Source organism: Corvus cornix, chromosome 7, assembly GCF_000738735.6.
Source record: "Corvus cornix cornix isolate S_Up_H32 chromosome 7, ASM73873v5, whole genome shotgun sequence".
Lineage (NCBI taxonomy): Eukaryota > Metazoa > Chordata > Aves > Passeriformes > Corvidae > Corvus > Corvus cornix.
Genome location: NC_046337.1, coordinates 24,474,716 through 24,536,611, shown reverse-complemented (window position 1 = coordinate 24,536,611; position 61,896 = coordinate 24,474,716). Strand labels below are relative to the sequence as shown.

The 61,896-nt window shown below is 41.9% G+C and overlaps 1 protein-coding gene across 1 annotated transcript; it reads right to left on the bottom strand.

Moving 5' to 3' along the window:
• Positions 1-1,507: 1,507 nt before the first annotated feature.
• ITPRID2 (ITPR interacting domain containing 2) lies at positions 1,508-41,191 on the bottom strand. Its single transcript, XM_039554894.1, is given in 19 exon segments — positions 1,508-2,755; positions 3,150-3,274; positions 8,149-8,523; positions 9,188-9,253; positions 10,502-10,652; positions 11,674-11,801; positions 12,171-12,251; positions 14,911-16,137; positions 19,192-19,280; positions 25,311-25,383; positions 28,982-29,676; positions 30,474-30,682; positions 31,136-31,169; positions 31,172-31,233; positions 32,486-32,522; positions 35,113-35,169; positions 36,011-36,060; positions 40,689-40,740; positions 40,849-41,191. Coding segments are annotated over 18 exon segments (3,711 nt in total). The 5' UTR covers positions 41,063-41,191; the 3' UTR covers positions 1,508-2,755; positions 3,150-3,163.
• Between the last annotated feature and the right edge of the window lie 20,705 nt (positions 41,192-61,896).

Sequence of the window (61,896 nt, the reverse complement as noted above, 5' to 3'; positions counted from 1 at the left end):
AACGGTACAAGTCTTTAAGCCATGTTGATCAGGTGGGTTCTCCTGTTACTTCTACAGCCAACTGGCAATGACAAAGGTCACTATCATAGCAAACCTTAGAAAAACATCCAAAATCTCTCTGGCAACACTGTCTGGCTTTATTCACTGCAAATTTGATTTACCAATATTTATCAGCCACTAATAAAGCTGTCTTAATCTGCATATAATTCTTATCAAATTCCAGGCTGGCAGAAAAAAAGACAGCACTAATTTGCAAGGAAAGTAGCAGTTTGAGTCATTAAACAAAAGAAAAACTGTCCATGCTCAGAAAACCATTAGGATAAGTCACCCAGGTTAGGTGTGTGTCCGATAATAATGATGGCTGTTCCTAAGGCACAAACAGAATAGGCAATAGAAGTTGATACCAGCTCAGCTTAACCTGTATGACAGATCCACTAAAATTTTTTTAAGCAGTTCATAGATATTCCTATATCTACACATATGTCACTCAGAAAATATTAGCAGGAAGTGTCTTTAAGAATGGCAAAGATCTGTTATCCAGATTATGGAAAAACAGGTGCTTTTATATCCATTAATTTTAGCACAGTTTTTAGAAATGTCATTTTGAAATGTCTTTATTTTAAATTATTGCCAAACCTCAGAAATCTGCCTTCCATCAGTTGGATGAAAATTTGGCAGTATTTTTCATTTCTTGGGATATATTAAACACTAGGATTTGCACTGCTGAGATCAAATGTTCTTACAAGCTACACGATAAAATACCCCAGATACTCTGGTATGTTACCAACAAGTGACTTTTCTTGGTGGAGCAGCAGGAAGTCAGGCTGCTGTCTCCATGGAAGATGCTGCTGGCAGCTCCTGCTTGACTGCCACCAGCTCCTCAAGTGCTTTCCTCCATCACTCCCTGAGAGCTGCAGCTGTCACCTTTCTTGAAAAGCCGCTTTGAGCAGCTCAAAGGCACAGGAGCTACATTAGCAGTCAACCGTGTTAATGGATCTGTCTGGGGGACAAGGGGAACAGGTTGAGTAGGTTTTGGGTTTGTGCATTTGCAAAGGAAGGTTGCAGGCATGTGAGTCTGGCTGGCTGATCTCCTGTGGTGTTCTGGAATGGAGCTGCGTGCTGATGCAAACTGCAAAGCAAGGCAGAAATCTACTGCAACTTACCACTCGTACGGATTGCCACGTCAGTGCTGCCAGAGCTTGTATTTCAGCTTTTCAACATGCAGAATAAGGTTTTCAAGAGCCTCTACTTACAGGGACAAACACTGAGGAGAGGTCAAGACCAACCAACCTCTTGGACCAGCAACAGAAGCCAACAACTTTAAGAGAGTGGTTTGAAGTGATAACATTGTTCTCACATTTCAGGGTGCCCTGAACATCTGAAAGCTTTTTGGAAACCCAAGTCCTGAGGTTTCCCGCTGTTCCCCCTTCTGTGTACTGTTTGATCAAATCTATCTTACTTATTTTGCTTAAGAGTAAACCATGCACAATACAAAACACTGACACAGTTTATAGGCAAAATAAATATTTTATTGGTTTAATATACACTTTTTAAAAGAAATCAGCCCTTGTGTGTCTTCCTAACACAATTTAAAATTTTATAAACTTTTTCATATGATATTGTGATATTTGAAATTATTTTTGATTTAAGACCTTGACACAGTGTAAAGAGTTTTAGTAGATGGAAATGGCAAAGGAGTAAAGAGAGTTCAAGCACAGCCAAAAGGGATATTATATATCCACTAAATGTCTATTTGACCACATAAAAACTCCAATGACTTCCAATTTGCTCCATTGGAACAATCGGATATTCACCAGGCTGACTGAAAATACACTCAGTGAGGGATGGAGAAGGAAAAGAGATTTTCTCCCTTTTCCCCATAATATAAGCAAGGTCATTCATGCATTCCAAGTTGCAAATCCTAATTGCTTTCAGAAGATAGTATTTTTATTGCATTTTGGTTAATATGAAGCAGAAGAGAACTTCCCTTGGTATGACTACAAGTAGCCAACACCAAAAAAAAACCACCCCAGTGCTTAAATAAGGCACTTTCCTATAGAGGGATGAGCAAACAGTAAGGAAGCAAATAAAATTAGTTAAAAGTTGTCTTCTACACAAAGATAAGGCTTTCAGTGTCAGAACTTTAAGTAGTTTTAAGAGTAACCTCATGTCATTCTACCACTCTGCTAATAGTAACCGCCCCAAGAATTAACAGCAATTTTTACAACAGGATTGTTTCCTTCTTTTGAAGTGGCACTAAGTAACAGCAGTGGAAACCATTATTGGTTATTTCAAGCTCTTAAAGTGGATCAGTTATTGCACAACAAATACCTCATAGAGGTCAGTGTTTTGGGAGGGGTTGTTGAGGGTTTTTTTTTTCTATTTTTTAAAAAAAGAGCTAGGTTGAATGTATACGTGTTACTTATAAATTGGTTACGTCTGGAAATCTTCAAGTTTCATGATGCATCTTTAGACAAAGAAATTAGCTACATAAAAATTTACAACAGGGACATACAAATAAATACAAAACCTTTCAGAGTGACACAATTTTGATGATGCTTTAAGGAAAGTAATGTTAAAGTGTCTGAGTCCTTACAGGCGAACTCAAGGAAAGGTCCACATCGGAGAACCAACCGCCGAACACAGTAGCCCATCTCAGCAGCTTTAACACCTCCTGGAGCAAAACCAACTTGACACTTTCACCAGTGGGTGCTGCCCAAAGCAGAATCCCACAGCACTTCTGACTACATCCAACCTTACAGAAAAAAAAGGAAGATGAAGACCTAATTTAGATTTTGGAAGTCTGTTTGTTAAGTATGTATTTTGATATTATTCATATCTAAGGCAAGCAAACTACAGAAATCCTCTTGCATGATGCATTCACATAAAAAGTCATCACAGAGCACACTGAAACTAAAAATCAAGGGCCACTCTATGAAACCTGACAGTAGAATGGGCCAAACTACAAACCAGCTGATTTTCCAAATCTATCCAGGATTATCAGTATTCTCTGTATTTAATGAACTTCAATTTTGATCGCTTATATTTCATGATGAAAGTGAAAACAAAGCAAGGTTTAAGTTAGCAATGATGTTCTATACAATTAAAATAGAAATAAAATCTGGTTCTTGCAGATCCCCAAAGATTACCTGTAGTACCAGTTTCATGGCTGTGTATCTTGTTTTGCAGTTGCAGCTCTGCTTTGGGGTGATACAGCTGCTAATAATCCACTTACTATTTCTCGTCTTATTTCACCAACAATAGATTCCTTGATCTGAAAGGGATCAGCCAAAGTTTTAAGGTCAGTAAGTTACATAACCAATGGATAAAACTAAATGATATTGCAGATAAGTCTGACACTACCAACATATGAAAACATGCACCACCAAAAAGTCAACTTTCAAAACTGTGAATGGAAAAAGATTAGAAGAATGGAAAAATAACTGTAAGTAATTTTGAAGTTCTTGCAAATTGTACAAATGGAAACCAAACTAGTTCTATTTTTCCAGATGGTAAATATATTCATGGTTTACACTTAGGATATCTGGTTTTATGCTAAGAAAAAAATATGTTTCAACTATGCAAAGTTCTGAAAAAACCATTTCAGGATATATACATCAAAAGCATCCCAAATGCACTACTTTTGGACAAGTTTTTATAAAAAAGGAAGGCAGGACTGATCTCCTTCACAAATGGGTTACACAGTAGAACGGGTCGAAGTCCATGAACATGAGCTGTTGTTTTCATAGAATTCAAAAGGAGACGAATCCTAGTTGCATACTTTCAGCAGGAAAGACAGAGAGCTTCAGCAGTTGCTCACATCATCAATGGGTCACTGGCATGTGATCTACACCAGCAAAGGCCATTTTTCACAGGATTGTGACAAAGCATTTACCCATTAAGTTTTATATAAAACACACCTAGGAGTTTCTAGTAGCAGGCATGTGAGTGTGGCTGAGGCTACAACGAAAGAAGAGCAGAGCACTGATGGCTACAGTAAGGGAAACAAAGGAGAAAAAGAGGCAAAACAGTTCTACAAGAGCGTATTATGCTGGAAAGGAGCAGGGCCTGACAACGAAAAACAATATGGGCTTCTTGCAAGTACAAGAAATCTTTGGCACCAACTTATTTTTTTGGATGGTCTTCAGGAGGGACAAGTCACATGTGGTTCCAAGGACAGAGGAGGACAACAACTGTGAGAGGGTGCAGGGGGGTAAGAGCCAGAGGCTGGTCCAGGGTCACACACAGAAGCACTCGGCAGCCCAGTTAAGCAACACATTTTTCTTTTTCATATAAGTCTCCCCTTTTCCTGGTGCGTCAAAAGGATTAAGCAACAACGTCAGAAGGGTGGCAGCAGCATTAGCAACAGGTTATTTATCGCTTGTTCTCTTTGGCAGGCAATTCAATCCCTAAGCTATTAGTGGCAAAGTTCCTCGTTTCATTACTACTTTGCATCAAGCAGAAATTCAGAGACTATAATATTATTGGGAAACAAGTTTCCAGTTGGGTTGTTTGCTGATTAACAGACAAAAGAAAAGCCATTGTGTAATAGGCCACAGCTGAAAGTCCAGAGGATGTCTATGCTAATGCACACACTGATGTACAGAACTTTAGAACCACTGCCAGATTAGTAAGGGCTTTGGGATTTAGAAATGTAGGCATAGAACCTGCACACAGCACCCCAACTGTCCAGCAGGCCTAGGAGAGCCCCCAGTGCTCTCGCCACCTTTCTTCAGTATCCCATGGGGTGGGTGTGCAAGCATGCTAAAAAAGAGTAATTCTGTACCCTTCTTTCAACAGATGGACAAAAATAAATGCCACTTTCCAAAAAAAGCTGATAAAAGCTTCCCAAATTAGCAAGTAAATGGTCTAGTATGACAGACAGTCTTGTAACAAAGCAGAGACTGGAAGCAAAGCAGCTCCTGTTCTATTCTCAGCTCTTCCAACAACTTCTGTCTTGACCTTGATTATTTGAGCCCTCTGCTTCTCACCTTCCTGTCTGGATGACAACAAGGCCACCTTCCACTGCCTCTTTTCACAGCCTCTGCTTCCTCCCCCCTCCAGACTCAGCAAGGTCACTCCTGTGTGGCAAGCACAGCACTGACTCCTGCAGTGATTCAGTACCACGCGTGTGAGGGGACCAGTGGCCAATATTTGCCTTTTTCATTATAAATTATTTAGGGCAAAGTGCACCTTCTATTTGCTCTGCAGAGGGCACAGCCTGCTGCCAAGGCTTCCTCTGTTCAAAAGACAGAAAAGCAGTCAATGAATGCTCCATCAATTATTTTTAGCAAGTGAATGAAAAATTGATCATTTGAAAAACGGGAGAAAGCACTCATTTATGGTACATTTACTACATTGATACAACACCAAGACTCAATATTGCACTGAAAACACAGTATCATATTAATAGATTTACAACAGTAAACCAATAATCCTTTTCCCTATAAAAGAATTACTATTGCTGCAATATTATGTCGCTGCTAAATAAAGAACTGATTGAGTGAAGTGTACCACTGCGGTAAATCTGGAGCTTAGTGTTCTTCACCTACTAATGAAAAAGGGGAATGAGGCTTTTCACAGTGCTTATATTTCTGATCTTGAAGTATACCTTTTCTATAATTAAAAGAATTGTTTCTTACTCTATTTTCTTCCTGTGCCACTTCTTCACGGCAGCAGCTGGTGAGTTTTTATGCTCAAGACAGTAAAACGAGGAACCCAACACCTGCACACATGAACAACCTACAGACATTGTGAGGGATGTTGAGCTAACATGGATTTGAATGGAAAATGGAAAGGGGAAGATTCTCTGCCAGACCATCTCTGTCCCATAAAGACTCATTACAGCCTCTTAAAGCAGATGTTGACAGGAAAATCATACATTTCCTTAAAGTTTAATTTCATTAAATGTCATTTATAATGAAGAACTGCTAGCAAAATCAAAACTTCCATTGCCCTTAGGCAGAAAGATCTTTAAACTATCACATCTTTTAAACTGGAGAAGGGCAGAGTGAGAGGGCCTGGTGGCATTCCGTGACTTACACAAGTCAAGCAGTAAGTACTTCATGTGATAATCCTGTGGAGGTCAGGCTGTATTTCATCAAGAGAGCTACTGTTTGGTATTTTAACACTTCATGCTGTTGAATGTTTTCCCGTGGGAGTTAGTCCATTAATGCTAGAAGTTAACACCATGGGTTTTTTTCATGGAGCAAATAGTTACAGATCGAAGTTCACACGCATTACAGCCCACCCAGGCATATCACACCCACTGCCTGGCTTTTCTCTCCCCAACACAAGGTCACGCAGCTACAGAGAATGGGAGGAATAAGCAAGGGTTTAATATTTCTGAGTGCACACACCAAGAATGCATCCTACCAGATTTCTTTCTTTTGACAATGGAACTGGAATTCCTCTGCTAACAACAGGGCCATTTAAGCAAGGCATATTTCAATTTATGTTCTGTTCTAGCTCTTATGAAATAATAAAGATTTTCCTGATAAGTGTTTAAAAGCATGTTCTGGCTCTGCAAAATCTACCAGGTGCTTTGAGCCAATGCATCTCCACTCTGACCTGCAGAACTCCTCATGCTGAGAACCTTGAGTTGATCTGGAACCCACTGCCAGTGAAGTTAAACTGAGGGACAATCTCTCTGTGTGCTCAAATATTCAGAGTGAGTCAAGCTCAGTTGTTTGCTGACTACTCATCTTTGAATAGTAGCCTCTCAGTTCAGTGTGGATTCTTTCAGCATTACAATGTCCTCAGTGCCACACAACCCAAATAACAATCTCTGTGCAAAGAGTACATATCTTTATTTGCTATCAATTAATGAAACTAAAGATGAACTTTCACAGAGGCTAACCTCAGAAAAAATATTGACAGAAGTAATTCTGTCCTTTGACTCCAGATTTTTTTTGTCTCTGCTGCTTTTGCAGTACATTTGAATTACAGTTCTCCTTTCTATCTCGGTTTCTCCTTCAGCAACTGTCCACCATGACACCGCTGCCTTAACACATGGATTTTTACAGACAGCCTGGATACAAATGCCACATCCTGGCTTCACTGCAGAATCAGCACCACAGTGATAATATCTCATGTGCAAGTCTTCTGATGAGTGGCATGCATCTCATCCATTTCAAAGACAAAGCTAAGGTAAAGCTGGTTCCAATTATCCACAGCCTCAACACAGGCAGACCTGGAAGGTACCACAGAATTACAGCCTGACCTGTTGTACGTTTCTAAGCATGACATCTTACCTCGTCTTTAGTGGTCTATGGCAGAGCATACGAAAACTTCAAGGGACAGGCTAAAGACTAAGGTTCCAATGACCCTCAGCTAAAGGCTAAGTGGTCCCTCTCTGTGGAAGAGGAGGGAATAAAATCCACAAGTTCTCAACTCCCATTTCTGTATTCAGAGCAGAGTTTGCTCCACTTTTTCACAGGCACTTCTTTTCAGAACAAGTAGTTTCTTTGGCTTCCTTTCCCCATTTACATAACTTGCCAGTGAGCTTTGCTGTCATGCCACTAACAAAACACGTAGCTTTAGTCCTGTTTCTTAACCTGGCCCACAGGAAAAAAAACCAAGCACTCCTCACTTTCATTGACTGCCAATAAAACTAGCCCAATAGGATTGGTCCAAGACCACTCTTAAACTCTGAAATAACTTCCCACCTGCCTTCAGCTTGTTTCACTTACATTCCTATAGTCCTTAGTGGTTGGCCTAGAGGGACTGGGAAAGTGTGCTTAACATTTACTACAGTGTTGTTTCAGAAACATTATTTCACCCCTCAAATTAACTCCAGTTTGGCATTTTAGCAAGCAAACATGACAGAAATTCTCACTTGGGATCTGGAATACTGCTGCTTAACCAAGCAGTAGAGATGGCAAGTTCTTTCCCAGCCATACTTAGCTATTAATTTACATGCTAACCACTATCACTGGGAAAACATCTCCTGCTTTGCACATAAATACAGCTGTGGCTTCAACACCTATGGACATGTTCTCAGCCTTCAGACACAGCACAGCAACAGAATGGTGCCTTGGCTGGAGAGGGAAGAGAAAACCTTGGAGGACAGGAGTTACAGCCAGCCTTGTCTTTAGGTTTCAGTAAACTCAGCTCAAACATCCCGAATGTCAGCCCCTCCGTCCTCACCTCCCGTATAACTTGTTGCAGCTCCTCCTGCTCCACTGCTTTGTGGATTTCATCAGCTGAAGGCATGAGAGGGACTTTTTCAAGTTTGTGCTCCACCTCTGGCTTGGAGTCTGCAAGCTCCTCAGAGCTTTCCACCTGCTGTCCAGCTCTTACTGGTGGAGTTGGTGTTAAGGCAACAGAGGCTCTGTACAACTTCTTGCTTTGACTCTTAGCTTTTCTACCTGTGTGACCAGAGCACACTGAAGAGGAATCCGAGTTTCCATGGGAGAATACGGACTCTGTACCCTCTGCTGGGAGAGTTTCCAGTCCAAGCTCTCCCAGTCCTAAACCCAGTTCAGACTTCAGAAATGACTGCTCTCGAATAAGCTCAGAGACCTAAGGATTCAGAAAAGAAACAGTCCCAAATAAGCATACAAAAAAGTCACATACAGACACAACTATGTTTTCTTGCTATTTATTTAATCACTTTAATTCCCTCCATGTAACAAATACAGCTATAAAACAAATATATACTTTGCCTTTATGACCGCAACAAAGAGGATCATAAAAAGGAATGTGCCTTTTTGAAAGCCAACATAAATAAAAATTGTGGCACTTCCCCAAGCCACCAACTTTTGCAATATGGATACATCTTGCCAGAGCCATTGACAGAGACACACGTAAGGGCTTGATGTTTGTTTGTTTGTTCTTTCCTTTCTGCAGTTTTTGAACTACTTGTTTTCAGTAGCAGAAAATGCACAGAAATATAAGAAATAATTTTCCCTAGAAAATTCATGAGGTAGTATCACCATTTGTATCAAATAAATGAAAAAAACCTCACTTTTATATATTCCTCTTAAAAGCTAACAAGACTCTACAGTTATTTACACCTATAGTTAAATTTGCTTAAGGAAAATTGCAGCTGTTTTCAACAAAGCCCTTTAAAGGAGTAAAGTATTCCTAAAATTATGTGTCAAATTAATCTCCTGGAATCTTTTTTTAAAGTAAAGCCTTCCTGGTTTTTTTCATCAGTAAAACAGAGTACACAACAATTACTTACTGGTTCAATGACGTTTAATGGAGAAGGACATGACAGATTATCAGCACTCCTGCTTCCATACATACCCTGAAAAATTAAGTCAAGTTAATACACTTAGGACTTTTTTAGAGCTCTCAGAAGCTAGTATATAAATATGCTGTATCTCAGACAACTTTCTGTTAAACCAGAAAGTTGGAAACAGGAAGTGGAGCTGGTTGGAGAAAGTTTATTTCAGTCATTTTTAAAGCTGGCCCTCTTCTATAAAAGGATTTACAAATAAAAAGATATTTATGTGGTTCAAAGAACTCAAGTTTGGCTTGAGATCACAGTAACACCATATTTTCCTGTTCTCGGGTTTCAATTTTTTTCCCATGACAAAATACTGAAGAGGAAGATGTGGCCTGTGCTGCTTCTACAGAAGAGGACTGGCTAAGAAAGAGAAATGAAACCCAGGAAGAACATATGATACTTTTCATCTGTTCTTCTTTTGTTTGGCTGATGACAGAACTGCAGCAGAAAAAAGAGGAACAGTCTTCCACTGAGTGAAAAATAAGAGAAAGTATATTGCCATGCCACCAATAAACACAGACAAATGCCTTTTATCCCCCTTCTCATGCTTTTGGGGAGTATTTGTGGGAGCAGAGCTTCTCCCACTGTTTGTCAGGGAGCCATGTGTTCATCTGAAGGAGCTACAAAAGGCAATGGAGATAAAAACTGATGACAATGGGATTTTCTGATTTTGGGTTTTGGTTTTTTGTTTGTTTTGGTTGGTTTTTTTTTTTTTTTTGCCATGGATTGGCAGAGCTAGAGAGAAAGTACACTCCATTTCTTGGGAGAGAAACACTGTGAATTTCTCATCTCTCTGTCCCCATTCCCCAAGAAAATTAGTGTGGAAAAACTCCAAAAAGCCCATCATCACCCTCCAAGGATTTTAGACATGAGCACTAGCTACCAAGACTGTGAGATCTCAGGGTAATGAAGAGGAAAAAGAAGAAAGCACTGACAGAAGAGGTCTATCTTTTTCAGCCCAAGAACCCCAGAAGGTATGTATTAGTATGTATTAACACCAAAAAAGTCACACACCTTTTCCCCAAGATGAAATACTGACAGAAAATGAGAAAATATGACCCCTGATAATACACATGGCATCATTAGATTCCCAAGATTCCATCCCACTCTAAGAGTTTTAACAGTTATAAGTTATTATTTGTCCCTGCTCATTGCAGGAGTGTTGGACTAGATGATCTTTAAAGGTCCCTTCCAACCCAAACTATTCTATGATTCTGCGACGAACATTGAGAAAACACACAGTGCTGTTGCAAAACTAATACTTACTATGTGTGTCTGAGGTCTGTAAGGTGAAGACATGTGCAGACTTCTGAGCTGGTCCTCCAAGGCAAGCAGACGTTCTTCCAACTGCATCTCCAACTCCTGTAGCTCCATGCGGACAGACTTCCTCAGGCTCTGCAGCTGATCAGCTTCGTATCTACAGCAAGGCCACCACATGAAGAACAAAAGCATTCACTGCACTCAGCTGCAAAGAGGTGACTGAGCAGGACAGTGCCACAGGGAAAGGACTTCATACAAGGGAATTCAAAGTGGAACACAGATAATTCACAGAAAAATTAGCTGAATGCCTATATGGAACCGAAGTCTTTTTCCATTTATAGAAGATATATGTTACTCCATAGAAAAAACAAAACAACATAGTGTATCACAGAATATTCTCCAAAAATTTTAGCTTTAAATGCAGAAGAAATCAGTATTTCTACATATATCTAATCAAATGCAATTTCAAACTGATAAAAACAAGCACCATGGAGTAACGCAGTAATCACATGTTACCTCTCCTGTGTGGTTATAGAATCCCCAGCACTCACAGCTACATTTTGGCCAGGAACACAGTCTAAGGCAGCCAATTGATTTCAAACATTTTTACTTTTAAAGTGATAGGCCAAGAGCTGATTCAACTGAACTAAATATATATTCAGTTTTAAAAAATGTTCCAGATCTGCTGCTACTGCAACTCCTGGTGAGCACAAACACACAGAGTCAGAATACGAATGCCATCTGAAGCCTGCTGAGTAGCCACTGAAAGTTGGAAAAGCATCTGAATGCTACTGTGTTCATTCTTTATTTGCATCTACAAAGATGGGAGTGATCTAAAATGAAAATCTTTACAACTTTTTCCCCTGCAATATCCTCTGTTCAGGTATCCTATGATAAAAGCCCTTAAAAACTGCAGCTGCAGAATCACTTCAGAGAAAGGATGCAGAAAAAAAAAATAATTAGTGAGAAATAGGGATTGGAAGCAACAAAGAATAAAAAACTCTAGAATGAAGATGTATAAAGAAAAGAGTAAATAAGATTTTGGCAAAAACTCAGCTCCAACCCTGTTCAAATTCAAACTAATAGACTTCTTGCTGATTTCAAGGGCAGCAATGCATTTTCTCATATGCCAGAGTATTTTATCTTTTTTTTTTTTAAAAAAAAACCCATCATTTTACCTTTCCTCCTCTGTCATGTGCTGATAAACTGTGGTCTGTTGACGCAACATAGTCAATTCCAAATCCATCATTTGGGTTCTGAATAAATTTAGATTTCTCCTCACCACTTGTAGCTCCTGGAAAGTATTCTGGGGAAATAAAAACATAATAATGAATTACATGGGAAACAAAGGAAGTTTGGATCCTGTAACCACATTTGCCCAGATGTGCCCTTTGAGTTAATAGCACCTCAGCAACTTCAGCATATGATGGAAGCTGCATTTTGTGCATTCACAGTGACTCAAGAAAACAGCATTTTCAGCTGTATCATACAAGCAAACACATGAAAGGGTTTCTATGTATTTAGATTAATTCCTTTTTAACGTTATTTGCAGGCAGCTCTCTCTTGAGAGCAAAGACAAGGAACTGCCCAAAGTTAGCACAATCTGTGACACATTTAGGAGGTTCTTTTGTGTTTTATTTTGACTCAGTACCACTGCATAAACAGGGTCACTTACTTCATAGAGAGGTAGAATGGATGATCTCTGAGTAGTGTAACCAGTGGCAGCAGAAAGATCCTGACCCCTCATCACTGGGTACTAAGGGGAAGAAACAAACAATTTGAAATGGGAAAGTCATCCTCTCGAATGCAGACACTCCAAAAGCAGCCACTGTTAAAACACAACCTTTCTGGCATTGAGATTTCTGCAATCCATGGAAATACTGTGTTACAAAAAGACAACCTCACAAAATGGCAGCACCATTTCTTTACTGACACACGCGCGCCAAAGCTCAGCAACGCAAGTGTGCTGCCCGTGAAAAGCCACATTAATCCTGTCTGACAGAGTGAGTAGAAATAAAAACTAAGTGGTCTAAATTGTCAACTTAGTAGTCTCAATTGTCTCCACTAAGGATAAAAAGAACAACTCCAAAACCAGAACTGAGCAAATTAAACTGTGTTCCATTTTGAAATCATGATTATAGTCAAATTTGTCATGGAATTTTCTTTAGTTCTTAGTTTGGGGAATTTTTGTTCATTTTGGTTTTTAATCTCACTACATTGCCTACATCCAAAGACCCCAGCTTGCTAATGAACTCTCATGAAAACAAGATTGTTGAAGAATATCTATTTGCATGTTGCAACAACATACGGAGCAAACAGATAAAATCCAGGGGTTTGTTACATGTACAGACACAGCACAGCAGAGAACAGTGGAAACAGCAAGAGTGTTTACCTTCTCAAACGCAAAAACCACAGCTTGTCCAATATAATTTTGAAAGAATTCAAAGGACTATTGATACGCCGTGGAAAATTTGAAGCATATTCATTCATATAGAAAAGTTTTGCTCAAACATGATCATAGCAAGAGGATGTGTTTATTTTTCCTCTGCCAGCTTTCTCTGTTCCCTGTTTTATCAGCAATTTACCTACTCCTTCTTAAATCCTTCTTAAAATCAGAATCATATATTTAATAGCTCGACTTTTTCTTTAGTCATTGAGTATGCTATGTGCCAAACTTTATCTCTACTGTAGGAAAAAGCAGGGAATACATTTTCATACCAACCTCTGCCATGACAATGACCAGGCCCCAAAATGAAACTAGTTCAGACAAAATATGCTGGAAGAAGAACAAGTGGGCTAAATGTTATTATCCCCTCCAATGCCCCCTTTTTTTTTTTTGACTGGACCAGCCTGAGTTCTGGATGTAATACAGAAGTTTCTTTTTCAGCAGGTTTAGTTAGCATGGTATGTGCAGTAGAAGTACTGAACACACTGTAAACTTAGACAGATCAAGGCTGCAATTGGTACACATGAGAGAATTCTCCAAAGAAGGTTAAGTTCTGCAAACACTTTCTCCCAGGCACACCATGAGTACCACCTTGAGCAATGGTTGACTTACAACACAGGTGACCACAGCCCTCTGCTGCAGAGCTGGTCACAGTACCAAATCTTGCTCTGAGGAGCCAGGCGAGCTGATATAACCAAAGGAAGCCTGGACTCACCTCTAACTTTGGACAAGGGGCAAAGTTAACAAAATAACAGGGGCCCGAAAAAGCCCACTACAGCCTACCACCTGCACTGTGGTGCAGCCAGGTGCATGTTTGTTCTTGGGTTAAACACACAGAAATTTTATGTCTATAACTGAATAGTACTCATGTATTCATACATGAATGAGCAGAGTCTGTAACTGCTTTGCCCACGCAGCCTCCTGCAGGAGCTTGCAGGATCCTAAGTTGGATCACTACCTAAGAAAACAGCAGAACCAGGATGGCAGAGGAGAGACAGCTGGCAATCAGGAGAGGAGGAGCAGAAGGTGCAGCAGAAATTGGTAAAATTTATGTGCTTGTGTTCTCAAGCATTTCTTCTCTAAGTAATGAGATGGACAAAATTTCACATGCTCTGACAAAATCAATTCGTAATAAAAGACTGATGGTATCAAGAACATGTTGACTAGCTCCAGAGTTGTAAGTGAAAAAGATTGGCATGAAACAGCACAGAAACACACAGAGATCAATCACTGACATCATTATTGAAGTTTTGTGACTTGTAAGGAAAAAAATACATTTTTATCAGCTGGATGAGAAGTATGTCAAAGAGAAGAAAAATCAAAGGACTGACTAGACCATTCTGTGATTCTGTAAATATGAATTTTTGAATCTAAAGTGAATGATTCTTATCTTAAAATAACAGCTGACGAAGAGTACAGTGTTCCTCCCTCCCATCCAAGAATATCCATTAAAGCTAAAAAATAAAAAATATTGAAAAAAAAATCAGTCTGGGTCAACTGCAACAAGAAAATATGAAATGCAAAAATAGTGGAGCACTGAAAAGATGATCACAGAATCACAGAATATCTTGACTAGGAAGGGACCCACAAGGGTCATCAAAGTCCATCTCCCGGGCCTGCACAGGACCACCCCAAGAGTCATACCATGTGCCTGAGAGCATTTTCCAAATGCTTCTTGAACTCTGTCAGGCTTGGGGCTGTCACCACTTCCCTGAGGAGCCTGTTCCAGTGGCCAACCACACTCTGGGTGAAAAATGTTTTCCTAACCTAAAAATCCCACCTTTAAACACTTTAAATTTGCCTCTTTAAATGGAAGCTCCTAAAACTGTAGCAAATCAGACTTGCACAAAAAGTCTTTTTTTCCTGATCTGTTAAACTACACAAAGGAATATTCAGGTTATCACCTTGGTTTGTTAAGGATAAAATATGGAGCCTCTTTGCTCAGGGGCAAAATTTGGCTTCTTCTTACCTGTGAGAGGTTCTGCAGAGAGTTTCTGATGTCATGTAGGACCCTGCGTAGCTGCATCTCCACAGTGGAGGGTGGGTTCGTGGCAAGAGGACGATGAGGAACGCCATGCCTTGGAAAGAAGGGACAGCTGAAGGGGGGAAGCATGGTACTGAAGGAAGTGCCGGAGATGCTTGGGACACTGTGGGTGCTGAGCGTCCTCATGTGCTCACACAGCGGCCTGTCCTGCCACTCACTGGGGAGGGAATGGAGGGAGCACGTGGACTGGGACATGGCTGCTGGTGTGTGCAGGGGGCAGCTCTGTAGCCTGGTGGGACTGAGCTCCTCAGACAGCCTGCTGGGCCCAGCCTGGGGCACCTCTTTCTTGGAGGACGAAGGCACAATAAACAGTGTGGATTTGCACACAGGATGGCTGGAGGCTGCCTCATCCTCACTTCTGTCATTCTCAGATGCTGCTTTCTCATCCTCCTCCACTTGTGTGTACTTGTAGGTGAAGGAAGGAGGACTGCAGAGAGTCTCTTTTCCTGGAGTTAACTGAACATTCACAGAGGACACCACTTTCACTGGACTCAGCAATGCAGTTGGGAGAGACTGAGACCGCCTTAGAGGATAGCCCGATTCAGCAAACCAGAGTCTCTGCTTCCTCAGAAGATCTTTCGACTTAAGCAGAGTGCACCTGGCTTTGGAGTCAGGTGAGCTGATGATCCTCATCTCAGCTCTCTGCAAGGCAACGTGAACTCTGTCCACAGATGATGGGGAGGAGCCACCATCTTCCAGAGACTGCATCGACTTGAGGATATGATGCGTGTGGTACTGAGGAAACTCAAAGACACTGCCTTCCTCCAGCAGGTCTGATTCTTTTTGCTCACTGGAAACATCTTCCTCTTTAGAGCTGACCTCTCCTTGGACTGTCTCTGATATATGAGATGACTTGCTTTCTTGTCCTTGATTCTGTTCAGTTTTATAGTCACTAATTTTTCTATCTTCACTCCTTCTTCTATCAGAAGATGCCCCTACCTTTCGTCTCTCTACCTGAGAGATAATATCCTCTTCATCATCATCATAATCCTCCTCCTCATCATCATCTTCCTCCTCCTCCTCCTCAAACTTATCAAAACAGGGCAGTTCCTTGGCTATCGGTGTCTTCTGTTCCTCACTGTGTGATGTCACAGTTGTTTCACTGTCACAGCTGTCAGCACTGCTTCCCATGCCCTGCAAAGACTCCTGAACCTAGGAAAGATGAGACAGCAAAGGAGTGAATGTACTGAAGACTCAACTACTGCCTTCTCTGGAGTCAGGCTAAGAGTACAAGAACACATTTATTGGGTATTGGGGTGGCGAGCAGAAGGAATAATGCACTTAGTGTGCAAGAAAAACAGTGAAGGAGAGCAAAGAAACCATGGTATCAGATACATTAGAAGTACAATTAAATATGGCACCAAAAGGAGATCTTTATTTTTCTAGAGAGAAAGCTCTTCACATATTCCTCTTATTTGACAAAAAATTCTATATTGTAAGAAGAACAGAAGTGGCAGAAGAGCAAGAGCAAATAGAGTAAAATGCTAGTATTTTAGGTAGTGATGACAAATGGATAGCTGGGTCGTGGTACAAAGCATCTCCCATTTATAAAGGTTCACAGCACTGAAATGAAGGGTAGCATTAGGGAGTGTATACAGAGAAGTGAGGAGAACTGAAGACTGTAGTGAAACTGTGTTCCAGGACAACACTAAGAATGGGAAAGCCAGTCTGCCCATAAACTCAGTCTGTTTTTAGTTAAAAAATTGTTGAAGGCTGAGAATCTCACATTAGGATGTTAATTTCAGCCGAAGACCACATCCAGTACTATTAGCCCATCCTTCCTTTCTCCTGATACTTTTTCCCCCTTTTCATTCTAAATCAGAGTTTAAACCAGAGCACAGATATGAGGGAGTTAATTTAATAGGTAACAAATGACAGGAAAAGCACCTAAGAGAAAGGAAAAAAGAAGAGATCTATGCATTGCAAAGCATATTCTTGAAGCTGGCCTAACTGCTGCATTTACAAGTGGACAAGACATTTTCCTAAGAGTATGTTGTATAAACTACACTCTTGGAAGTTTACCGTAGTTGATGCATGAACTAAAAGTTTTCCCATCTCTAAGTTCTGCAGCTCTCGCTGCCATTAGGATATTAATTATTAGTTCCTTCTAAAGAGATTACTTATGACGTTTGTCAGGCAATAGCTCCTTCTCCAACCATCTAGAAGATTTCAGCCATGAAGGTCATCTTCACAAGTACTTAACACTGCACTCACTGGCACAGCCACAAACTATTATGGAAGACTCTGCAGGTTCAGATATTTTTCAAGTTAAAGGTATTAAAAGAACAAAAGATTATAATGCCTAGGTGAAAATCATGTGGGCTACATGTGTGTCTATCTGTGTCCTAATGCTCCATCACATTGTTCAATTATGAGTAAGGCATAAGAACTTGGATGGAGAACTCTGGCTTCTTTAGAAACATGAAGCTCCCCTGCAGAATATCCCATCTCAATGTCAAAATCTCCCTCAGAAATCTTAATTTTGGAAGTCAGAGACGAAAGGCAATATGGTTAAAATTTTGAGTTCTCTCCTGAGTTTCAGAGGAAGGCTATGGGTGCTGGAGTCAATAATTTAACAGTAGATGGCACTAAATTCCCATACTTTTAAGAAACAATATATACTCCTCTGTATCCCCTTCATCTTTTCACAGGTTCTCTTCACTAGCTGCCAAGTTCTCATTTCCCCTAGCTGCATCATTCACCCGTGTTTTCTGAATTGAGCTCAGCACTTGGTCTGAATAAAGCAGTGAAGGTGGCAGAGAAGAGCCTAGCAACTCCGTGGCACAAACCTCGTGCAGTCTTAATCTACCTTTTCAAAACAGCCTAACAGAAAAAACTCCTGCCTTTACAGCCAACACAGATAAACTCCATCAATATTCCAGTGAAGGGGCACTTAGCTGCAACATGCTTTTAATGGGCTCTTAATCAGGTTGCAACCAACACAAAGACCAGGAGTGACCAACTCTCCTTCTAACATGCCTGTCAACTTCAGTGCATTTGCAGTTTAGTAGAGAGCTGAACAAGTATGTCAGATGCTTATGCTCTTTGCAGGGACTCAGGATCATTTTTCCCTTTATTCACTTTCTTGCTCTTGGAAAGCATTAAGCTGATGTTTAAGGGAGACAAAGACTAACCCTGTCTTGGCTTTTATTTTATTTCAACTCAGTTGAAAAACTACTAAATAGGAAAGTCCAGAATACCAGTACCAAAATGAAAAAGCAACATTGATGGATGGAGAGGGTGAAAAATCTCTTCTTAGTAATTGCCCAACAGCTTTTAAAATGCTTGGTGTGCCACAAGGGAGAAACATATGGTAGCATAAGAAACAGTTCAGCAGATACAAACTATAGAAATGAAATTGCTGGAGGTGCCCAGAATCCCATCTATTCCTTTGGGCTGTGGTCTAGGTCCCAGAAATAGCTGGCCTTGAGGACAGGATCCCACTCAAGGCTTTTCTCTGTACGACTGACAGGGCAATCAAATCATGACTATTACTGTGTGAATGTTTTAGGAGAACCAGGAAAACAGCTCTCCAAAATATCAGATACAATGCTGTGCAAGCATGTGTATTGAGCAGACACCTAAACACCATGCTGGAGCAGAAGCTTTCCTTAAGACATGAGGTCTCTGGTCAGCATCACAGCAATTTCTGGAACCAAGATCAAAGAAACTGGAACAAGAAAGAGCATGGAAACTCAGGATCAACTAAAATTAGTCTATCTTCACAGCAAAGGTAGTGTGAAATTGTTTTTATTTTCTGTCTGTTGTGAATTTAAAAAAAATAAAAGAAAAATATGTAGGGCGTGGGGGAGAGAAGAAAAAAGAGAGTGGGAAAGGAAAAATGACAAAAAAAAAAAAAGAAATTATCAGCAGAATAGCTATAATCTTTCAAGACCTTAATCTCTACCCACTACTGAGAGGAATCAACTACCAGACCGCGAGAAAAGATACACCAGAAAGAACAAACAGGACGTATTGAACTTAGAGCTTATTCCAGTCCCAAGTATACCCAGATTAACCTACCAGAAAGGCTTTCAAATATGAACAAAGTCTGTAAAGGACTCGGCAGGTCCAGCTCTGAAAATTATAATTTTATAGGATCTAGACTGACAGTCACAGTAGCAGACAAACATCAACATCCCTCCTATTGTCCCCTACTGTTTCACACTAATCAGGAGTATTTGAACCACAGGATGAGAGCCTTACCTGAAGCTGATTGAATGGAGAAGAATCTGTAGAGTCCTCAGCAAAGCCACTGCTGTCAGAGTGCTGACTTGCTGTCCGTAAAAGCTGATCTGTTTAAAACAACCAAAACCCAATCATAATTACTTTACAAATCACAGCCTTTCAAGACCAATCACATTCAACACATGCTTTCCTTTTACATCAAAATAACATTAAGCGGGTAATACAATTGCTTTTCAAGCTCCACTTTGAACAAAACAGAGAAACAACTTGTTTGTTTTCAAGCAAAGTCTCTCTCACACAAAGACCTATTTGTGAAACTTCAAGCAACAGTGGAAGAGAAACCATCTTTTACATTTTTCCTTCCTGTGTTGTGGAAAAAAACCTCTGCAGATATTGCCACCATTGGAGTTTTCCTTTCACAAAACTACCTCACTGGTTAATTCACATGCAGGCTAGGGGAAGAGTTGTTTTGTGTTGAAAAGTACAGATTTGACACCTCTCCTGATCACGGAGATACTGAAGATTACTGGTCTCCTACCAGCCTACACCACCCCATACACCCAAAGGAACAGCATCACGTGGGCAGAGGGCCATGTGGAGGACTCTGCCAGTGGCTGAGAGGGTCCACTGCTGGTTTAGTGGACAAATGCAGAACATCCTTTAAGCATCAATGGGCAATCTGCCAAAGCACATTCCCAGTGCCCATTTATACACGAAAGATAAGATCCTCCTGCTTGTTCCTTTCTACTCGCATTAGGTAAGCATGAAAATAGCCTAAAGAGGCTCTAAAACCCTAAGTGCTTCCCAGGAGTGATTTCCTCTGGTGCAAGCACTGCATTTGCTAAGCAGCTTTGCAGGGAGATCTCAGCAAGCTCTGCAATACACTATTGCATGTACACTGTTCCTGACTGGACACAGGAAGCACCCACCAAGTGCAAGGTTTACCTTACGGCACCAGAAACATTTTACTCAGCCTGAGGTAGGCAACAACCTTATCTCACCTTTAGGCCTCAGTAGAAGTATAAAAGCTTGGAGATGGGAAGCAACTACAGTGGCCTGTAGCCCCCAGACCCCTGTCACCTCCTCCTCTCGAGCCTTAGGCAAGAGCTTGCTGCTGTCTTCTCGAAGGCTCAATGCAGAATTTTGCCCCACTTAAATGTCATCATATAATTAATCGCAGTTCACATCTCAATGCATTGGCATGCATTATGAAAACTGTTTTGAAACAGTTGGATATTCAGAACTAATTTCTTTAGTACTTATTTTGAGAAACATTTTACTAACACAGAAATAAGTAAGACCCTGCAGAGTCTGTGAACACCAGCAGAGGCAAACTGCCCACTAAGCTTCTCTATCAGTGACGTCACACAGCTTTTAGGGAGTGCCTTTCAAATTGTGCTGCTGTGCTGTTATCATGGTAGCCACAATATCCTGCGATGACAAACAACTTTTCTACCTCAAGACAGACATCCCCACCCAACTCCCAGTAAAGACAATGGAAATTACTTCCCTGAGAACTGGATCTTATTAACTACCCAATTCAATTAATACAGCTGAACAGCTTGTCACCACAGCTGAGGCTGGGGGGGAAGCTGTTACTCTTCAAGGTGAACAGTTACCTAGTTTTGTTGCCAGACATTTTAGACTCCCCTCTTTTCCTATCTGGTGAATTTTAATTTAAGAGAAAAAACCACTACTGGGGAAAGCCTTAACCTCTGTTAGGCAAGAGATCCCCACTAGCTCAGATAAAGCAATTCACCAGAGCACATGCTGGCATCTGTTTTCATGCACATGAAGATCACTGCTGCTCAATAGAATATTGACCTGCCCTTCTATTGCCTTCTCAGTCAGTACTTCCTTTTCAGCTATAGAAAGGAAAATGACACCTATATGTTTTCTCAAATCAATTCTTGGTCTTCTCAGAGACACAGTACTGAAATTAAAATCAGTCTTTTAGGTAATTTTCTATAGCATTGGTTATTTAGGCACATGCTTTGACAGCCTTACAGGACAGATACTGCCAGTCAAGGGATCAGCCCAGAGCAGTCATTCACACTGGCCTCATTTATCCATGGCAAGTGACTGGCACAATATGAACAGATTCAAACTGCCTTGGTTCCACCTCAGGATACATCCCCTTAATACAGTCATCCCTTGCTTTCTGTGCAACAGAGCTGCCAGGATTTTTTTAACATTTTAAAGCAAACCAGAAAAGACATGTTTTCTGAGTAGTCATCTGCTCCCACACCTTAACCTTGTCTTTTGCAAGTTCTTAGGGTTCTCCACAACACCACTATGATGTAAATGCAGTAAAAACTTATAAAGAACTGGAATATCTACTGAATCAGCAGTGAAATGACAAGGTTTGGTTCTGTAAAGACTGGAAACACCAACTAGTACGCTGGGATATACTGCTACATAATGGTATCCTCCCTCCTTGACAACTACTGACCCAGCTATACAGCCTGCTCTATAGCACCTGGATATCTCTCAGATTCCAGCAAACAAGGGGAAAATATGAAAACATTTTTTAAAAAGCTACAGAGCTATATTTGGCTCTTGATTAAAGATCATCCTTTGCCCTGTGTAACCCCAGCAAGGCAATTGTACCTTCTGCAAAAAAGTACCACTGCACAACACCAACTCTGCCACCCAAAAGTACTGTCAACACCACACAGAGGAAATCTGAACTACTGGGAGGAGGCCAGGGGCAGGATAATAAGGAAAGTGTGGGAGAAGGAACCAGCCACAACAAACAAAACCAGCTGGAACAATCAAACTCCCATCCCAGTTTAACAGAGTACAGATTAAAATGCCTCTTGGATGGTTTTTTAAGCTATATAAAAAAAAAAAAAAAAAAAAAATCAAAGTATATTTAGGCACTGGATACATGTCAAAAAATGTGTGTATTCATAAATAAACTAAATAAACTGAAAAAGTTCTAAACAAAGAACACATGATGAAGAAACAAGTCTGTGGTTTGCAAAATGTGAGAGCAGATTCATCAGAGCATCCCTATCAGGGAAATGATTAGTTCATCTACTGTAACATAATAATCAGCTACCAGTGGACTGTCAGTCTCACCTCTTCTGCATCACTCAACTGCTCACACAGAAGAGGACAAGGAATATGTGGAAACCATCCATGAAGCTTTAACATTTGTTTCTTGTACCTGCACTATTGGAAAAGCTCTACTGCACTTTGTATTTTATGAGGTAACTAATAAAATAACATTCCCAACTTAACTATCAAGTATTTCATTATGGGGTTAAGTATCAGGTGTCCCTTTTTTGCATACTGATCACAGCCTGCACCCCAGCACTAACAAAACCAGCCCAGTAGGGAGCCCTGCTGCAAAAACTCTCTGAGTCCCTGGGGATTTCCTAGCATCTGGACAGATAAGCACAGACTCCCTAAATACTAAATCTGTTCCAGATGTTTTCTTCTCACTCCCCCATATCCAATCTCCTGTGGAGCTGCACCCGCAGAGAGCTATAAATACAATAATATATTAAGGACAGGAAGTGCTGATGATGTGCTTTCTTCCCTTTCAAGAACTAAATTTTCAAACCCAATAACTGCTTTTGACTATCAACGTAGGATGCCTCAAAAGAAACAGGTCTGTGGCTACTCAAAATTTCACAGAGCCATTGATGTCAACAACCAGACATTCATGAGTTAAAATGTATTGAGAATACTTTGTCCTCTAGGCCTTGTACCTGTATTTGTCTTGCTTTTGGGGCATTTTTTGGAACGGAAGGTGCTGCTGTATGATAGGTCAGTAAGAATTTTGGTTTGGAACTAACAAACCTTTCTACCAGATAACTTTGCAATAAGCTTTTTTTTACAGTGGAAATTTAGCAGCGCTGTATGTTTACAAACTAGCTGAAGCTTTTCATTCTTGTGTTCCTAAAAAAACTGAAATAAGAAACATGCTTTAATTGTGAGTCTAAGCAACAGCAGACTCTATGCTTGTTATGTTCAACCATAACAGTCAACCATAATATTTCAGTAGGAAAGAGAATCTTTTTTATTTGAATACTTCACTTCTTATTAAAGGCCCTCTTAACATACCTTACAAACTGTTGTAAATGTCAGAGAAAGCATCCACAACTCCCTGTGTAGATGTAAAATGACACTGCAAGGTTTATAACAGTCTGTACCAACCCTGCTAATTGACAAAGAAATACCACCACATGAAAAGAAAAAGTACAGAAATATTCCTTCAGGGGAAGCATTCATCTGGAACAAATATTTTGTTTATGGGTGCTTATGCACAGTAGAGACAAAGCCACTGAAAAAGATGGGTTTGTGTAAGGATCATTGACTGAAATCACATTGCAACAGAAGACCTGTGGTTGAATTTCATGCTGATTCCACCCCATGAGATTGCAGTGAGAGCGGTATTTCACATTCAGACACAATGGCCAGAATTTTTAATAAGGGACCATTAACTCTGGATGCCTTTACACTTGGTGAACATCCACTCTCTGAGAAAACAGGCCTCTATGTTGTCTCATGTTGGACAACTTGCAAAAAAAAAATTGGCTACAGTTTTGTTATGTTTTGGATAAGTTCTCCATCAAATATTCTCCCTCTTGACAACTTTACTGAGATCCACACAGAACAAAGTCCTAAGTTTTTTACATCTTCCAGGTGAAATAAAATGCTGGGTTAAGACTAACTTTTAGCAAATGTGCAAGCATTTATACCCTTGTTAGATAAGTCATAGAAAACTCTAGGCAATGCCTGCCTGATAATAAAGTGTCACCACTAATCTGTGCCAAATGCATTCAGAAACAGGTGGGACATAGTGCCTGGGAAACATGACCCATTGCTAGCACTGTTGGTACCTTTCAGCAGGTACACACAGGACCATCTGACTTCTCTTCATTGCATGGTGGAAGAAGAGGGTAAAATAACTACTGGGAGCAGTAGTTTTTATTTTTATTTTTATTTTTCTCCTCCCTGACTGCAGCTGCTGGTTCCTTAAGTTGTTTTCCTCTGAAAAGCTCTTCCTGCAGCTGTCGAGGCCAGGCAAACAGGAGACCTGTCCTGTAAAGGCTGCACCTCTTTTCATGTTATCATGTAAAGCAGGTGGTAATGAACTTCAAAATCAGGTAAAGAAGAAGTACTAGGAACAGTTAGAGGTTCAGTTTCTGGCAATCCTTAGTGGCCTATGTTTGTAGCAGAGGAAGCTTAGTGAGCACTAGGCTGTGTTATGCAAAAACACTGATGAACAAGTAACACAGGCTATCACCAATAACCAGGCATTACTCTCCAACACTTAGTCCAGGGCACTCTCAACCATGTTAATGCAATTCAGCTGACAGTTCACAAGATTGTAAATTCATTTGTGAAAATGCAAATAAGATGATCTCTGTTTCTTAAGACAGGTTTTTCTGCCTCTCTTTAGCATGTAGAGATGCTAGCAGTGAGTCACTAAGAAATTGCGTTGCATCTAAGCAGCTCACTAAGTGCAACAAGCTTTAGTTCTCCTTTAATTAAATGTATCAGCTAGAGAACGGACTTCACTTGCCAATACTGGGCAAAGTAACAATCACAAAATGAACTTGAAAGTCAGCTTTTTACCCCTCCCAAGCCATAAAACAGACAACTAAGAACTTGAGATGAAAGCACAAACTAAGTGAACCACAACAGCCAGTGCACAGTGTTTTCCATGTGAGGGACTATGATTTCCACGTGGGTGTAGAGACACTAGTTTTCTGTGCAGGCAGTCTGCAGACAGAGCAGTAGTGCATAGAGAAAAGCTGCATGTATCATGCAATTTGGGTTTAAAACAACATAATTTCAGTTTAAGTGTGTATCTTAAATTACAGGATCTACTAAGGAAAAAAAAATCCCACACAATCTGAATTAACATTTCAGGCCGTCTGAGCTATCATCAATTATACAAAAGTGCAAACAGCCAGTGAGGTTATAGGGCTGTTGTCTTGCCTGTAATTTGGTTGCCACTTTGTAGTAATGTTCTGTGATTTAGCTAAAAAAGAAACCTGTAACTTTTTTATTTCTAGAGAGAAAACAAACTTTAGAAGCTTAAAATATCTGAATCAGCCTTTCAGAGATGGAAGGACACTCAGCAGTCAGCTGTCTCACAGAAGTTGCAGTCTACTCACCTTTCCTTGACTTGGTCACTGCTAGCTGGTGTGTAGCTGAAACGTGAGGTAGATCCCCCTCTGTACTCTGGATCTATCAGGAAGAGGAGATGAATATTTTGTCAGGCCAACTGGAATATGCTCCTGTGCTTAAGAGTGCCTAAGCTATACACACTGCACATGCAGGAGGAGGTTTTGTTGGGTTTTCCTCCAATTCAACAGCCTGTACTGATGGAAGAAGCAAATCGTAATCTCCTTGAACCAACTTTAATCAGGCATTCAGCAATGCTCCTGGAGGAGAACAGGAATCCTTGGGCAGCACCTCCCACCCACAGCACAGGACTCCCCTCTGGTTACACACAGCATGCACAAAGACCTGGAAATCACATCCTGTGACAACACAGAGTTCTCAGTTCCTCTTTGACAAAACACTAAAATTACCGTGTGAAAACACCTCTGACAACCTCTACACTACCATCTTTTTCCAGTCAGAACTCTTGGGCCTTCATGTGAATATAAAGAACAAGTACAATACATTTAGAAAAATGACACAAGGACTGTCATCTGCTGCCCTACCAACTATATCCTACAAGCCACCAGTCCTCCAGCAGAAGGACCCAGACCCTGCAAGAATCTACTCCAGACCTCCCCACGCCACTACTCGTGGAAATACTTCTTATGTCTTCCCATACAGAAGAGGAAGATAACATATTCAGATCCATGCACATTTCAACTGGGAAGCTTTAAACTACATAAAAATGAATCTTTTTACTCAATAACTTTGTGAAACACAGTATTATTAAGAAAGCAGTTCTCAGGCAAATGTTCAAACAATGAAAAGAATATGCCTAAAATCCCAACAGGGAGGCCTTTGTTTCGTTCAAAACCAAGAACACATTCTCTCTTTTGTGTGATCCAGAAAAAATCCTAACGGATCACGTGCAAGTCTACACGCATAACCCCCCAATCCAATTTTCCACAACTCTTCCCTCTAATGGCCTGCCAACCCAGTTTCAAAATTATCACGCAATGAATTTATCTCCATTTTTTATCAACTTATCATTAATTTTATCAAATTATCAAAAAACAAAGGTACTGATGTTGATAAGCCAAAATTAGTATTTAGCTAAGGAAGAGGTTCTATCTGCAGTGATATCATGTGTATAGCAGCCACAAGGGTGCATTTTCTCAGTTACAAGGGTTTTGAGGAGTACTCGTCCTGAACTTTCCACCATTAATAAGCGAGCAGCATTACTTTTGCATTATAAACCTAGCAGCTTCTGTTCCTTTAGGAAATGAAGGCTGTACCAAAGGGGTAAATCCTTATTTTATCCAAATGCAGGGGAGCATAGAAGGGGCTCACAATTTAAAGATTAGGAAAATTTTTTTTTTTTTTTTAAATGAGAAACAGCAAGTAATTTTACAGACACTTTAATAAAACTGGAAGCTCCAGGAAAGGTGTCTTGATTCTCTCAAACCTCCTAGTTTCTTATGGCTAAATGTGCAGCCTTCCAACAGCTAAGCCTCTTCTCATTTAAATACTGTCCACCTCCTGTCCTTGGCTGGGAGACAGTGTTCCAACCGTGTCCACAGCACGGTGCAGCTCCTCAAGCAAACAGAAGCTCCTTCCCCATCCCCTCAGCCAATATTCATGCTGGTAAATGACCTTCAGGACTGTCACTGGCCACCTCAGGAGTGGGTGTTTGGGGGAAATCCTGCCCTGACTCACTCCCACACTAGCTATCTTCACAGCCACAGACTTCCGAAGGGCACGCAAACCTCCAAGGCATTCGTAAGCATGGAAAGAACTTCCTTGATATATCTGTCATCTTTCTTATGCATAAGAATGCACTCCAAGCCAAGCTAGGAAAAGAGGGGGAGGAGTTATTGTCACTGTTTCTAATACAGTTTATTGTTCATTACAACCTGCTTAGAGACACCCAAAAATAAAATCACACTGCCAGGAATTGTTCTGAAATGTCTTCAACAAAGTGAATCCCTCCCTCCCAGGGATCTGTAGGCAGTTGATAAGTATATACTATATTGCATCAACAAAAAATTCACCACAATCCCATCCCACATCATATGCTGTCTTGCCCAAACAGCTGTGTTTATGCCTGGCATCACTGCACGAAATGTGTCAACCAAAACTTTGCAAACACATCGCATTTGCACAGAATTAAGCAAGTCTTTACAGTCCAACTTACTCTGAAGGAAAAATCCACTCCTCTTTTTAATATACACACATACACACATATATGGATATATATAAAATACATTAATTGTTTCAGTTTTGCCCCAGGGTACCACAAATGTATTTCTCTGCTGAAGTATGTGGCAAATGCATTGCTACTCAGTCCCCTCCAATTGTGCCAACATAAACACTTTTGTAGCTACACAACGAGCTGTATCAAGAAAATTATCTGGCTGAAAACTAAGCCAGGAAAAAGAAATAAATCAGAAATACACTGGGTTTCTTTTTCCCTCCTCAACTGGACCAGTCCTTTGTTCTGGTTCAGTAGATGGCCACACAACATGTGGGTGAGGACACACTGGAATAAACAAGTGGCAGGAACCACAAGAGGATTGATTACCTTTTTTTTGCCTAAAGAGTGCCCTCAGCTACAATAGTTGATCTAGAAGAGCTTGTCATGACACTATGACACTAGACACAGTATCTACTAAATCATCACTTCATCATTCGCTGTAAAACGCTGGGGCTTTTCTATTCACTTGCTTTCTTCATTTCACCAATGAAATCACAATAGCCTTCATTTTATACATCTATTTCACATAGAAAAAGAACTTAACTACTGAACTTTTAACAGTCACACCAAAATGTGTCCACAAAAGCATCTACTCATTTAAGAATTTTGAGACAGTTCTTACAATTCAAGCTGCAAGTCTATACAAAAATTGCATTTTTGAATTTGTAGGCTGCATGTTTACTAGCCTAATAAACAAATCACTCACAGGAACCGGGGAATTAAAAATCCTTTGGGACAATTATCAATATAAAAATGGATATCTGCATTTATGAAGATATTAAAAGACAGCACAGAATTTGTAGCTGAGCCATCACCGAAAGTCATGTCACAATGACTTTCAACATGCTAATTTCCAGAGAACAAATAAATCTTCTTACAGTAGAAGGTTATCAAAACCAAAAGTTGTACAAGATGAGCACCTCATGCTGCATGAAAGCCCCTCTTCTGTTTCATGCAGCAAAACTCTTGCTTTATTCACAAATTTATTTTTAATCAACATCAATTAATAAACTGAATTTACTTTTAGGCAACAAAAGTAATGACTTCTAGTTAACAATTTAAATAAAATAAAAATTAAACCCCCAAGGTTTTAGTACATACAAAGCCTAAGCTACATCTACTTACACAGAGAAAACTTCCTAAGAGTTATGCCAGTGATTGCAATTACCTGAATTTGATTTAAAAAAAGAGAATGAGAACTTTCCCTCTGACTCTTTGGAATAACAGCAGCAGCAGCACCAAGTTCATTTCACTAAGAGGATCAATTAGAGCAGCCTGCAACTGCTGAGAAAGTGCAACACTTGGAGAATTTAAAGTATTCCTGAAGAAAACACTGTCAACTGCACAGGAGGGAACATTCCTCTGCTGGCAGACAGCGAGTTATGTAAACTGTATGCACAAAGAAAGTCATGTATCTTCACTCACCTCTTCCATCTCAAAGGAGTCCTTCTGCTGCAGCATTAGGTTCGTTATGGACGGGTTTGCGAGGGGAGCGCAGGGGTCTCTACCTGGTGATGCTGTGGACAGTCTCTGTGTCAGGACACTGCTGTCAGATGTACTGGAACTGCTGCTGAGGCCCGGCGAGTCCAAAAGACTGGGTTCTTCACAGGGTCTATCCTGGGCACCTGCCAACCTGCCACCCTGCCCATCTGCTGGAGGCACAGTACCCTCTTGTGCATCATCAGTCACAGCAGGGGGGTGCGCAGGTCTGTCTGTGTTCGCAGCCTTTGTCTGACTGCTGCCTATCTCCTCCTTTACAGTAGCCAAAAAAGAGGGACAGTCTTTCTTTTTAGGATATTTTGGCAATTTACATTCATTTTTCACATCATTTTCCTCACTCTCTACTTCAGCTGGACTTTTCCCTTTTTCAACAGGCAAAGGACTTAAGGAGCTGCTGCCATCAGCTTGCTGTGTGCCACACAGATTGAGTTTTGACAAGGTCTTCATTAACCGACTGGCTGTATTGCTGCGATTCAGAGGGGGAGGGCTGGATGCCTCTTTGCTGGAAGACACTGAATTCATACTACCAATTTTCTGCAAAGGAGTCCCAGAGACTTGAGAATACAAAGAAGAAAAAGCATTGGCCACAGTAGTAAGCACTTCAATCTGACGAAAACGACCTGCACAGGAACGAAACACAAGGCATATCTGAAGAGGCAGTTTTGATCATAACCTCTGTCCAGCCCCATAAACCTCCTCCTACTTTTATCAAGGGCCCCTAAGGCTGAATCAACACTGCCTTGGCCTGTAACATGAAAGTGATACTGTACTATGGAGAAAAAGAAACACCTTTGCAAGAATCTTTACTAAATGCACAAGAACAGCATGCAAAGTTCTCCCAAAGTATGTAAGTGGCATATGTGTGTGAATGCAAGTTATTTACAAAATGCTAGAACGAGTTACTCGCATTGCTCTCTCCATCTGCAACTACAAAAGGACAGCTATGCCCTCATTGCAGCAAGACTCATTACAGATCCAACAAAGCTCCTGTCCAAGTCAATAGAAATACTGCCCCAGATTTCAACAATGACAAAAATAGGTCGCTGCCACCCAGAAAAAAAATCCCACCCACAGACTGAAGAACACCAGAAACAGAGGGATATTGCTATTTGTTTCAGTGCTCTAAAGCTGCAACAGAGGACAAGATTAGAGTAAGAGATGAGAATGATACAAACCAGAAGGCAGCATACCTTACAGGATGCCTTGTATTTCTCTCCCCCACTACAAACCCCTCCACTCACCCCAAGGAGTACCACCCTGGTGGTCACCTCTTGCCTATTTAAGACAAAGCAAGAGTTTTATTATGAATTCTGAATGGAATTTGGCCTTTAGGCTGTAACTGAGTTTTGCCAGAATATTAGATACACACCTCTTTTGGGGTTGTTTACATAGTTAATAAACTCATAAACATACTTACTTGTTAAAGCAAAACTTGGATTTTCCACTTCCATGCGCTGTATTTGGGCATTCAAGAACACTTTGATATCTATCCCTCTGGCAAATGATGATGAATTAAAAAATCTCGCTGGAATTTTTGAAGCAATATCTGGTTCATCTCTTCCAAACCCAAGGTTATAGAGCACTTCTTCAGGATCTTCCTCATAAAGCTCCAGTAATTCAGAAACGCTAGACAAATGAAAGATGTTTACCATCTACCTGCCTCCTTTAAGACCCTTCTATCCAGCTGCTAACTCAGCCCAGTAGCCAGTTTGGTTTATTGAACTTTTGACTCCTACAGCTCAGCCTATTTTTGGAAATAATTGTGGAGATCTCTGCATCTAAAGTTTTGGTACTCATGACGAGAGCCATTGGCCCAGACACATCACAGTTCGAATACTGTGATTTCTAAAATCGGTTCTATTCTGCAGAGCTCAAATTTTAAAATGCCATTAAAATTTCATGCATTTTTAATGTTTAGGTCCATTTGTTAGCATTTACTGAAAACCACAACTAAAAAAAATTAGAAGTTTTTCAAGCAACCAAATGAAAATTCCCTTCTCTTATGTGCAACAATGCACATAAAACAAGCCAAGTCCCTTTAACTGAGAAACAGACCTTCAAAGCATAGCACTGTTTTACCTTGAAACTGTTGCGCTGCTTTTTCCAGAGCCGTAGAGTTCATACTTCTCCCCTTCTGATGGAACTGCAGCCTCTTGTCCTTTGCCAGTACACCATTGCTGTCAACACAAACAGAGAGGACCCCTGCGATAAACCCCTTCTGTTCAGGGACTTGATTCTCTGCCTTGCTGGGGAGCTGACCCTCCAGCACTGCTGAATTTCTCTTTTCCCTTTCAGTGTTATCTGGTTTATATTAGCCATGTCATTTATTGAAATACAGAAACAAAAGCAAACCCTGGGCCACCTCAGTAAAAATGTACATAGACGGTATGAATTTAAAGGCAAATGCGAGCGAGAAAACAAACCCTGATCTGCCCTTGCTGCCCCACCCTCCCTGTTCCCACCCTCCTCCAGTAAGGAAGCCCAGCCTCAAGTGAGCTGTCCTTGCCCTGCCTTTTCCTGCCTTCCCTGGGGTGCTGCCTCCTCCAGCAGGACCACCCCTCCATGCAAGGCCACCCTCTCCACACCTCGGATACCCGGCTCGCCCCAGCTGCCACCCGCCTGCAGCAGCGCAGGACTGCGACCTGCCCGGACCTGGCTGGGGAAGCTGAAGAGGCTCCCTGTGGGGGGAAATGAAGCAAGACAAGCTCCAGCCCACACTGCTGGCCAGTCTCCTTCCCAATCCCAAACTATTTCTTCCCTGCATCTGGAGAAGCTGCCTGAGCATTAGGTGGTATCCTGGGTTCAAACGTACTTTTACTGCTGATCTCCCTGGGGAACAAACTATTCCCCCTGAGAACAGCAACCAAGAAACCAAAGGCAGCAGAGGATTCCCCTAAGAGTGTGTATTTACTTATGGAGCCCAGCTCAGGAGCAGAGAGGATGCTGCCCACAGGGACTGTGCAGTATTCATTGAAGTCTCAGTGGCATTTTAGTTTTAGCACATTTTATTTAGAAGCTCTAACGATCTCTCCTCTCTCAAAGTCCTTTTCCCCCACTCCCAAAAGACATCTGCTGTGACAGGCAAAACTAATTTTCCCTTGAAATTTCTGAAACCGTGAGTAATCAGTGAGGCAAAGAAGGTTAATCATGCTAAGTTACTAAGATTTGTCATTTCTCTGTTTTCCTCCTGATACTCCAAAATATATGTCAGGTCTGCTGAAAGAATGAAAATCTGAATGTTTTTTCTGCACCTCCTAATGACTGTCTCTGTGTTATCTGGATCTTTTCCTTTCCTTTCTTGTAAACAGACATGAGCAGAAGAGCTTTAGCTCCGTGGTAGCCCCCATGACTTCTACTGCCCATTCTCCCTCCTGCCTTTCAGTATAAAAATATTCCTCTGAAGTAAACAAACACAAAAAAGATGTTTACCATGTTTCTGTTTGGGTATCACTCCGTAGATGATTAGCTGTAGAGAAAGAAGAAGAAGAAGTTACATCCAAACCTCTTCGTAACTACACTTCCCACAATCAGTATGAAGAAGCAGACAGTGAGCATATTTACCAGCAGTACTGCATAAATCAGATTTTACTTTTTCCATATAAATGTGATTGTCAAGGGTTTCTAGTATACGGCTGATATAAAGATGATCTAGTTTAATCAAGCTCTGTTTAAAATTAAATCTCACATGGACACATGTTTACATACTGTCATTAATCTTATTACTCAAAATTTAAATTGTGATAAGCTGGTAATTGTTATATAAACCATTTATTGCTTTGCAACTGAAGACATGATTACCAGCTGCAGGGCTGTTCCCGGGTGGGAAGGGGAGGAGGACAAGCAGGAATGCAAGGATTGCTCCAGTAGAGAAAGCAAAGAATATAAGAAAGGCAGCTGGCCCCATGGCCAGGTGCTGAGACTGTATTTGTTCATCTTTTCATCAGCATAGTGGGGCAGAGCCCTGGCTGCCTGAGCTGTGCAATACATGGACAAGAGCTCAGTGAAGCCCTTGGTGCTGATGGGGCCAGCAGACATGCTCAGAGTTGAGAGGGCTTGGGAGGGAGGCTGTCTGCCAGGTACCAAGCACCTGGTCAGGCTGACAGGGAACTCAGCACTTTCTGCAGCTGGATCACATGGGAACATCCCAGGCAGCATTATTCTTTCAGAACTGAACCTCAGAATTAAATTATGGTTTCCCCAAAGAGGCAACTCAGCATTAACAACTTGCTGCAGGAGACAGGCAAGGAGCACGTGTCTGTTACAGCAGCCCTCAGAATCAGCTATGAAAAGAGTGAAGTGATGGCACACACACAGCCAGGAAAACCCTGCATCTCGACCCACTGTGCCAGCACAGTAAAGTCAGCAATCGACAGTAAAACGTGGAAACCTCACAGCTTCTCTTGGTTTCAGAGGCATCACAAAGAAATGTATGCAAAGGAATGTATGCAAAACACAGATCCCACATCTCTTCTTTTTAATACTCTTGCCTATAATATGAAGGTAAGCCTATCTGTAAGGATTATCCAGTGACTAAGTTGAACAGCAAAACCATAGGTTTTACCAGCTCAGCAGTGGGCTGGGGTTACAGGTCCCTGCCCAATGCCCTCTGTACCATTCACACAGGGCTCTGGCTTGTATCTGGACTCAGGCAGTCAGGGCTGCACAAGGGCAGGCCATTCATAGCAGCCTCAAAGGGGCTGTCTGTCTGGCAGGGCACGCAGCACTGCTCCAAGCAGCTCTGTTGTCCCTTGTTCTTGGATGGGAAGCGAAGCCCAGCAGAAACACCCGCATCCTTACCCAGAAAAATCAACCAGCAATTCTAGTACTGGGGCCTTTTCATCTGAACAAGCTATATCATGCTCAAAACCCATAAAAAACAGAAGTCCTTGGAAATTGTAAAGAGAAAAGTTGAAAAGAAAAAAGTGACATGATGTTCCGAAATGCACAGATTCTTGTATTCTTGGTCATATGCTCAGAGCCTTGGATTATCATTACAAAGAAACTTTTCCTACGAAATCTTTGTACTGCAGGCAATGTAACAAGCGGAAAAGACTGTCAACAGGAAAATTTAATCCTATTTAATCTATTGCAGTAGGACACTCATTTACTGCTTTTCTATCATTATCAGATCAAGATCATTACCAGATAAACTTTTTTCCCTAGAAGTCTTAAATCTTTAAAAATTAAAGATACTTCCTTCCTCCAGGCCTTCTCCCACTGCTTTGACACTACTGGCAAGACTAATTTGGAAGGAAAGGGCTTTCTACTACACCAGCTCTAGCACTTAGCCAAAGCAGTAATTCAAGAACATTAAAAGCTAAACTGGGAGAGTAGTTTTGTCAGATAACCCCAGGACCTGGTTTGTGAGACATTTTTTTGCTATTTTACTACAAGATGCTGCTGTTAGAACAGAATCCACAGTGCATTTGTTAGTTTGTTTACAGCTACCTCTAAGCTATGATCAACAGAAAGGCTAGAAGTCTTTTTTACAAAGTCCATGGGGAACAGCCACATCTCCTTCCCCTTAAAAAAGGGAAGAGAAAGAAAAGGCAAGCAGCTAGCAACAGAAGAGGCTGATCCAAAATACTTACTCAGCTTTAGTGCCTTTCACTTTTAAAAGCACTTAGCCCTTAATGGGTTTGCCTCTTGGCTGACAGAATTTCATTCCTCCTTTCAAAAGCTTGCACATGCCACTCCCAAGGGATTCAGTGGAACTGGGACATGCATGGCTGCCAAGAGTAACCCATGGACAAGAAGAGCAAGTAGGAGAAATGATTTTCTCACAGCCTTGGTAAGTGCTCTAGGCTGTCCTCTCGTTGTGGGTATGAAAATGAGAGGGCAGAAGCAAATTCAGGGCTGCCTCTGACCTTTGGGTCAGAGACCCAGAGTGTTTAACTCTAGCAGTTGTCTAAATAACTTCAAAAAGCAAATCTTCCTGCATTTTTTGTATGCTTCATCCTGATTTTCTAGCCAATGGCGTTCTTCAAAATAAAAATCAGATGACTGAATATAATTATTTTTTTGCTAGAAAAGGAGTCATAATCTGCCACACCCACCTTCGGCTCCCAAGGATAAGTCATCTTCAAAACTTCCTCCATTTCTCACCAGCATGCCTGAAAACATACAGTTAGCAGATCAACAACTACAGTGCACTGATGTTTCCTTCCAGCAGCTTATCTAAAGATATTAGCAAGACACTTCATTTGATACAAGAAATAACCAGACTTTATTTACAATCCCTGCATTACTCATGCAGTTAAAATGCATTAAGAAGCAAGAAGTTACATTTCAGAACATAGCAAAACTATTTTGAAAGAGAACAACTGCAACACTGCTTTAGTTTTGTGCTCAGAAACACCCCCGCATCAATGTGCGAGCAAATTAACTGCAAGTGGGAACCTGGAGGTACCACTCAGCACATCTGCGCCTTCTGCCGCTGCATTATCTACCCTCCAGACATCTTACCAGGGGAATCCAGAGCCTGAGTCCAGCTGGGGCATTCCCCTCTCACCTCCCTGTACCAGATTAGAAGCTGAAGTGAAGGCTCCAGGCACAGCAAGTAATTCTTCTTCACCCTGTCACTACCTGCACATTCCCACTGTACTTTGAACTTTAGTATTCGGACCTGCTCGGATAGTAAAATTTTCAGGTGTGGCAACCACAGTTATTAGAGGCAGAGACTACCTAATGCTCATGAGCTGTGAGACAAAATCACCTCCCTGTTTTGCATATTTGGGGTTTTTTTAGACCTTCCTAAGATCTCCAGAAAGACTTATTCAGGTTCTTTCCTCCCTTCTCCAGTTTCTCGGGCACAAGTGCTCCGCTGTGAGAATAACTCTGCAATGCTGACCCAGCTGTGGTTTGTACTGCTACTAAAGAGACGAGGTCTCACATGAATGTCCTCGAAAACAGTTTCCAGCAAAAGAGATTTCAGTAGGTAAAGCCCTTCCTTACCCTTCAACAGAGGATTGCTTTGCTCATCCAGGGAGGCTCCCAGAGGCGTTCTGAAACCACAGAAGAGATTAACACTACTTAAGAAACTTGCTGCTTCATGTCCTTCTTTACAGCATGTAACAAGCTTGTGATAGCAGCAGTTGTCCCTCCCTCCCTCCTTCCCTCCCTCCACCCCCAGAAAGCACAAACATTTGACGACTGGCAGTAACTTCCTAAACAATCCCCAGCCCTCTAAACAAATACACCTTGCAGAGAAAAACAACAAAACATAATAACTGCAAAGCTCAAACAGCTTCAGGGCAGCAGCCCCTGCTGAGGAAAATCATGGACTTCTCAGCAAAACACTCAGAAAAAACAAGCTTGAGTTTTTGCATGGATTAATTCAATCTCATTTATGCAGCAAAAACTGTTGCCATTTTTCTAGACCTTTAAAACTTCTTGGAGAGAGGGGTGAAAAGTTGTATCTGGTGATCAGGAAGAATCAAGATAAAAATCTTGACAGCTATGTTAGCTGTCACTTGCCAGTTCTGATACTTTATAGACTCTTCACACTAGTTCTCTTTCGGATGATCCCTCCTATTGCTGTTGCCTGAAAGGCAGGGGATTTGCCGAACCTCATGGTGCTCAAAAGGAGCAGCAGAAGCCTCACAAATGACAAGTCCATTCCCACTCTCGGTTCACACTGTATTTGTTAACACTAGCTAGATGTTTCCACATTTTGTCTCTCAGACATGTTTAACCAAAGCCTTGTCACTTCTAAGTAGCACAGCATTAACTTTCAAAGCTCAAAACAAATTCAGAAATACAATACTCATAAAGAAGGGGAAAGCAGATGATTTATGTACCTACATTATGTATGTTTCATCTGGATTTTTAATTAGACAAACACATAAACCTGCCCAAAAACCTGAAAGTAAACAGCGCTCTGATACAGTATTTAGTTTGGTGCCATGGCCAAATTAAGCAAGGGAAGTTTGCATCTGCTTTCTAACAGACCTTACACTTTACAACCTTATTTTTCTTTCCTCTCTGAAAAGAGCTCATTCTCTCCAGATGCAGCCTGCTGATATGGAGCAAGCTCACTTCAACACGCCTTTTGCAAAGCACAGCAAAGCCCCACCACGGTGGGACTCCAAGGCAAACAGCCGGAGCATCCAGGTGCATAAGCATGTTTCAGGTGACAGGACAGACTCTGCGGAGGCTCAGATCTGTATTTCCATGTGTCTGTCCAGTCAGAGTCTGAAAAATCTTAGGCTATATTGTCTAAACCTGTCACGCTACAAGAAGCCGTATGTTCTGAGGTAATAACTATGCTAGTTGTTTACTCCCTGGCTCTGATGGGTGCACTCCCAACCTTCTCCCTCTCCTTCCCTGGTGGCTACTCCCATGCCTCTATGTTTTTGATGTAGAAACTTGCTGGCATTGACTTTGACAGCCAAGGTCAGTGCTACACACAGTGACTGGCAGAAAGCAGTAAAAGTATCCACCAAAGCTGGCATTTTCCTTTATAAATTAAGTCTGTCACCACTACAGCACATTAGCAGCTACCACAAAAGCATCCTTGTCAACCACCCCTTGCTGCCCTGCCTGCACTGCTGCACACAGTTGCCATACACTCCCTGCCTTTGAAAACTTGCTCTTAAGAACTAGACAAAAAAATGAGTTTAAACACTGGACAAGTACCACACAAAAATCCTTTCAGACAACAGCATGGATAGCTCTGACTCTCTGCACCAGCGAGGCCCACAGTTCTATCTCAGAGCAGCCCTGTGCACTTGGGAATGTTTGGGCTGGGGGGTCCTTCCACTTGCTGTGCCCTCAGGATGGGTTCTCCCTGCCATACGCAGCCTCAAGGCTTCCTCTCATCCCAGAGCTTTGTTTGTTCAGCTACCAGTTGTGCTCGGGTGGTCTTTTGGAATAGGACAAGGGTTTTGCACTGTGCTGTGGAAGTGTTTAAACCTCAGCTTTTAAAACCTTAACTGGGCAGAAGCCATGTTTATTTTAAACTTGAGGCAAAAAATCTCTTCTTTCTGAGGCATTTCAAGAACTCACTTCCTGCATATCTACAGGAGATGGCTCCTAGATACCTCCCACATCCCCTGTATTACTGGCAGAGTTTAAACATATTCAGTCAAAATAATACACGTCATCATAAGAGTTGACAAAAATTTCTTTTTATCTATCAGTGTAATACAAACACTTGTGTTTCAACTTTTATGAGCTTTCTTATTACTTCAGAATGCCTTTTCAAAGTACTGGGGAGAGAGCAAAAGAGGCCTTTCTCGAAGACATGCGATTCCCAAAATGTGAATGATCCAGAGACTGAGTAACATCTGACATTTTTTATGCCCCCATAATTCTTATCACAGTATGATAAATACTCACTTTTTTTGTTTTGGGGTTTGCTATTAGTTGTTTCTTTACAAAAACCCTAAACAGCAAAACCCTTGTCTACCAAGGTACATAACATGGGATATTAGGAGCCCTCCTCTCCTCCAAAGCAGATGTGAAACAGAGATGCCAAGTAATAAGAGCCCCAAACCACTAACATAAGTATCAAAGGACAGCTAGTAATTCTTTTTATCCATATTAGAACACTATTGATGCTTTTAGAAACAAACAAAGGAATACATCTTATAAGCAGATCTATTTATGCAGTGGGTTGATATTAAGGTTTTTTGTGCTGCTGCCAACTCAAACCAGAAAATGAGATTTTAAAAGCGCCAATTTTCTTCTAATTCTACAAACACACACAGAAACTCAGACAAAAAGTGAAAGACTGCTTTTAGAAAACATGTAACAAAGAAAGTATTGTATTTCAGTGACTGAAACTTCATATGTAGTAATGGCTACATGGTAACTTGTTATGGAGCTAGCTTGTAAGAATAAGGTTGTGCCATGAACCAGAAACAGAAGTTCGGTTTGTGTATGCCCGCACTTTGTAGCAATCAAAGCTCAACAGCAAAACCAGTATTATTAAACAAGTAATAAGTTTTAGGGAGGACAACCTAGAAATTGTAAATTTCACAACTGTTTCTTTTAACACTGTAGTATCTGCAGGGCTATTCTGTCCTCTGTTAATGCTGTCCTCTTTTCCTATGTACATGCTATCAAGAGACAATCAGTTCAAGATTTCTATACATACAATCACTTGTAACACTGCAAAGTGAATTATCACTTTACTACACATGCTAGCAACTGCTTGCACATATATTAGGCACAAAATAAATAACTCCTGTCTGAACAGCATTGTTTAGGAAATCTTTTTTTTTTTTTTTTTTTTTAATCTATCTGAAGAGAACACAAGATTCCTCTGAAAAGATTTACAGTAGTAAATAGCTGTACTTTAAAAAACTTCTGCAGAAGGAGCACAACAGGTTTTACAAACATGCATTACCTAAATTTGTGTTTCTGTATTAGCAAAACAGTAAACTTGTGCTTCATTTGTTATTTGTAAAACAAGTCCTGTATTTTGGGAATCAACCGCCAGAGATGCAAACACGTTCCCCAGAAATGTGCGGTGCCAGTTTTAACAATAGGTAGTTACCAAAGCATGGGTATGCAACTGCAAGCTTTGTGTTATTACTCAAGACTTCTGGCCATCTATTAGATGTTCATGTTGTCAGTTTGCAGTGTTGTGCTATTCCTTAAATTCTGTATGGAAACAGTAAAGACCACAGGGCCAGGGAAGGTTCTAGACAGAAATCCTGCAGATTTAGACAGAGTGGCACTGCAGCATTAGGAAGAATATCTCCCCCAAGGGCCTCTTCCCCCTCCAGTCCTTACATTTTTTGCTCTCCTGGCTCAAAAAATACTTCTAAGAAAGCATGGAATTCATAATACTGATTTTTAAGGACACAGTTTGGCAGACCAACGGGACATCAGATTTGAGGTAAAGTCAGAAAAATCTTCTCCCATTCTGGCATTTTGGAAGGATAGTCTGTCAGGTCTGAACATTACATTTTAGGGATTAGTAGGATTTCAAGCCTGTAGCTGCCAACACCCTATCCAAGGCACAGCCTGAAGAAAACTCTATGGAGGATCCTATAGCTATAAAACAACCCACACTTCACAGAGTAGGCTCAGTCAGCTGCTTACTGGATCAAGAGATCACAGAGGCACAGCTAATCTCAGTGGTAAATTCTCACCTTAACATAGCAGCTCTTAAAAGCAGAAAGAAACCAGAAATATCAAATAGCAGAGGTCTTGAAATGTCATTGTTAGCTACTGGAAAGCTAATTGTTAGCTTCTCCCCATCAACTCTGCCTCCAAGGGTTGTTAGGACTGAATGGACAAAAAGACAGGACAAAAGCAGCTGCTACTGATGTAGCATTTGTGCTTCTATGTGACTGAGGATGAAGAAAAAGTAATGCCATCAGCCTGTTCCAAACACCAAATATTAGTTTGCAACAGTAATAGAAAGACAGAATATATGTACCCTACCTCAAGTTAAGGATAGAGGACATTAAGAAACTCAGATAAATCAGGTTAGTCTAAACTGTGCCATCACTCCTGCGGCCATGCGGACTCGCGGCGCTGCTCCCGGCGCAGGCGGCCGGAGGCGCAGCCCGCGCAGCGCCGAGGGGCGGCCGTGCCAGCGCCGGTGCCCGCTCCGCTCCCCGCTCCGCGGCCATGCCCGGCCCCGCTGCCGCAGCGACCCGCCGGCGGGAGCACCCACCTGCAGTCCTTCAGCCATATCGCGATCTTCTCGTTGGGAACGCTGTGACAGCCTGAGGGGCAGCGCAGGAGAGAGAAGCCGACAGTCAGTAACAGCGAGGCCGCCCCGCCGGCCCGTGGGGGTCCTGGTGGCCCGCGGGCTGCCGCCCCCCGGCACTGACCTGCTCCTGCGGCCAGCGGCAGCTCTCCGCCGGCAAGATCCTCCTCCTCTTCTTCCTCCTCTTCTTCCTCCTCCTCCTCCTCCTCGCCGCGGGCCAGCGCCGTTGCCGAGAAATCCTCCGCTTCCGACGCCTGCCAGGAGTCGCGGCTCTTGGCCCAGGCCTTCCTCTTCTGGGTCGCCCCTTGCCACTCCTCCGCCGCCGGGGGCTGCTCCATCGGGGCGGCGGCGCCGGCGGGGACTTCACGCCGGGTGAGAGCCGGAGAGAGCCAGCCTGCCGGGCGAGCGGAGATGTGCCGTCCGTCCGGCTGTCCGTCCGCCCGTCCGGGGGCCGCGGGGCCGCCGGGGGGCGCGGGGCCGCCGTCCGCGCAGCCCCCGGGAACGCGGCCGTCCCGCCCCGCCCCGCGCTCACACCCCGGCCCGCCCCCAGACCCGGTCCCCGCCGCCCCCCGGCCGCCCCCGGACGGGCGCTCCGGGCCCCGCAGGTGTCAGCCCCGGCCCGCCGGTGTCCGGGAGCAGCGGGCGGGCAGAGCCCGGCCGGCCCGGCTGCCCGCGGTACTCACATGTCGCGCCGCGGCGAGGCGGCGGCGGAGGCTGCGCCCGCCCGGGCTGCGGGCGGCGGCGGCGGCTCTGACTTCCTCATACCGCTGCGGGATGAGAAAACTCGGCAGCCACGTGACGGCGGCGGGGCCGGCGGCAGAGCGGGGCCTCCGCCGGGGCCGGGCCGCCGTCGCGGGGCAGGGATGCGGGGCAGGGATGCGAGGCAGGGATGCGGGGCAGGGATGCGGGGGTCGGGCCCGCTGGCGCCGGGGCAGCGCGGCCCCTCGGGCCTGGCCAGGCTCGGAAGGGCCGCCCGTGGCCTGGGCCCGTAAAGGATGTTTCCAAACTAAAAAAGATGCAGAGCAGCAAAGGGAGACTTTGCAGGGTTTTATCCTGGGGGAACGGGAGTGGGCAGGGGAGAGAAGGCATCACGAAAAGAACAGGATGTCTGAGCATACAGCCTTCTGCCTCGCTTCCAGCGGTTTGACACTAGATCAGCCTCTGTTCCGGCACAGGCAGGGGGCTGCGGGGACACCAGAAGCACCAAACCCGGCCTCTTAAAATCCTAGGTGCATTTGAAGCCTTTATCATCTCCTTCAGGATGTACTTAAGCCACCAAAATCAACAGAAAACCCAGCAAAAGACGAGCGAGTCCCCGTATCTGGGGAGGAGATGCCACACAAAAGGCTGCTTTCACTGTCGGGACCGAGTGCCGTTTCTCAACCACTGTCTCCTGCTTGAGGTGCCAGCCAAGGTCCCTGCAGCAAGAGCCCCGTGCCAGGGGCCGTGCCCAGCTTGGCTGCATCTGACCTGACAGCAGCCCTGGCCGAGTCCGTCACTGAGAGCATAATGGGCCAGCTGGTGCCCACCCTGGGGAGCAGGGCACTGCCCTCCTGCGTGGGGTCAGACTGCCACATCCCAGGCACTGCTGCGTGAACCCTGCATGCCCAGCGAGCTCAGCCGCAGCTGTGCACCTGGGAGAAATGAGCTTTTGAAAACGATCTTTCACAAAATTTTAATGACAAGATGCTGAATTAGTAAGCACAAGCAGCAAAATTGTCCTGTGTCCTCTGTAGTTGTAAAACTGGTGTTGACAGGCAGGCACTTGACGTACTTCATGTTTAAAGGCAAATTTGCCTTTGGAAGAACAAGGTTAATGGTAACTCCATAAATATTCATTCATTATCTATCTTTAGAGTTAAAACCTTTCAAGGAATTTCTGTGACAGTTTCCCCTATAAAATAAAAAAATTGACTTGATAAGACAAAAACATTTATTTTTCCTAAACCCCTCCAGCCCACCCACTACTTTATGTATATACAGCCTTACTAAGATAAGTTTCCCCTCACCACAACTCATTTTCCGAAACACACTCTATTTTCTGAATGCTTTGTACTGAAATAAAACCAGAAGAACAGCAGCACAAAGAACAGAGTGTATTTGTATTTAATTTGTCCCTGAAAGTACACATCATTTCTGTACATGTGTGGAGATGGTATTTTTAAATTTCTTTTAAAAAGAGCAAACTACATTTGAATCTTTCTTATTGATCCTCAAAATAATCAAATCATTTTCTCATCAGGGCATGTTTCACATGCTACAGATTTTGCATAAGCTAATACGGAGCCTATCCTGAGCCTTGGGTGTCCCAAGGGGTGAGTCGGGGGATCAGCACAGGTCCTGTGCCCTCCACAACGGCGTGCTGGGGCTTGGACTTCAGCTGACGTTCCTCACGGGTGTATTTATAGTAGTGGAAACTTAAATCTGATTTTTCTGGCTTTGTTGGCAAGTGCCTAGCGCAGCATTACTTCGACATAATGGCCAATATTTCCATTTTATCTGTATGTCTATTAAAAAATGGCCCTTTGAGGTTGAGCTGCCTGGATGAGAGCTGTAAGAGAGGCAGGGAGGGCCTAGAGAAATTTAACCCCGCCATTGTTTGCTGCCTCAGAGGGAGCACAGTTTCTTCTTGAAAGTTACAGTTTCACTGGCACAGCTAAGGGTGAACAGTTGCAAGCTAAAAGCAGCTTCTGCCTGGCCGTGCCAATACATCCTTAAGGAGTTCTTAATCCACAAATTACTGACATTATTGTCTATAATTGCTTGTCTGTTGTGACAACACTTACTCAGAGAATGTCAGAAATGTAAACAGCAGCCAATAGCTTTTTGCAGTCCTGCCAGTACAGCACTGGGCTCTCTCTTGCACCTTCATACTGTACCAGCAAGTTCCCTTTTGACTCTGTATAAGTAAGGACTGTACACTCAAATTCTGTATTAAGCAGAACATTTTTCAAGGAAAATATCTAGCTTGTCATTTCTTTTAATACTTTTAACCAAAAAGTCAGTTTGTTCTGTAATAAAAGTTTCTCTTGCTTCAGAATGTAATTTATTAATTGTACTTCAAAGCAATAATTGACTGGGGAAAAAATCATGTCATCTTGTCACTTAAATTAGACCAACGTTTTTTTCCCCAAATTATTTTGAAACCGTTCAAATAAAACATTGTGTAGGCATTAATTAGATAAGGGATAAATTGTGCTTTACATTATTTTATAAATTCCTGAAGGAAGATTTATAGCCACAGCACCATTAGCACTACTACTAAGTACTACCAAGTAAAAAACCACACAGATGCACACACATTTTAAGAATAATAATAATTCTCACATTTGTCATCTGGGTGCTAGCCCTGAGCGTATGAATATGTATGTAAATACACAGAGAAATACAGTTTAGCCCAACAAATACCACTAAGTCACTGTCTTTTTTTCTTAAAAGAACAAAAACCTTTGAAGAGGACTTAATTCAATTTTTGCCTGCAGAGAATTCTTTCAGATGCAGCATTGTGTGAAAAAATACAATCCTACATTACTCAAAGATATAAATGAGGTTCTTCCACCGGTTCCCATGGGGACTTGTTCCCATGTCTGAGTGCACTGCAAGGAGCATTTTCCTGCTCAGTTGGGCTTCCCCATGCTTTTGAGCAAACCATCTCCATTAGTTCTGTATATCAGGAGAGCCTCCAGTGTTCAGCAAAGATTACACAATTTATCTATATCCCTCCATAAAGTATGGGGAGATAGGGATAAGCCTCTGGAAACCAAAGAAATGTGTATAGGCTGCATAGCTGGCCTCTTGGTAGCATGGGCAAAGCCTATGCTTTGTCTTCTGCTGCCTTCCCAGGAACTACAGGCATCCAGTGCTGGAGGAGGATTGGAGGAATTGGGATCAAAACATGCTGGTGAGATCTGAATGGGTCAGATTTGGAATCTGTTTCCTCTGTTTTCCAGCTCAGCAGAGGGCTAAGCCCACCCTCCCAGGGTGACCATCTACAGGATGACCAGCCATCAAAACCCCATTGGCAGATCTTGCTTTGGAGGAGACACTATGACAAATGGGTAACACATACAGAAGCTACTAGAAAAAGTAATTAGGAATAGATTTATAGGCCAAAATAGAAAGAAAAAATCTAAAAAAAATTTTAAAACCCCCAACAAACAAAAAAAACAAACAGCCAAATAAAAACCAACCAAAAAAAACCACACCAAAAACCCAACACGACCCTCCCCCCCGCGAAAAAAAAACCCAAACCACCAAAAAAGCCCCAAAACTAGCAAAACTCTCCCCATGCCTTGTGTCTTCCTTTGACAGGAGTAATGGGAGTTATTTCATAGGTGTGCATTCAGAGAAGTAGTGCAATTTGACAAAAACCTTCTGTTGGTCTTTCACATGGCAGTAGAACTGGTTCTTGACAAGGGGAGAAACTCTATGCTGCTGCCTAATGTGGTTTGATCCTGGGACTTGCAGCTCCAAGTCAGCAATGTTTCATGACCACAATTGGATTTCCATATTATTGGTGGACAGAAGAGAGGAGGATCTAACAAATAGTTCACCTTTGCAAGCATTGTAACAAAAAAATATTCCTACATAGTAACAGAACTATGATAAATACTGTGCCGTTATTTGCTTTGGCAGGGTCTGTGTTTGAGAGCTGGAGAATGCATGAAGAAACACACAACCCACTGTCATGCACATATTTAAAGTTTCCACAGCTCCATTTTAGTAAACGCGCTCTGTTAAATTAAGCAATTTCCTTCTAAGCCAAGATTATTTTTGAAAAAAAGTCTACTGAGGCCTCTGTTATGCTGTAAATGAGAAGGACAACCTGACCAGACATGGGTAGTATCTATTCCATGTCAAGAGAAAGGGCCCACCTGTGCCTTTTGCAATATTCTGTTCAGATGGCCCTCTACAGGGGTGGGCACTATTGTCTCCTGGCTTTTCCATTACACATCCTGCATCTGCAAAGGAAAGCAAAAGGCTGGAAGACAGTCTTTGCAGAGCTCCTCCAGGGTGTTGGTAGCTGGGAAGGTGCTGCCACCTTTCTTCAAGTTGCCTTGGCAACTTCCCAGCTTCTCCATGTGTATCTCATCTCTCACCTGGTCCTTCCAGGTAGGAGACCGACCAGCGCCTCTGTCTTCTACAGCAGTTTTCTCTCTACCAGTGGAAATGCCTCTTTTTTTTTACTCTTTTTTTGTTTGCTTTATAGGCCATTGTCTATTATTTTAAGCCTTTTGAAATCCTTGTCTCTCTCACAGTGCTGACAGCAATCATGCCCATAATATCTGCCATTTCACACCTTCGGGGATTTTCTTAACATACTTAAAAATGGAAACCCCTCTTGTTTTGTATCATCCTGTCTTGCCAGAACCAAATTGAGTAACCAGAGTACTCTGTTGCTAAGGCAGAACAGACTGTCTCCTTGTATCCTATGAAATATATATAACATAAGATGATAAATAATCAAATTTGTGTCATGAAACAATAATACTATGCATTCCATATTTTTCCTAAATTTTTATTTTTAAAATTACATATTTAAAGGGAAATACTGCAAGTGAAAGATAATTACATCTAGAGTATCATTTGGCTATCTTTGTGAAGAAAAGAAACCATATACTTGATATGGAACCATTACTGTTGCTAGACAGATGTTCTGTCTCAAATATGTAGAGTACAAAGGATGGAAAGTAACCTGGCAGTTTTACTCTAATAAATTAAAGTGTTAGGACAGTGTCTACAGCTTCTACAGCTTTGCCAGTCGTTTTGTTTAAACATGAGTGATGTGCATGATGTTTCTATAAGGTAAGAAACAAATGCCTTAAAGTTAATGCAAACTATATCTCTTCAGGCTCTTTTCAAACCAAATGTTGTCTGGTTTATTAAGCCACTTGTACTTCTGGGACCTCTTGCAGGAGTAGGAAGGAGGAAAAAAGCCACTTCCGCCAGGGCGTTTTCAAGAGTTATAGCATAGCAAGAGGAAGTTTCTAAAGGAAGAGCCGGATATCTGTACTGAAGTGGATTACGGCTGCACCACCAACTCAGATGGAGAGAACTGAGGCCAAGTACACATAAATGTGTGAAAACAAGCAGCATGGGGAAGAGGGAAAAGCAGCTTTAAAACTTTCAAGATGTAAATGCACTTCATGTCACTGAATTATGTCAGTGGGTAGCTGACATATCTTTACAAAGAGAGCAGGCAAAGGAAATAAATCCATAGATTCAGGAAATTAAGGCTGTCATTCATTTTAAAGCCAATTCTGTGCATTTTCTCATTCAATGCTGTCCTTCTTTAGATTTAGCAACTGTGTTCTTCCCTTTCTGAGCATTGCCCATACAAGACTATGGCACTGGGGCTGTGTCCATTTATACATCTGTCTCCTATACTGTAGGATTCTCTACTTTTACAGCTGAAGTACATTAAGACGGCAATTTCATTTACAAATACCGTTACTGCTCATATGGTTTAAATCTTATGTGTTCCAAAGGGCTGATAAAGGAACTACACATGAAAAATAAAGGGGAGAGATATTTATCTGCATGTAAAAGATCTTTCTTTATCGTATCTTTCACATCCGAAAGCACTCAGCTGATATTTTGTCCTGTTTCTGCTGTCATTGGGATCCCTGATAGGATAATTAAGCTTTCTAACACGCATTGAGGTAGGGGGTAGGGATTACACTGTCCACATTCACAGCAAAGTGCAGGAATACAAAACAAGGGAACTCAGCATATCCAGATCTGACCAACTTACTGTACATTTCCTTCCAAATCCATTTAGAAAACTCACTGAATTAATTTGGTTTTTTGCAATGAATCAGTGAAATAAAATTTCATCAGCTCCAGAATAAATACAGTCATATTTTCTGTGGATTTAGACTGGATATTTTTGCTTCCATTAAGACTTTCATCATTGGAGCATTTGTAATCTGTCTCTTCTATATATTGCCTATTGTCACATAATGAGCAACTTCATGGTGCAACCTTTGCATCTCAGTTCTCCAACTACCTATTTCATGAAGTATAATGAATACTTAGCATCATTGAGCCTTCTTCCCTCTCTAGATCTGGGCTGAAATTGGCCAGTGAGATCAGAAATTATGACGGGAGGAGGAGAAGAAAATAATCCATTTAATATCTGTTTTCATAGCAACTAAGATTAACAAACAAAGGCAGAAAGTTGACACAAAGGCTGTCCATAAGCAAGCCCAGAGGACATGTCCCTTGCTTGTCATCTGAACCTGAACAGCTCAGGGTGCGTGACTAGTTACTTTTAAAAATGTGCTGTCAGATATTTACCCAATGTGCTAATTCATTCCTGGGCTTGACTCAGCTCTAAAATTAATGCATTTCCTTTTGCTGGGCAGTACAAGGAGTTCCAGAGTGATAATAGTATTGACTTTAAGGCGTTGACCAAGTTATCCTACAGCTACGACAAGCGGTAGAACAAAAAGCATCAGGAGAAAATTCTAAACAGAAACCGGTAAGAGTTCCCAAGCAAAACCACAGCTAAGGTGGGCTAGACAGTCTTGAGAAATTCCCATTATTTGCTATAAATCTCACTCACTCAGTGCTGAGACATCAGTTCAAACGATTGAGCTCAGAAGGGCATTGGTATCCATTCGATCCATGGCAGCAGTAGCATGGGAGGGAGGGAGGGGATCTAGGTGTTACAGCTCCTTTGAGATAACCTTTGGCCAACAATAGACTGTCAATTAAAAACTATTGTAGAAGGCAACAGAAGAAATTTGTTTCTGCATTTAAAAGGCTAGTTTATAATCCCATTAAAATAAAGCTGGAATTAAAGGAAGAAAATAGTGGTTTCCTCTTGCAGTATGCATAACACAACTACTCTGAACTTGAGGGTAGTCAGAGAATTGTGTGAAGGCCAGATTTCCTGTGTGAAGCTGCCTAAAGACAAACAAGCATGTTTGAGTTCCCTAGATCTTCCACACCAATCAATAAATTCTAAAGAAAGATTTATTTACACAATTCAATAACTCCTTGATGAGTCACTGTGCTATTTCAACTCTTTTCCATAGACATTTAATGGTCAGATGGTATCACGTTAAAGAGGATTTTCCAGTCTAACAACTCTGTTTCACTGTATGTATTTTAAAATGTTTTTAAATGCATAGTCCAGTGTTTGAAGTACAGGATATTTCTCTAGCTGACTGGTCAGAAGCTGGTCTGATCCAGTAACAACCAACAGCCATTCCTCACCTGCAATTCTTTGGTGACTTTTATGAATTCATTGGATGTGCTCAACAGAAGTAGCTGCCACTGGGCAGGAGGCCAAGTAGCAAAAGCGTCACCTTTTGCACTAATCAGGTACCTCATTGCTGTCTGCAGTTATGACTGGCCAACCCGTTGTACACAGAAGTCCCATTAACTTTAAACTTAGCTCCTTAAAGGGCATAGCAGGGGCTAGTAGTGGCAAACATGACGCCAAAATTAAATAGCAGCAGAATTTGTCCTGCCTAGAGAAATTATTCTGTTACAAGGAAGTTCAAGCCTTCTGGTGTTACATTATCAGAGGGCTTTATCTGTTCAGCTTCCTTTAGATGCAAAATTAACACTGCCTTTGAGAGCATTATTTAATTTAAATTCACATAGTTCCAATCCCTGAATTCTGCCATCGGTTGTCCACATCCATTTGATAGATTAAAATATTAACTGGAACTCCAAGTGCAGTGTCCAAAATATAAATTCATCTCCTTAAAATTAGCTGTCAGCCAGAGGAAAACTTTCCTTCCTTGCTGTGCACTGGGAAGAGTCAATGACTGTATGTTCCCTAGGAAGCTGGTTAAACCCACAGAGCTCTTGCTGCAGTTTCCCACTTCCCTGGAGTTAGGCAGCACTCCCACACTTTGGTACCTGTGCCTCTCTCCAAGTACACAGCCATTTACTGTGGGAATGGTTCAGTTATCACAGGTAGAAAATTCAGGCTGGTAGATATGGAAGGGCGAGAAAAAAACCCCTGTCCCGCTAATGATAAGGACTCCACCTTTTGTGTAAACAAGTTAGGAGTTAGTTTGAATAGGGGAGATGCTACAGAACACATTAGCTAAAGGATAAGAACATGACATAGTTTTCCCAAGGCTCCTATCTGTGCTGCTGTAGCAGGACACACTGGACTGTGATGGTGTATTTGGTGCCTGCCCCTCTTTTCAACAAAATTCTAATCTCATTATAGGAAGGGATGGATCAGTGCATCTTGAGTTGGGGCTTTCTGACAGGAGCAAGAATTTGGTTTTAAAACACTGCTCATTTATCAGTTAGGCTTCACTAGCACTGGAAAACATGAATTACATTAAAAACTCATTATTAATGTTCAAGATTATTTTGACCCCTCCATAAATGGAGGCAGCTGTTTTGTACTTCAAAACATGCCATTTGTGGTCCTCCCTTCCTCTGTGCCATACTCTGTAGGGACGAGAGGGGGTGTTAATCTCTAATCATTAACCTCCAACATGTATTGAGTGTCACTGCTGTTGCGCTGACGCCTATTGATCCTGTCATGCCACATGCAGACCTTTCGGAGCTTGTGACTCATGCAAAGCTGGAAGAGGGCTGTGTATCTTCTTGTCTTCCTACAGAAAATGTGCTCTGAACGCCTCAAAACACCCTGGGACACAGCAAAGTGTCCAGCAAATGTGCAACAAGTATATGTCTGGGTGTCCCCTGAAGGGAGCATAGGAGACATTACAGTTGATCTTCCTCCCAGAAGCGGGAGGAGGTGACTCTGAAGCTTGCCATGGGACTCTGCAGCTTCAAGGAAAGGTTGAAGTTTTCAAGGGATAGGAACTGCTCCCAAAGTGGTCAGGTGAAGGTAAGAAAGGCTGATGGGGGATGAGAGAGAACCCTTTCCTCTACCTTCCATCCTCTGAAGGCAGTTCCTTAACACCTTCCAGGTTGTTTGGCAATGCCATGGTGCTAAGTAACATTGCGATAACTTTTTCTTTGTGGCAACAGTTTTTTGAGAAACATTTGAATGGTATCACCAAAATATAGCTAAAGTGATTGAAGCTTCAGGAAAATGCCAGAGTGGCCTGACATTTGAAGACATATCTTTTTAGGAAATAATATGCAAAGATCTGGACATTTTTCCCCTTGGTTGTTACAATATGCAACTAACAACAACTAACAAGCATGTTAGCAGTGCACTGCCACAGCTGAGCCCACATGTTAAAGCTGAGCTCTCCAAACTATCTTGGGATCTCAAGGATACAGAATTTCACGACGTGGATTTGATCACAGTGGAAAGGCTTACCGTGTAGGAAAACTCATCATTTTAATTACCATTACTGAATATATTGAAATCTACACTTTACACAAAACAATGGCATCTCTAATGATAATGCTCCAGCACCTCAGTTTCACTGCTAGCTTTATCACCCATTCCTTCTCATGCATTTTTTTTTAGTGGCTGTGTGCCCTTGTGCACACAGGAGAAGATCACATTCACACAGAAAGACTTATCTGTGAAATGCTGAGGTCATTAATCGCATGAAGCCAGCAGAGCACCACAGGAAACGTCTCCTTGCTGTAAGATGGTCTTGCTTTTGTGCAGACAAATAGAAAAAAGACTGTCCCAGCATTTTCTGATATGGAGTTCTTTGTTTTAAAGATTACATGTGAAGGAATAAGTATCCTGGCACTGGTAAGCACACCATAGCCTAGGAGCTTTTTATTTGCTAGTTATTGTTTGTTTTATAAATGCTAAAGCGAAATGACGCAAGTGCCCTTTTTGTTGTCATAGTGTTTGTTTTAGCTTTCATTGGATACAATCCAATGGTACCTTTACGTAGGCTCCTGTATAATTAAGATAGTGTGCACATTCTCTGAAAGGAAATCATTAAGAGCCTCTCATGGAGAATGCACTGATTTCCATGTCTGTGCCTTTTAAGTGGGTATAGCTCACACTCCACCAATTAACTTCTTGATAGTCCAGGCATACTTCAAACATTAATCCCGTGTTAAGCGTCCAAAGCAGCTTTCAGCTGAAAACGTTCAAGCTACTTTGCAGGCTATAATTCTCTTGCTACAAGCATGAATTTCTTATTATTCTAGTTATAAGATGTTCCCTTCTTTGGGGAAAAAAAACCCAAAACCCAACATTTTTTTTCCTCAGAAACACTTCAGAATTTTGGGGGTTTTGAGTTTTTTGTTTATTTGTTTTTTAAGTAAAACAAACCCAAAAAGCAGCTCTATAAATCCACAGAGTAATTGATAGGTGCCTTGGTTATGAATGTTAAATCAAGAAATCGAAAGAAACAGGTATGATTTTTAGAGAAGAAACTGAACAGAGGATAAAGTACAATTTCACTGTATATTTGCTCAACTGCAGTTGCAAACACAAGGCATAAACTTTCCCATTGCCTATAAATAACAACCTTCCATTGCTACAAACTCTCTGTGGCCTCTGTGTGTGTTCTCAGTAGGTGAGCTGTTCCCGGGTATCAGGCTGTCACTGCTGAGAACCTGCCAGGCTGTGGGCAGTGTAGAACCTGCTCACCTCTGAGCTCTCCTTGGGTGCTTCTGCTTTCAAACAGCCCTGTCCCCGCTACCCCTCACCATGGAAGATATTCCTCCTCTAGATCTAAGGGGGAGGTCAAGAAAACACTATCAAACTACACCGTGGTTGTGATACTAGAGAGGGAAAAGCTCTGTTACTGCTGTGCTTGCCTGCCTTTATTGTGAGCTCAAGCTGAGAATTGATTTTTCTCATCTTTAAAACCTACCCAAAAATTTAGTAGATTTCAGGGGAGATTTGACATCTAAAACTGGTTTCTTAAATAAAAACAAATAAAAACAAAACACACAGTTACTACAGGCATATTTGTAGATGATCAGTGTGCAACAGTAAAAAATGGTTATTGAAAGGCATTTGGTAAATTCTGAAATCTGCAACTGAAGACGAAACAGTAAGTGCGTTAAACCAGGAACTGCTTGACTCAACACGCTTCAGCTGAAATTGTATCAAAGTAGTTACCAAACCTGATTAAACAAGGCTTCATTCCCACATGCAACTCCACCTTGCTGCCGTGGCAGTCATAGACTGATAACACCCTTTTGCTGGGTTCCACAGAGCGCATTAGCAGTTAATAAAAGCAGAGCAAAAGAGTTCACTTTTTTTTTCCCATCGCACTGCTGGTGTTAGGGAATCAATGCCCGCTGGCGAAGGGCGATGGTTCGAAAAACGCACTTTGCATCAGCTCCTCTTTCCTGTCTGGTTCCGAAGGCAGCAGAGTCAGTCTAGCACTGAGGATCTGTGCCAGCTGCAGTGACAGAGTTCAATCCACCCTTCTCATCCACTTCTGCCAGATGAAAGCTGATTTGCTTCAAAAAAAGTCCCAGGGTGCTCAGCACTAAAGATTGATAAAGCACTCCCACTTCAGAAGTCTGTCAGAAGAGGAAATTGCTCTAAATAAAGATTACTATTTTTTGCAACATCCAAACTGCAGCCACTTACAAGTCTTTTGTGCATTAAAGTGTATCCTAATATACCAGTTCTTGAAAACCAATGCTGTGATAGCACTTACATTGTGAATACATCTATCAGCTGAGCTTACTGCTTGCTGGAAAATCAGACACTGAGCTTTCAACAGTGGGGCCATCCAGCTAAGCTCCTCTTCATCTCTAAATAGAGTGTATACGGTCTCAAAGACTGTCATTAAAACAATTGAAATAAAGTAGTGAAAAACTCCATCCGAACAAACTTCATCTCTGCCATCAAGGACATCCAAAAAATTTAATTGCAATTGTATTTCAAACTCTCCCCCACTTTTGGAAAACAGAAAACATTTCTTCCACCCCCATCCTTTGCAAAATTTCCAGGCTTCTTCTATTTAAATGAAGAAAGAAGAATGTGCAACATTTTTTCAGACCAGTCACATTATTCCAGCCTCAGGAATTTGTCTTCATATAAAGTCACCACAGCTGCAGTGCAGTACCCAAGTATTTTTTACCCTTTGCTAACACATAGGAAATGGGTAGAGAAGGGAGGTGAAAGTTAGCAATTCTCTCTTCTAAACATCACAAAAATAAGATACTGTCAAATAATCCTTGCAAAAGTATATCAAACACTGCTAGATTCTTCTACTCTTCCTTGACTGCAGCAGTTTGCTGTATAAATGGGATTTTAAGTAATTTAGCCTTTCCAAACAGTTTGCCCTGGAGAGAGCATTCTGTACTATTCCAAGCACTGCAGGGACTGTCCCCAGCAGTTTCCAAGGGATATTATGGATGCTGACACTTCAGAAGGGCTTTGGGGAGGAGTTCTTGTCCTTGGGAGTAGGCAAACTGCACTCTTGGAACAAGCAGGGACAAAAAGACACCTCAGAGCTCTGGACACCTTCCTCACAGGGCTTGCTTCTTCTGAATTTTAAGCTATTTGATAAGCACTAACAAACCTGTCAGTTATACAGATTCACAATCTATTTTCCCACAATGAATTAATCCAAAAGGAAGGAAGAAGGAAGAAATAAAGCAAAGTCCCTTTAAGATTGGTGCAACATTCGCCCACTCAGACAATGGATATGGGCAGAAATCTGGAAAATCTCCCCAGGCTGGTCAGAAGACCAGATTTGCTGACACCTGGGACCAGAGCTGCTGCCAGTGCCCACACTCCTGCCCAAGACACTATGTGCAAATCTAAATGGGGGCACTGGCAGCAGCTCTGGTCCCAGGTGTCAGCAAATCTGGTCTTCTGACCACAAACACTGAAGGCTTTGAAAGGAGAAAGCAACTGGTTTTAAATACCTGAAAAGTTGTGCCAGAAGAAAAGAGGATGATGCTCAAAATTCACCAATTTTTTTCCTTTTATCACAAGCCAAAACATTGCCATCAACCTGTATTATTTGAGAAATACAGTTCTCTTTGTTCTCTTTGATTAGCTATTTCCATTAATAAAAAAATTTCATTGGCAAATCTTCAGCAATGAATTGCTTAAACTGTGAAGTCGGATGCACACTCTTTAGCAAATGTGTTTAACTTAGCTTCTTATTATCTCATGGTAGTAAAAAAAAGTGAAAATACAGAAAAAAACTTATTCATCCAAAAGTATTGCTCATGTAAGCATTATGGGGTAGTTCTAGTCACACAGTTTACAGTATTAAGTAGAAATTAACTAATTATCATTTTCCTGGTAAGTTTGGAGAATTAATTTACATAATCCACTGATGCAGCCATTTTCTTCCCAGGTGGAAGATGCTTTGTGACTCATGGACTGGCAGCACAGCTGCTTTTTGTCTTGTTGTGTGACCTGCCTTGGACATAAAGTAGTTGTTGGAGCAACAGGCACAGCTGCACGGTGTCTGAATGCTCCCACCGTGAACTCCAGAGCTGTCTGACAGTTATGCAGTAGAAAAAACACAGAACACAAAAATCTTTGGCACAGGGCAAGTCCATCAGCCCACAGGCTAGAGAGCAGGTTGGACACCACTCCTGACAGTGTGTGAAAGCATCGGCAAATGGATATTCTTGAATCTCCAACTTCTTCTGCAACAGCTCTTTGGAAATTTTTAAAGTAAACTCTTTTTAGTTTGGCATTTTAGGCCAAAGGCAAGCAGTTGATATTGTGGGGTCTTTGTGAAGATTAGCTGGTGGTCACATCCAAGAGTCATTAAATTGCAGTTCTGCCATGAGCAAACCTCTACACCTCTACCTGCACCTATGAGAAATAGCTGCCCTGCCAAGTGGGAGTTGCACTTACTTTCTTTCACATTTTAGGCTATACAGTCCAAACATTTTCTTTTGGTTTGGTGATAGGACACCAGAGACCTCCATACAGGAAGAACATTGGAATATTCTTCATTTTATGCATGGCCTTCTTTTCCTAGCAGGACTTTTTATGGGGAAAAAAACCCCAACAAACAAGCCTGAAGTGGATTAATTTTGTAAGTTCAGATTTCTGAGTGTTTACAGCTAGTTCCTGTGTTTGTACTGGTGATGGTTCCATTATGGGCTCAATATAGGGCATGCACCATCCAGTGATCAGGAGATCACAGCATCCTGACAGGCAGGCAGACAAACACCTCATGTTTTATAACTGAGGAGGTGAAATGTCCCAAGAGCATAAAACTGGGTTTCTGAGCTAAATCTCCCTTGATGGCTACTCTTATACCTTCAACCTCTGAAAGTCCCTCCAACGCAGACAAATCCAAAAATACCTCATGCTGTGTGTAGCACCTGCTGGGCACAAGGACAGCATCTCTGTGGCTGCCCAAACCAAGATAAAAACATCATCAAAATGTGCAGCTAGGAGAAAGGGAGCAGAGGACATTTTCCACTACTGTTCTGGAAACAGGGTCTTAAGACTGCCAGTGCTATTAGTGCTCCATCAATCACTGATATCACTGTGGGCTCATTTTACTAAAAAGTATCTTCGAGAACAAACGAACCCTCCTTCCTTTTGCTTGTTTACCCAGATGAAATATTACACAATAAAATATTAAGTGTACTGGGGTAGTAAGAACAGAACCATATACTCAGGAAAAGATGATACGGTATTAAAAGGAAAACTCCAGCCTTTTCTTGCATCCTGAAGGAAAGAATGATAGAATTGGGTTTTAATTATTAACTTGGATTAGCTATCACAATACCTGAGAAACTGCCATATGGAACATATTCCAGTATAGTTTATATTTTTAATGGCCTTGAGCCTTCCAAGAAACAAAATCTGTGTTACATAAACTGATATCAAAGGGGCCTTGCTTTTCCTTCCCCTAGAGCTACAAAGACATCAGCTATGCAAGAGCCATTAATGTGCAGTTAATGTGTCCAGTAAAATTTTTAGTGAAACATACTGTGGTTACTTGAAATAAGTGTTTGGAAGGAATAAGATTATAGTAGTGGGAGACTTGAAAAAGAAATTCTAGCTATGTTACCCTTCCACTTTTATTTGTTCTTGACAAAGTGATTGTGGCTGTGCCTTAGACCAGAGTGTGAAGGATGCAAGGCATGAAGAACTGTGCTATTCAGCCCTTTAATTATTCAACTCAGCCATCCCTAAAAAAAACCACTAGTAATATCCATGAAAAGATGACATAGACACCTCCTTTATATTTTGCACAGATAGAAGAAGTAAGAACTAGAACCAATGGAAGTGACATGAACAACAGTGGCATTACCTTACAGTCTCTATGAGGCAGTATCAAATTTCCATCACTATTGTTCAGATTATTTTGTTCTGGAGACACAATTTTTGGTGCTTGTAAACATATTTTTCCTTCCGCTAAGTTGTTAAAAATAATAGTACATATTTATATGAAAGCACCAGGATTAAAATAGCTCAAGCTGATTTCCTGTTTCTCCAAAAAGAAGTGTGTACGGGCAAACCAAGACAGGGTTTCCAGAAGTGCTTGTGAAAAGTTAAAGGTCAGTGTCCTCTGATTTTGAGAGAGAGACAGGTTTGAGAAGAGAGAAAGGAGAGCACAAGTGAAATGATTCTTCAGGTTGTGGCCTGGCTGCAGGAGATCTGCTTTCAAACCTTCTTCCATATTACTTCAGTAAAACAAGCAAGGACCTACCACAGGCACGGAGAGGCCAGGTATGCAGTCACACATGCAGTGTTGGTTAGTGGAAGTGCACAGCGGATGAAGCGGATCCAAACTCCAGCTGCTGAGCTCTGGGCTAGTGAATGTGCAGAGCCATAGGGAACAGCGTGGCTCTGTGCCTTTCAGTCACTTACAGCACTAACAAATGCAAGAGCTCACTGTTTCTTCAACCTCTTTTTGCTTGCAAAAGGACAACGTTCCTCACGATTTTTCTCTGCAAAGCAAGTAAAGGCATTTCAGAAAAAAACCCAGCTGAAATGGATGTTGCAGAATATGCAAATATCATGATAGGATTGACTCTAAGAAAGGCTCGTTGTGTACCAAATGCATCCTGTGTGAGGCCAATGTTAGCCTTTGAATGACGGCATACAGTGAATTCATTGACAGGCTCAGCAGCCCACACTTCTTTCTGAATAATCACAATCTGAGAAAAAGCTCAGATGGTACATAGCAGTAATCCTCAAAGGTTCACACACTTGCACATGTGCACAGGAACACACAATGGCAAAAAAATCTCCAACAGAATAGCCTGGCTTTTCTTTTTTCCAGAGAGCTCTTACCTCTTCATAACCCAGACACTTCTCAGGGCTCTCCACCCTCTCCTCTTAAGAAAGCGTCTGAATCAGTTCAACCTAGAGTGGAAGCGGGGGGGAATAAGGGAGAAAATCCCATGTAATTTTGGCATTTGAATAAATATGAACATAGTTTCTGCTGTTTCGTTTCTATCAGATTTGGCTTCTCTGTTGGTTGGGTGGTTTTAACAGCTGTTTATTTGCACACAGTTGTGCAAGTTTTTTTACAGTCTGTTAAGTTAGACTTGAGACGACAGCATGTGGTTCCCTTCAGACATAACTAACTTAAAATAACAAAGCCCAAAAATTCCTTCTTAAGAAGCTCAAGGCCTTTTGTTTAAAGTTTGAAAAGAATTAGGATCCTGTAATTCCAGGCGTTGTTATGAAACAGCTGAAAAGTTTCCTTCATATTACCTGGCTGGATGCACTCTGTAGCTGTATCCCACTGCAGAACCGCCAAAAAAGTCATCTTGCTCTGTGTGTGCTGGTTGCAGAGAAAATTCTGGCTACAAATGTATTACAGCTGCATGTAGCACACCTTAGAGGAGGGGTGAGTGCACGAAAACTAGTAACTGAAACATGATGGCTTTAAGAAAAAGACAAACCAACCACCAAACAATTGAATAACAGGATATCTTTCCTACTTTCATGGCCCCCTGCTCTCACAGTTTAAGGAAGTGTCAAAACTGCAAGAAAATGCAATTTTACTTATCTTAAGCACAGCAAAGAGAGAAATGCCACAGAGGTGACAGCAATAAAACAAACATTTTCTCAGAAGACCAAAATGTAGTCCCTGAAGGGCTTTGCTGTAGCTAAAGGTTGAGAACAGGATGCACAGGAGTCAGCAATGAACTGTTATAGCCAAGTGCCAACCAGAAAAAGAAAACAACTGAGACGAGAGATACATGCAGGAGTGACAAGAGTTTTTGCTATAACAAAGGGCAACTTCATCCTGTGTAGGTGATAGAACAATAGTCTTTGAGATGCTTTGATTTAGTAAATAGTTCTTTGATAGGCAAGCTGCGTTTAGGGTGCTCAAGTGTGGCCAGGCACTAAGAGGGACACGGATGCATTAAGTACTGCTCCTTTTCCTGGGAGAATAAATCAGCTTGAAGATAGCAAGTGGCAGAGTAAGAACAAGCACTTCTGAGAAGTCTGACAAGCAAAAGATCAAAAGGCCTCTGCTTCAACTTACTGTTTCCCTTTAATGGCTGTAGGCTGAATGTATGATTCCCAATCATGCTATTTTTACCCCCATGTATGGGCATTACATCTCTTCTCTTCAATCCAGGCCTTTGGAGTTTTTCCCAGCACTGTGAAGGAACAGAGTATATTACACTTTTTGCATTTAGCTACTGTAGGTTCAAGTCAAATATGTCTAATTCTTAATAATGGATACCTTGAACCTGCAAGCAAGCTGCTTAAAAATTACTTTGGTTACATGGAAAACCAGTAAATACTAATACTAATACTAATACTAATACTAATACTAATACTAATACTAATACTAATACAAAGGGCAAATTGGGGTCCATACCATATTTGTGTTCTAACAGATTGTTGGAGGAACACAAAACATGAGAATTTGATCCTGTAGCTTGCACAGAATATTAAAAACATTTGCTTTTTGAAGAGTGAACTTGTAGTTTGATAACGCAAGGAAGGGAATTTCAGCTGAGTTGTCCAGTAGCTTCTAATTGAAAGAAGAGATACAGCTTATAGGAAACTCCAATTACAATGAAGTACTGATAAAAAGGAGCTGTTATATTATTTTCAGGCACAAATTCATCTCTCAGGAATGCCAAGTTGCAATGTTTATCTCTATAAAATGCCAAGAATGCTCTTCCATTTTATAGCAAGTAACTACATTATCTTGCAAATCACATCTCCTAGGGCTTACTGTATTACAGCCTTAGCCCATCCCACAGTTTGTTTGAGCATTAGGATGACAGCCCCAGTTATATTGTGCTGAGGCTTGTAGGATGGCTGCTCCATTTGATGGTACGGGTTGTGTTCAGCTGCAGGAATGGAATTTGCAAACTTAGGCTGAGTCCTCACATCCTCTGTGCAGTGAAAGGCTTCAATGCCTGGGGTTGCCATGTACAACATCCACATGGAAGAACACCTGAAAAAGCTTTTCTGGATTTTAGCACCATCCCAATGCCCAATTATACACCAAATCTGCTTTGAAGTGAAATGTCTGTGTCATTCTTCAGGGAAGAACAAGCTTACCCCTGATACCACAACAGCAACACAAGGCTCAAGACAGGGACTCTTGAGTCTGCTTTCCCAGCATCCACACAAAATGTAGCAGCAGCTTCTGTCTGAGCAACCAGAAACAAAACTTTTATGTGCCCTCATGGGAAAGCTCTCTTATGATGAGACCACAGTGCCAGGCTCTCCTGGCCCCATGCATATCTTACTGGAGCACCATGTCCTCATGGTCTTCACAGAGAAGGATGAAGGGCTCTCTTTAGCAGAAGAGCTGCAGAATTTAATGGTTTCCTGTCTAGCAAAAATGTGAACTGCAGTTCCTTTTGCCTACAAATGGTCCTGAGTTCATTTCTCACATCCCAGCGAGGGCCTCCAGGTTGTTCAACAACAATGCTCCCTTCTGCAACCTACTGTAATTTTCAATGACAGTGGGGATGCAAGTTCTGTGCTTTTTGCTGACCTCCTTTTAATCACTGAATCTTACTCATGCTCACATGACATTTCACAAATCAGCCCCACAGGCAGGCTCTGCCTGAGGGATCCCAGGTGGCAGAAACGCTTATCTACAAAAGGCAGTGGCTCTGACCAGGCTGAGTGCAACTCCCAGAGCCTACACAACTTGTCTGGCAAAAACATGGATACCCATGGATGTCTGGGTGTGTAAGCACTGCAGCTCTTGGAGGCTGATCTTAGATGCAGGCAAGTAAGTTTGGCCTTAATTTGCACTTTAGCTCTCTAGACCCCCTTTTTTAAAATCTGGCCTGACATTCTCTAACATAAACTCTTTTGAACTAATTCTCCATATTATCCAGGATGAAGTTTGCTGAAAGGCAAATAATCTTCTAATGAAGATGTTGTTCTAAGGGTAATTGCTACAGAGGACTGTACGTATTCAGTTAGGAAGCCTAGACCCTCTAAAAGGCATTAAGACACAGACAGGTGAAGGTTGGCATGTTTTCCACTAGGCCAAACAAAAGACATTGCTAAAGAAGATTGTAAACTTCGCAAACTAAATGCTTCCAATGGAAATGTCTGTTGCTGTCAGCGCTGAAAATGCAGGTAGCAGCAGAGCCCAGAGACATGCCACTAGCCAGCAGGCAAGGTGAGCCTTTCCTGCTCTCCAGGCACACAGCCCCAGTGGCCATAGCTCCCTCTGGTGCAGTGACATGGCTGGAGGGCTTGTGCCACTGCACTGAGTGTGGGAGCAGGGCAGCCTGGTGACAGCCACCAGCCCTGGGCATCAGGCACCTCCGCCAGGATGAGGCAGGGCTGAGTACAAGGAGAGGGGAAAAGGTTGCTTGCTCAGCACACACAAGCAGACCTCTCATTCCTTAGCCCCAAGACTGCTGGGTGAGCAGAAGGTCCACATTAAGCTGAGAATTGAGCACCTGGAGAAACTGTGTTCCCCTGTTCAGCGCCTGAGGTGTGGTAGAGACACAGAGCACAAGTATCTTAAGCAGCAAGCTGGTAGACTGCAAGTAGGAAGATGAGAAGATTGAGATGGAAACAAGCAGCTGGAAATACAAGAAGGCATGAATGACTGACAAAAGTGATGACTGCAATTTAATAAACAAATACCTCAATTACAAAGTGGAAAATACCATAAGAAGCACACCACATCAGAAAAGGTTATCACGCATCCATCATCCATTCAATTAAACATTCATAGCTCAAAGCTAGTCATAATTCTTGGCTTGTTAGTCTTATGAGTTAAAGATTCCGGATTTCCTGGCCCATTTTATGTCAGAGAAAGGGCAAAAGACATCAGAATCACTGGCATCAGGAAGCAAACTCACAAAGTGTAACTACAGGACTCAGGCAACACAA